This window comes from Pipistrellus kuhlii, unplaced genomic scaffold (assembly GCF_014108245.1).
Source record: "Pipistrellus kuhlii isolate mPipKuh1 unplaced genomic scaffold, mPipKuh1.p scaffold_m20_p_3, whole genome shotgun sequence".
NCBI lineage: Eukaryota > Metazoa > Chordata > Mammalia > Chiroptera > Vespertilionidae > Pipistrellus > Pipistrellus kuhlii.
The window spans coordinates 6,690,212-6,754,507 of record NW_023425529.1 but is presented as its reverse complement, the minus strand read 5'-3'; the positions used below and the strand labels follow the sequence as shown (position 1 = coordinate 6,754,507).

General features: G+C 39.9%; 1 protein-coding gene across 3 annotated transcripts; it reads right to left on the bottom strand.

Moving 5' to 3' along the window:
- Positions 1 to 4,821: 4,821 nt before the first annotated feature.
- CRY1 (cryptochrome circadian regulator 1) lies at positions 4,822 to 51,710 on the bottom strand. 3 transcript variants are annotated; one of them, XM_036457728.2, is made up of 13 exons: positions 51,553 to 51,710; positions 19,525 to 19,633; positions 16,878 to 17,020; positions 15,943 to 16,127; positions 15,239 to 15,327; positions 10,509 to 10,649; positions 10,103 to 10,414; positions 8,534 to 8,685; positions 8,102 to 8,304; positions 7,915 to 8,010; positions 6,879 to 6,950; positions 6,470 to 6,573; positions 4,822 to 5,448 (listed from the first exon to the last, which is right to left on the bottom strand). In XM_036457728.2, exons 1-12 carry the CDS (start codon positions 51,708 to 51,710, stop codon positions 6,470 to 6,472), a joined length of 1,764 nt encoding a protein of 587 aa, XP_036313621.1. In that variant the 3' UTR covers positions 4,822 to 5,448. The 3 variants fall into 3 exon arrangements, with proteins under 3 accessions (XP_036313621.1, XP_045443510.1, XP_036313622.1); XM_045587554.1 differs by lacking the exon at positions 6,470 to 6,573; XM_036457729.2 differs by lacking the exon at positions 6,879 to 6,950.
- Between the last annotated feature and the right edge of the window lie 12,586 nt (positions 51,711 to 64,296).

Sequence of the window (64,296 nt, the reverse complement as noted above, 5' to 3'; positions counted from 1 at the left end):
CAACCAACAACATAAATGGCAACTCCAGTTAAATGTTTCCAAGGACAGCCCTGACCTTGCCTAGTTGTCCTCTGCTGGTGTGTGGGAGTTGGTAATCAGGAATGCTGTCAGATTTTCCTAGTGTTTCCATGGTGCACTGTGCACAGTTCTGACGGCTTTAACATAAAGCACTGCGATTCTTCTATGCTGCTCTCTCACCTTGTGGAGTCAACTCCCTGTGTGTACTGATGAATTTACTTTCCTATGAATAATGCTTGGCACATGGTAGGGACTCGGGGAAATTTGAACTAAATCTTTGAGACTAGCCTTAGTACCCGATTTGTGCTCAATAGGCTTTGCCGAGAGGGACTGATATTTGACTTTAATGCAAGAATCTTGACTCCTTGTTTTGAGATTGACTTTGATCTCCAGGATATTCTAGAATGAACTGTTTTTTGTATACCATAGGGTAGGTAGTGCTTGTCCTGTAACCCTTATATAAAAAAAATAAAACACCTTATTATTTGTGGTTTTATTGAACTCTTTTTCCTGATATACAGGGGCTTGGTATCCAGACTAATCAAAGTATCTCACATGTATTTAGGAAAAGGGAATCAGAGTAGGATACAGAAATGACAAAGAAGTTAAGGAATGTATACTCAGGCCTTAGAACTGTATGGTCAGGAGGGAGAGAGCAGAGATATTTATGGTGCTCACAGCTTGTACCAGGGCTCCAATAACTGTGTGAGGAATAATAATATGCATAACCTGTGAATTGTAATCAAAACTTGAAACTGACCAATTCAACTATGCCAACTGTATTAATGTTACCTAAAGCTTTTCCATCCTAAATATTTAAATTGTGCCTTTCTAGAACCATAATATCAGAAAAACAAGAAAACAAAAACCAACAAACTTTGGATGGAGAAATGGGAGAAAGCCCCTAGTATTATGTATATCCTATATAATAAAAGAATTATATGCAAATTGACCCTAAGGCGGAACAACCAGCAACAACTGGTTGCTATGACATGCACTGAGCACCAGGGGGAAGATGCTCAATGCAGGAGAAACTCCACTCAGCCACAAACTGGGCTGATGGCTGTAAATGAAACAGCAGTGGCGGGAGCCTCCCCCACCTTATCCACAGCACTAAGGATGTCCAACTGAAGGATTATGTCTGATCTCCCAGGGAGCTGGTCTAAGCTGTCAGTCAGACATCCCCCAAGAATTCCAAGGTTGCCAGGAGGATATCTGACTGCCAGCTTAGGTCCAATTCCCTGGGGAGCGGGCCTACACTGGCAGGTGGACATCCTAGAGGCCTCCCAGTCTGTAAGAGGGCGCAGGCCAGGCTGAGGGATACCTCCTAAACCCCCCCGCCCCCGTGCACAACTTTTCATGCACCAGGCCTCTAGTTATCTATTATATAAGAAAATCACAAACATGTTTGAAATTGTGGAAAAATCCTGAAGTTTCTAGGATGTAAGAGATGCATTAAAGCCGAAGCCGGTTTGGCTCAGTGGTAGAGCGTCGGTCTGCAGACTGAAAGGTCCCAGATTCGATTCCGGTCAGGGGCATGTACATTGGTTGCGGGAACATTCCCAGTAGGGGGTGTGCAAGAGGCAACTGGTCGATGTTTCTTTCTCATTGACGTTTCTATCTCTCTCTCTCTCTCCCTTCCTCTCTGTAAAAAAATCAATAAAATATATATTTAAAAAAAAGAGAGAGATGCATTAAAAAATGATACTGTCACCAGTCTTTTATATCCTAAATTTATTAAGTGAATGTGAAAAATATAAGGATCTTGCATTGGTTCATTCAAAAGCTTAGTTCTCTCAACTCAATTTTTCCAGGTTGCCAGCATAGTTTTTTGGTAGTAAGAATTCAAGAAGTATTTGCTGAATGAGTAAAAGGTCTTGAATCCCTCAGCCACCATGGGTAGGGTTTTTAGAACACTAACCCTTTTAGTGAGGGGAGAACACTGTATTCAAACATAGTGCGCCTGCTCAGTTGAAGCACATTGATTGATACCTCTCTTTCCCTTTCAGTCATTTTTGTTAAGTCATAATTTAGACCAAACTAAAAAAGCTTTAAAAAAAACCCCCACCAAACCCTAAAAAATAAAAAATAAAATCCTCAACATTAGTGGCTTTGTTGAAATAGTGTTCTTTTATTCCCCTGGATGGTGATTGCAAATCCCAGGCCTATTAATTTTTTCAGTTCTATATAGTGCAATCAGGTCCAAAGAGGATGATGTGAAGTATGAGTATTATGAGAATCAATTAAAATATTACTCCTTTTTTAAAAAAAAATATTTTATTGATTTTTTACAGAGAGGAAGGGAGAGAGATAGAGCTAGAAACATCAATGAGAGAGAAACAACGACCAGCTGCCTCTTGCACACCCCCTATCGGGGATATGCCCGCAACCAATGTACATGCCCTTGACCAGAATCGAACCTGGGACCTTTCAGTCCGCAGACCGACATTCTACCACTGAGCCAAACCGATTTCGGCATATTACTCCTTCTTAACAATGGTGACATTTTTTTTTCTTCTCTTTTCAGTAACAAAATTTATTGATCAGTATTAGTTCATTATTTAGGATACTGTTAAAAAATGAATATCTTGTAAAATGTAATATTGTTTCTGGACTTTTGACTCAAATTTATCCTCAGTTACCTTTAAATATAATTATCACAATAAATATCTATCATTACTAAAGAAAACAAAAAGCTACTTGGTAAGAATTAGCCTACCAGAAATAGGAAAAGGATAATAATAATAATCATCATCATCATCATCATCATCATCATCTAGCCCTAACTGGTTTGGCTCAATGGATAAGGCCTGCGGACTGAAAGGTCCCAGGTTCAATTCCAGTCAAGGGCATGTACCTTGGTTGCAGGCACATCCCCAGTAGGAGGTGTGCAAGAGGCAGCTGATTGATGTTTCTCTCCCATCAATGTTTCAAACTCTCTATCCTTCTCCCTTCCTGTTAAAAAAAAAAAATCAATAAAACATATATTTAAAAAAATAATAATCTACACTAATAAAAAATATGTAAAGTGACCTTACCTTCACAATGCCCACCAGCCAATCAGGAGTGGATATGCAAATTAACCCACCAAAGATGACAGATTAATTTGCATACACAGGTACTGAGTGGCCAGGGGCATTCTGCACCATCCCAGCTGCTCCAGGCCTCTGCGCAGCATGAGAAAGCAGAAAGACGACTTGGCAGGAGCAAAGGCAGTGCTGGGAGCCAGGGGAAGGAAGGCCCATTTTTGCCCAATTCTTCATTCATCAGGCCTCTAATAATAATAATAATAATAATAATAATTATAGTAATAATAATGATAGTGGCAGCTGACCAGAGCTGCAGCATACACTGACACAGACCATGCACTGCATAGTCCAGTGAGCTATGCAGCATGGCAGCCCAGGAGCTAACATTTATCTAGTTACTAGAGATCCAGTGAATGAAGATACATGCAAGAATGGGCCTTCCTTCCCTTGGCAGCCAGTACCACCTTGGCTCCAGCGGGAGCTGCCTTTTTGCTCTGGCCCAGAGCTGTATTCCCGCCTTCCCATGCTGCCCAGAGGCCTGGAGTGGCTGGGGCGGTGTGGAACACCTCAGCCCCGGCCCTTTGGCATCTATTGTACATATGCAAATCAACCCACAATCTTTGTTGGGTTAATTTGCATACTCACTCCTGATTGGCTGGTGGGCATAGTGAAGGTATAGTCAATTTGCATCTTATTCTTTTATTAGTGTAGATCTTACCATATGCCAGGTACTGTCATGAGCATTTCATACTCAGTATGAAGCAGATACTCTCATTCCCATTTTATAGACAAAAAATGGCACAGAAAATTAATAATTTGCCCAAGATCTCAAAGCTAATGAGTGTCAGAGCCAGGCATTTGAATCCAGAGCCTACACTCTTTTATTTTAAAGTATTACAAATAGTAGTATATATGTCTCCTTTTTTCCCCCCCAGTGACCTTCCCCTGGCTTCCCCTACCCCCCAGCACATGCCCTCACCCCCCACCTCCCAACCTCTAGTGTTTTGCGTCCATTGGTTATGCTTATGTCAGAGCTTACATTCTTAATATATTATCCCATACTAATTCACAGTTACAATCTCCATTACTTGAAGAAAAAAAAAAATCTCTTTGGTTTTACATCTTTCTTGCAGGTAACTATATTTTTTTAAGTGTTAAAGTATTTGGAAGATAATATTCTTATTTGGAATAATTTTGAAAAATCCTATTTTACTATTGAATAAATACATGGGTGGGCAAAAGTAGATTTACAGTTCATATGGAAAAGAAACAATCTATATACATAAAAGCCTAAGTGATTGAATGACCTGCTGACTGGTTGCTATGATGCACGCTGACTACCAGGGGACAGATGTTCAATGCACACGATGGGCTCCCTCCTGTCTGGATTGGGCCTGCGGGGATCAGGTCTGTGGGGATCAGGCTTGCAGGGATCAGGCCTGCAGGGATTGGGCAGAAACTAGCTATCCGACATCCCCAAGGGGTCCTGGATTGCGAGAGAGCACAGGGCAGGCCGAGGGGCCCTGCCTGTGCATGAATCCATGCACTGGCCTCTAGTTAATAATAATACGAGAATAAACTCAGTGTTTCATATATTCATAACTATAAATCTATTTTTGCCCACTGTGTATGTTGGCTATTCCTTCATTCAGAATGGTGACATGTAGTTTATAGAGTATCTTTAATTTGTAATCACATCTCACAAACCAATGTTCTCCCCTTTCTCAAAACAAACAAAAAGTAAAAATTAAGAAAAATAACCAAATACACAAGATTCCATATATGCATATACTTTAATAACAAAGGTCACTGTAACTGTAAATGAACAAACAAAGGGAGACAGAGAACTTAACACATGATTATTGCATGAGTTTGGTCAAACAGGCATACATGAAGCTTTAACATACAGAAAACATATACTGTCTGTTAACAGAAGCTATAAACTACCAATTTTGATTACATACGTTTCCTAAAACATTATTATCAAAGAGTGCAAAGTTAGAGCAAACAATGTCAAAAAAATTTTAACAAAGTCTTTTAAGAAAGTCTAAAAACCTCCTATTGTCCCACATTGACAATCAAAACTTTGATATTTTTTATTATCAGAATATCCGTTTGCCACTTTAACTTTTACCATACATGAAAAATTATCAAAAATATATTGATGGGTCTATACTAATTGTGATATTTATATTTATATTAAGCAAAGTCTTTTACCAAGTTCTTTATATACAAATTACCATGTGTCCTATGTGAAATTCATTGAAAAGTTAAAAACCACAGAAATATAATTAGAAATAACTGCTTTCCATCAACAAAGAACATTTTAATATAATTCAACTGAAAAAGTATTGAACTCCCCACCAATTTCAGCTGGAACAGTATTCCTCCTGAATGTTTTCTGTGATTTAAGGGGAGAGAAAAAAAAAAAAAAAAAGAAAGAAAATGAAAATTAGGTAAAGCTTAATTGCAAGGAATTAAATGACAAAAATTTTATGAGTATTTACTGATCTTATTTTTAAGAAATTTACAGTCTAAGTTGGCAATAAAAAACAGTGGTAATTTAAAAAATATAGTTTAAGATAACTGAAGAAACAAATGTCTTCAAAAACTGTCAAACACACTACAAATACTTTCAGCTTGGCTGCTGTGAGTCAGTGGCTGAGTGACAACTTATGAACCAGGAGGTTACAGTTCGATTCCTGGTCAGGGCACATGCCCGGGGTTGTGGGCTCAATCCTTAGTGGGGGCATGCAGGAGGCAGCTGCTCAATGATTTTCTCTTATCATTGATGCTTCTCTCTCTCTCTTCATCTCTTTTCCTCTCTGAAATTAAAAAATATGTATTTAAAAGATATTTTTCATATAGATTTAAATCACAAAATAGTATATCACAGATATACTGAATACAGGCATGGCATTTTGATACTTCCAAAAAGGGCCATCATTAAAAAAAACACAAAAAAACTTTAAACTATTTCCAAACTGGAAAGAATTTAGATTTTAAAAGTATCACAACAGGTAAAATAAATTTATAAAAACTTGAGAGGCAAAGGTTTGGAGAAAAATTCATAAAGGGTTTATATTAATACCACTAAAATTAAAAAGTCACTTTAACTCTTTTAGATTTGTCACACAGGAAGGAAATGAGTAAGATGACTTTGAGAAAAAACAAGCAAACTTGAGCACAAATTTATAAGCTTTTCACATTAAAATGTAATTGACTGAGATGACCAGAAAACTGAGTACAGCACTTTGTTCAGTACAGATACATTTCTCTTGTCTAAGAACTAATTGATTTTGTAACAATCACTGAAAAATTTATGCCTCTCTAGTCTGAAAATAGCTCCATTTTGGAAATTATATTAATATATATTGATTCACAGTCCACTAAAGCAAGAAATAAGGCTATAGAATATTTACCTAATTAGTGCTCTGTCGCTGGATTTTATGACCAATACTCTGTGTGTCTTCCTCCTGACTAGGACGTTTCCCACTGCTGAGACTAGTGCCCATGGAGCTTCTTCCTACATTTTAAAAATGTATATTTAAGATAGGAAAGGTGACGAGACACAACAGTATGCTCAAATGCTTTCTTCTTCTTCTTCTTTTTTTTTTAAAATCCTCATCTAAGTACAATTTCCATTGATTTTAGAGAGAAAGGGAGAGAGAAAATCATTGATCTACTTTCTCCCATACCTCCCATATGTGCCACGAGGGATCAAACCCACAACCTAGTTGTGTGCCTTGATGAGGAATCAAACCTGAAACCTTTTTGGTTGACGCTCAACCAGCTAAGCCAACTGGCTGGGCTCAAACACTTTATTCTTACCTTGCTTGAATATGTGAGTTTGCTGACTGTCTCCAAGAGCATAATGTAAAATACCACTCCCTTGAGTATAACCTGTTAGTATTTAAAACACAGTAAAATTACATAAATTCTAAGTAGTATATATTAAGACTACAAATTAATTAGCTTCATGCTATTTTTTGTTAGAACATCTGAAAACTGACATAATTATTCAAACTGCAAATATATACTGACTTCTTAACATTATTATTACACAAATTAAGAACATATGTGGCACCCTGCTGGGTGGTTAAATGGGTTGGAGCGTCATCCCAAACACCAAAAGATTGCAGGTTCAATTTCTGGTGAGGGCACATACCAGATTTTAGGTTTGATGCTCAGTCAGGGTGTGTACGGGAGGCAACCAGTCAATATTTCCCGCACGCATTGATATTTCTCTCTCTCTCTCCCCCTCCCTTTCTCTCTCTGTCTCTCTCTTTCTTTCCTTCTATTTCTTCCTCTCCCTCTCTCACTCCCCACCTTTCCTCTTTCTCTAAAATAAACAAACATGATCTCAGGTGAGGATTAAAAATATATATGTGTGGCAACTAAACATATATCATACAGAAAACCATTAAAATTAGACTTTGTAAGGAAAAACTCATGTGCAAAGGACTAGAGGTCTATGATAAATTTTTTGGCCATGTTCACACGGCCACTGACCTAATACTTATTACTTTATAGCTGATATATACCTAGAGAGAGTAAAAAGTAATGAGTATTCTGAAAATACGATATTTGAGTTTTATTTTATCCTTAAAATCACTCTCCTTGTTCAGTTTGCAAGATCTTTACCTTGACTTAAATTCCACTACATACAATGATGCTTTCTATCTAAAATGTCACTAAAATGCAGTTAGCGTGTGTTGTATGTATATGTGTACACATGTATGCACATGTACAAAGAATTATTACATACATTCTAAAGAGAGATTTTTAAAAACAGTGAGGTTTAATAAACAATATATTTGATTATTAATCTCTTGGTATTAAACATAGAAATTTCCTTTTCACTTACTTCCACTGCTGCTACAACCTGGGATATTTTCTCCAGCAGAATACCCCATGAGGCCTCCATTCCCATTAGGATTAGAAGGCACTGATGCAAGAAGACCTAAAGGGAAAAAATATTCTATTAAATTATGATCAAGAAAAAAGCAAGGGTAGCTGCCAAAGAAGCAAACCAAAGGCAGTTACTGACATACCTAGTCCTCTATATCGTGAAAGCTGCTGATAGATCTGTTTCATCCTCTCAATATTCAAACGGCTTGCCTCAGCATGGTTCACCATTGGTTTAGGATAATTAACTCCTATCAAACATTTGGCTACCTTTTGGATACCTTCTGGTGCATTCCAGGGATCATAGATATATTTTGCAGGGAAGCCTCTTAAGACAGGCAAATATCGCCTTTTGGGAAAAGGGAGAGAAATTATTAATAAAATGAACTATAAGCAAATTATAACAAACTATTTATTAGCTATGAATGACCAAGATCAAATCAGTATCATTTAAATGATTTGTTAACCCTTCTCCTCATCTCTGCTGACTATCATGAGGAGTATACTTAAAGTGTTAAACATTAAAAGCTCCTCCTGGATTAGTTACTCCAAACTAATAACAATCACCCTTAATTTACCTGATATAGTCTCCATTGGGATCTGTTCTCCTACCAAAACCAACAGGGCAATAGCAGTGAAAAAACTGTTGAAAAAAGGAACTACAAGACAGCCACATCCAACTTCCAGCATTTATGCTCCAATCTGCATCAAGCAGTAATTCTTCAAATACCTTCAAAGTAATAGTGACCAATTAGTTTGCACATACATAATTCTCAAAGCAAGCATTTTCCAGGTCTCTGTAGATCAAAAGTCAAGGCAAAGAAAATCTAGCACAGACTATAAAATTAAACATTCCAAAGTTAGCTTCATCATTTCTGTTTTGTTCTATGAATTATTTCAGGAAAAGAAATATATCAGTAACATAAGTGGATTTCTAAATGGAATTTACCTTTCTCCCTTCTCTCAAAAGGCAGTATTATGTGGGAGGAGGGTAAAAATTATTCAAGTCACTGATTTAAAAGGAATATGAGATTAAAAAATGAAAAACATAAAAGCAAAAAACACTTTCAAAAAAGCAAAAATGCTAACAAATAAATCACCAACAGAAACGTAGAAGTTTGCTAAACCTAAAGAGAGCATCCAAATTAAATGACTTTGGGAAATGCAAAGTTTACGTTTGGAATATCAGTTATTTATTTACTTATTTATTTTTAAAATCTTTATTGTTAAAATAAGTTTGGAATTTCTTGATCCAAGAGGAAAACAGAAGTAAAATAAACTATTTTTAATAAATTCATGAAGTATGTGTTACACATCTTCCTCATGTAAATTCTGTACTAGGAAATATAACAGATGTAAAAACAAACAACAGGGCCGAAACAGGTTTGGCTCAGGCCTGCAGACTGAAAGGTCCCAGGTTCGATTCCAATCAAGCACATGCACCTTGGTTGCGGGCGCATACCCAGTAGAAGGTATGCAGGAGGCAGCTGATCAATGATTCGCATCGATGTTTCTAACTCTCCATCCCTCTCTCTTCCTCTCTGTAAAACATCAATAAAATATATTTAAAAAACAAACAAAAACAAACAAACAAACAACAGGATCAGAACTGGTCTTGGAGAGGGGAAATTTATGATATAACTAGGAAAGTAAAAAATATAAGTACTGTTATGTATAACCAATATGATGCTATAAAATAAACTATGCTTCACTTTACGTAATGAAAGTACTACCAAAAAGTTGTGAAGCTGAAGTGAAGTGAAAGGATATATATTTTTAAATGTATGCTATGAATTCACTATTTATAAAAACTCTTGGGTGAATCTTTTCTGTGACAGAAATGATTACCTGTAAGTATATCAATGCAATTAAGTCCAGAGCATTAAATCTTATATATCCCTTGATGGCTAGGCTGGTTTAGCCACAGAAGTGACTTGAAATGAACTGAACCAGTTTTTGCCATATCTATTATCTGATTATACCATACTGGTCCCCGAAAGTGTGATTGTATTGCAGGAATTCAATTCTTTGACCAGTGAAAAACTAAACTATAAATGAATAAACACAATAGACAACTTCTAGGAAATGTCTTAGTATAGTACACAGTCCTTCAAAATAAGACACGCTACATTGGTTCGTACACTTACCTTCATTCCTTCTTCCCAACTAATCCATAGGTCACCTCGTGTAACGAAGCAAGCAACTGCGTGTCTGGCCAAATGGTGAATCCAACCCTCCTGACGAAGCTGTGTCATGATGGCATCAATCCATGGAAAACCTGTCCGGCCTTCTGCCCATTTTGCTAAAGCCTCAGGATTCTTATCCCAAGGAATCTGAACACAGATGGGGTTTCCTTCCATTTTATCAAAGCGTGGATTATTTGTGGCTGCTGTATAGAAAAATTCACGCCATAACAATTGCCCATAAAGGGAAAGGGGAGGGGAACTGTTCTTCTTTACCTAAGATTAAAAAGCAAAAAAGTATTAAAAGCAATTTTTAAAGAAGCATCTTCAAAAATAAAGTAAAATAAAATAATGCAATTTTAATTAATACCTTTTTGTAGAGATCTGTTAGTTTGAAGTAAAATAGTCGACATGATAAACAACCAAATCGGAGGTAAGGACTGAGTCCAGTAGGGCTAGCAAGCAAGGAATTGGCATTCATTCGAGGTCTTTCAAAGTTAGCTACCCATGCCTGAAAACACATAGAGAATTACCTTAACTTTTTCAACTTTAAAGGAATGTTTAAGATTTAGATTTCTAAAAACTGTTACATAGTTCTTAGGGGGTAAAGTCTTATTATTTCAGCCACAATGACATGTTTTAATAGAAAACAAGGATAAAAGTGAGAATTCTGGGGAGGAACCAAGATGGCAGCAGAGGTAAACACCTGTACTTGCTGCCTCGCACAACCACATCATAACTACAAGTAAAAGACAAAATGGATATCCAGAACCATGGGAAAACTGGCTGAGTGGAAGTTCTACAACCAGAATAAAATAAAAAAGTGCACAGACACGAGGTGCACACGAACTGGACTGATAACTGGGTGCGCTGTTTTTTTTAATCAGGAGGGAAATACAAACCCCAATTGCTCTGAACTTCAGTTCCAGACAAGAACCTGGTGACACAGACTCATACAGGGAGAAAATGGACTGGCATTGAACTGGAATGCAAGCACAGAGGTGCTTGCAGCGATCATTGTTCCTGCATGGTGCCGTGGGACCAGAGACCAGGGGCCTCTTTGGGGTAGGGCTGACGAGCAGCCATTGCTGTTTGCTCTGCCCTGGTGATTTCCTGAGACACCACTCCACCCAATTTACAACCCCATCCAAGCTATGCGCAGAGGCTTTTGTGTATGAATGACCCAGCCTTTTGCAGCCTAGAACCTAACAAACTGCACTTGGGTCAGAGAGCTCCAAAGCTTCTAAAAGAAGGCCCAAGCAGCAGCCAGCAGCCAGCAGCCAGCCTTGCTTCATAGCTGGGCCTCATCTGGGCACTTCCAAACCCCAAACAAAGAGGAGGAATGTGCACATTTCTCTGTAGCTTCTGCTGGGTGGCTTCAGGCAGTGGCTGACTTTGCACCTCCTTGGAGATCCAAGAGTCAGTGTACCCAGTGGTCAGTGTGAGACCATACTAGATTACAATTCTTCACATCCATAAGTGACACACTCAAGGGGCAGACTCCGTGAGCACCAAAGCCCCGCTGAAGCAAGTATTGCCCAATAAGGGTGTCTCTAGCACAGCAGTTCTTCCATTGTAGACACAGCTAGTCCTCACAGCCAGTTGACCTGGAGGTCAATTCCTTCCACTGATATCAACAGCAATCAAGGCTTAACTACAACAAGACTGTACGCACAGCCCACAGAGGGATGCACCCAGAGTGTTCACCTCAGGTGATTGGGGAGGCTGAGCCACTGGGCCCTATAGGACATCTAGTATACTCAAGGCCACTCTATCAACACAGGGAAGCAGCCAAAATCCAGAGGGGAAAAAACAAACGTGTCATAAATGAAAGAAATGGAGGAAAGCAAACTACTGGTATAGAGTTCAAAACCACGGTTATAAGATTACTCAAGAATCTTTTAAAAACCACTGAGAAATTTAGTGAGACACTCAAGGATATGAAAAAGGATCAATTAGAAATTAAGCATACACTGACTGAAATAAATAATATATAGAGACCCTCAGCAGACTAGAGGATCCCAAGAATCAAGTCAAATATTTGAAATACAAAGAAGAAAAAACCCAACCGTAAGAGAAAAAGAAAAAAGAATCCAAAAATATGAAGATAGTGTAAGGAGCCTCTGGGATAACTTCAAGCATCCTAACATCCGAATTATGGGGGTGCCAAGAAGAGAGAGAGCAAGATATTGAAAACATATTTGAAGAAATAATGTCAAAAAACTTCCTGCACCTGGTGAAAGAAATAGACTTACAAGTCAAGGAAGCGCAGAGAACCCCAAACAAGAGGAATCCAAAGAGGACCAGACCAAGACACATCATAATTAAAATGCCAAGGGCAAAAGAGAAAGAGAGAATATTAAAAGCAGCAAGAGAAAACCGGTTAGTTACCTACAAGGGAATATCCATACAAATGTCAGCTGATTTCTCAACAGAAACTATGCAGGTCAGAAGGGAATGGCAAGAAATATTCAAAGTGATGAATAGCAAGAACCTACAACCAAGATTACTCTACCCAGCAAAGTTATCATTTAGAATTCAAGGTCAGATAAAGAGCTTCACAGATAAAAGCTAAAGAAGTTTGTCACCACCAAATCAGTATTATATTAAACTAGAGGCCCAGTGCAAGAAATTTGTGGATGGTGGAGGGTCACTTAGCCCAGTCTGCACCCTCTCCAATCTGGGATCCCTCTCACAATCCAGGACTGCTGGCTCCCAACTGCTTGCCTGCCTGCATTCCTGATTTCCCCTAAATGCTTCTGCCTGTCAGCCTGATCACCCCCTAACCACTCCCCTGTCAACCTGATTGATATCTAAATCTCCTGCCAGCCTGTTTGCCCCCAACTTCCCTCCTCTGCCAGCCTGGTTACCCCTAACTGCCTTCTCCTGCAGACTTGATCACCCCCAACTGCCCTTCCTTGCAGGCTTGATAGTCCCCAACTGCCCTCCCTTACAGGTTTGTTCCCTCCCAACTGCCCTTCCCTGCTGGCCATCTTGTGTCCACATGGGGGCAGCCATCTTGTGTGTTGGAGTGATGGTCAACTGCATGTACTCTTTTATTAGATAGGATAGAGGCCAGATACATGGGTGGGGGCCAGCTCGTTTGCTCTGAAGGGCATCCTGGATCAGGGTGGGGCTTCTCTTGGGACATGGGGCGGCCTGGGTGAGGGGCCTGTGGTAGTTTGCAGGCTGGGCACACCCCTCAGCAACCCAAGCAGAGGCCTTGGTATCAGAGATTTATCTATCTTCTACAATTGAAACTTTGTAGCCTGGAATGGATCCAAGCCTTCTGCTCACTCTATGGCAGCAGTCATTTTTGTTGGGATTTATTTATCTTCTATAATTGAAACTTTGTAGCCTTATGTGGAGGCCTGGGCCAGCCAGGGTGTACGGAAAGCTTGACTTCCTTCATTGCCAGGGAAACCCAAGCCTCCCTCCTAATCTCTCTGTGGCTGTACCCATCTTGGTTGGGTTAATTTATATACTTGCTCCTGACTGGCTTGTGGACGTGGCTTGTGGGTTTAGTGGAGTGATGATTAATTTGCATATTACTCTTTTATTAGATGGATGCTGAGAAGAAGAAAAAGGAAAAGATAAAATTATGACAATAAATACATATCTATTAACAAGTAAATCTAAAAATCAAGTGAATAAAAAATCTGATGAACACAATAAACTGGTGAATAATAGAATTAGGGGCATAGAAAGTGGACTGAGAATTCTCGGGAGGAAGGGGGTGTGGAGGGTGCGAGAAGAGATTGGACAAAAATCTTAGACCTATGGACAAAGACAGTGGGGGAGTTAAGGGCAGGGGTGGTGTTGGGAAATGGGTGGGAGTTATGGGGGGGGGGGGGGAGATGAATAACTGTAATAATCTGAATATTTATTTTTTTTAAAAAGTGAGCATTTTTTTTTTAACCATCCCATGTAGCACATACTCATCCTATATAATAGAGGTAATATGCAAATTGAACCTTGTGCCCTCGCATCACAAGATGGCCAGCCCTATGTTGTCACAAATGAGTGCCCCTGAGTCATCACAAGATGGCTGCCACAAGATGAGTGCCCCCACATTATCACAAGATGGCTGCCCCCACATTGTTACAAGATGGTCGGTAAGGGAGGGCAAAGGGGGGGGTAGGCCTGCAGGGGAGGCAGTTAATGGTAATTGGGCCAGCAGGGGAGCAGTTAGGTGTCAACCAGGCAGGCAAGGAGGGGTTGGGGGCTATCAGGCTGGCAGGCAGAAGGGGTTAGGTGTAATCAGGCAGGCGAGTGGTTAGGAGTCAGCAGTCCCGGGTTGTGAGAGGTATGTCCAACTGCCATTTTAGGCCGGATCCCATGCAGGGATCAGGCCTAAACCAGCAGTCGGAAATCCCCTGAGGGGTCCCAGATTGGAGCGGGTGCAGGTTGGGCTGAGAGACACCCCCCGCCCTGCATGAATTTCGTGCACTGGGCCTCTAGTGTGATATAAATTACCTCCAAATTCCTAACACAACATTGAGAGCTCCTTTCACCTGTCTCTTTGACACTGCAGTAAAGGTGAAATAAAAGAACTCTACCCGAGCTTCAAAGTTATGGTCATCAGATACCAACTTACACAAAAAAGAATAGAAGTGGTGGTGTTGGTAAAAGCTAAAGAGGAAATAATCAGAAGAGGAGGAAAAAGTATTTAAATAAAGAGATAGAAGGTCATTTTCAAACAATTAAGTTTATGCTATTTTTTTTTCCAAGGAAAACTGGGTGAAAGAGATGGCTGCCGTTTTTAAAAAAAATATTTTTATTCATTTCAGAGAAGGGAGAAGGAGATATATAGAAACATCAATGATCAGAGAGAATAATTGAGCAGTTGCCTCCTGCACACAACACACGGTACTGAGCCTGCAACCCGGGCATGTGCCCTGACTGGGAATTGAACCATGTCCTCATGTTTCATAAGTGGATGCTCAACCACTGAGCTATACCAGCCAGCCAGTTTATGCTATTTTAAGTATTTCTCTCTATCCTTTATAACCAGTCTATTTTTTGTGGTTTTTTTAAAAAGCAAAATTATTTTTACAATGCCAGTTTGGAAATATGTGCATGATCTATATATTATTATACTTTTCTTTCCAAATGTCTTTCCAAACGTGTAAGTGCTTCAGTTTCTCCACCTGGCCAAACTGCAGAGGGTAAGCCATCTGTATCAAAACCTAAAAAAAATAAAATAAAAAGATAAATAATAATAATAATTCTGGAACATAAATATTATACTTTTTATTTCACCCCAATAATTGCAAGGAAAAATAATTGAAGAAAAATTATGACAATAGAATAAAAATGAACTGATGACCCTGGATAGATCCTCACATATAACAATAATGTTTTCTATTCTTTAAAATGTGTATTTTAAGTTGATAACAGATCACATACTTTATTTTTATTTTAAAAAATATATTTATTAATTATAGAGAGAGAGTAAAGGAGAGGAAGGAAGAGAAACATTGATGTGAGAGTGGAACATTAATTAGCTGCCTCTCACATGTCTCTGGTAGGGGACCAGTCCATAACACAGGCATGTGCCCTGACTGGGAATCAAACCGTCAACCTTTCTGTGCATGGGGCAACACTCAACCAACTGAGTCAGACCAACCACAGTGATCACATATTTTAGAACACAAATAATACACAGATTTATCACATCTTAGTTTTGGTTTCTTTTACTTTTTCTCCTATCTCTTTTAATGCAAAATGCATGTCAAATCAGAAATGAGTTTTCTGTGTGATTTATTAGCTCTTAAGTTTCAATTTTTACCATTTATACCCACCTAGTTCTTCCAGTGAAGGGACTCCATATTTCTCATCATGGTCATCAGACAAAGGAGTTGTGCACTTTTCTATCGCTTCCAAAGTAATTGTCTCTACTGGTATTTCTAGTGGTTCCATTTTGCTGATGAGAGTTTGGAATCTTTTATAAGTAAGAGGCGGTTGTCCACCATTAAGTTCTATGATCCTATTACAAAAGTTAGTAAAACCTAGTTAGTATAAAAAAAAAGACAATATATTTAAGCTCTGAAAAGGCTTAAAACCAGAAAATAAATAAAATTACTTAACTTATAGAATGACCAGGAAACTTGTTAAAAATGGTAAAGAATAAAAAAACAATTTCCTTCATTTTCTAGACACCTACTAGATGTCAAAAATATATAGCATGAAAATACCAAAACCTTTAAGACAAAAGATATTAAGCACCTATGAGTGAAAAAACAAGTGGCCAAATAACAATAACATATTAAAAGCAATAACATAAAAATGTAAAAACATATAACTTAGTTCAAAGAAGAAATATAAAGACATTATAACTCAACTCAAAGAATCTATTAATTAATCAATAAAAACTAAACCAGGCCAATATTATATCAAGGAGCAAACAAAGTATCATTAATTAGGATTCTCTATTACTATAGTGATAATTACTTGCTATTTTCTATTTGCTCATGCTTTTGTTAAAAATATCAGCATACTGCAGAAACCGGTTTGGTTCAGTGGATAGAGCGTCGGCCTGTGGACTGAAAGGTCCCGGGTTCGATTCCGGTCAAGGGCATGTACCTTGGTTGCGGGCACATCCCCAGTAGGGGGTGTGCAAGAGGCAGCTAATGTATGATTCTCTCTCATCGATGTTTCTAACTCTCTATCCCTCTCCCTTCCTCTCTGAAAAATCAATAAAATATATATATTTAAAAAAATATATCAGCATACTTACTTGTCTAGGTCATATAATGTATGTGAAATTTGTACAATCACTTCTACTCCAGCTTCAGTAGCCAGTTTCTTAATAGCTGCATCTCGTTCCTTTCCAAAGGGCTCAGAATCATACTCAATTGAAAGTTTAGTAATGTTCCATTCCTAAAATAAGATGAAGGGGCAAAATGTACACAAATTTTAAGAATGAAGACTGAAAATTAAATTCGTAATTTGCATATCAAATGATTATACATACATCAATCTTTAATTGGCTAGGGCTTGAAATACATCAGAGAAAAAAGTTATCCAACATATATGTATGTAAATATGTGTATATAAAAATGCTCTGACCCCATTCTCAAGTCTACTCAACAGAAATGGAATGAACAAATGCTATAGAGAGGAGAAAATGCATGCTAAAAAAGACAGCAATACTGAAACTATTGTCACCACCCAATAAATTAAAGGTACTGTTATCAGGTCTCAACTATTTTTACCACTAATATGGGAAATAGGATTACTTACCTATTAAAAAATCTCACTATTTTCTGTATTAAAATAATAAAACCAGAGGTACCCTGGCCAGGTGGCTCAGTTGGTTGAAGCATCTGCTACACCAAAAGGTTGTGGGTTCAATTCCCAGTCAGAGCACATACCTAGTTTGTGGGTTTGATCCTCAGTCGGGAAGCATGTGGGAGACAACCAATCAATGTTTTTTTCTCTCTCTCTCCACCCCCTCACCCTTTCTTCTTTCTCTAAAAAATAATAAAAATTAAAAAAAAAAAATTTTTTTTTTAAACCCAGAAGCAATAATGTAAATGAGTCTGCTAGTCATAGACACAGTATTTTTTCCCTCAGAGAAACTAAGAGTGTGATTAGAGTAGGGAAGGAAATCTACTTTTTATTTTATAACTGTTTAGACTTTCGTTTTTCCAAACACATGCATGTAGTAACCTCTAAACGACACTTTAGAAAACACACATCAATACAGTAAAAAAAAATAAATTTAATTCCCTCTATGTCTTAGACCAGTGGTTGGCAAACTCATTAGTCAACAGAGCTGCAGTTTGCTGACCATTGTCCTAGCTAGACAGAGTAAATAAATATGAAAGAAAGTTTTCATAAATGCCATTTTATAGAGACTATTGTATGTAGCCCAAGGGAAAATCAGAATAAAATAATAAGCACTTTATGTGTACGTGCCTCTCTGCAAACTGACTAGATAGATCATCTAATTGCAAAAGACTATTTGATCTAATAATATGCTATTTTGTACAAAAAAATTATCAAAACAAAGAACACAAAAGACTTGCTGAGTTAAATAAGTTTTCTTAAAACAAGAAAATAAAAGTTTTGTTATTTTCAAAGCAACTACAATTCTTTTAGGATTCATTTTACTTATATCATATGAATTTAGAGATAAGGTTGAAGCAATTACTCACATATAACTTTTTTACTCATGAGTTGTTGATAAACTATTACTGTTGTTTCTGATATGCTTTCTACTGAAATCTCTTCCATATACCTAAGTTAAATTCTGACGCTAGGCAGCTACAGTAGTGAACAAATTTTAATGTAATAAATTTTCACTAGTCAAAACTCTTGCATTAGCCAAACCCTAAACATTACAGGTTTCTTTCACACTAGCTGAAAAAAGCTAGGAAGTGTAACTTGAATCTCAGCACTGGGAACATTCTCATTCAGGGAAAGGAATGTTCTCTTTTGAATTTAAAATAGAAACACTGCTATTATAAAAACTTCATGAATTAAAAAGCTGCAAGACAAAAAGAAAATATACATTCGAAATTCTAATGGTAGAAAATAGGAAGGGATGAATAAAAAAAGCTAGGAAACTCAGCTTCTGGTCTGAGCACTTCCATGAGCTAGTTGTATGACTTTGGTCAACTCATTCAATCTCTCTAGGACTAATTTTTTCATTTGGAAATAAGAAGAAAGAAATAAGATGAGAAGATTTTTATGATTCTACCAAGTTAAAAAAAACAAACACACCACAGTTTTGTATTATTGGTAGCATGTCAATCGTTACAGGCCTTTGACTCAGAAAGTCTTCTTCAAAGAATTATCTCACAAATGTAGTGGTACATGTGATCAAAGATATGTATATCTGGACAAGAATGTTCAATGACAGCATTATTTGTATTAGCAAAAAGCCTGTGGAAAAATAATTCAATGTTCAGTAGAAGGCTAAGAAATTATATCATATTTACACAATGAAATACTATGAAGCCATTTAAAACACTGGGGAAATAATATGGAACAATCTTCAAAATAATGGTTATATAAGTAAAGCACTGCAAGGAATGCTGTGTTTTTAAAAAAGGGGGAATAATAACATACACACAAAAATACACAAATATACATTATTTATCCAAAAATATTTCTAATGAATATATTGTACAAGAAACTGAGTTTTTACTTCTGGGAAAGAAACTAGCTGTTTAAGGCAGAAAAAAAAAATTTCATTATAAGCCACTTCTTTTACTGTCTAATTTTATAATGTGTAACTTTTTTTACTAAATAAAAGAAAAACCCACAACATTTTTACTTAAAAACTTGTATTTCCCACACTTTAAATTACCCAAAACACCTTATTTACCAAATATGTGTCTTCTCTGACAAGAGATTACTATTTTATGCATGATTACCTTGAAAAGCCTAGGAAACACATCTGCTGGTTGTCCACGAATCACAAACAGACGAGAGTTCAATTTTCTCAGATTAGAATCAAGGTCTTCAAGACACTGAAGCAAAAATCTAGGGAGAGGATATTAATAAAGTTATTAAAATATATACTTAGAAGATATAAAATATTGCAAAATCATGTTATTCTAAAAGTTGAAATGCCAACTCCATCATCTTATCTCTTATCACCTCTAATCCTCCTATTTAATAAAAGAGTAATAGGCAGATTGACCATCACTCCAACACACAAGATGGCTGCCCCCATGTGGTCAAAGATCCCGTCCCTATGTGGACACAAGATGGCCATCACAAGATGGCCAGCAGGAAAGGGCAGTTGGAAGGGACCAGGCCTGCAAGGGAGGGCAGTTGGGGTGACCAGGCCTGCATGGAAGGGTAGTTGCGGGGGACCCAGGCCTGTAGGGGAGAGCAGTTGGGGGGGTACCAGGCCTGCAGGGAAGGACAGTAAGGGGCAAATAGGCTGGCAGAGGAGCAGTTAGGCATCAATCAGGCTGGCAGAGGAGTGGTTAGGGGGTGATCAGGCTAGCAGGCAGAAGCATTTAGGGTCAATCAGGAAGGCAGGCAGGCAGGTGAGCAGTTGGGAGCCAGCAGTCCTGGATTGTGAGAGGGCAGTCGGACATCCCTCAAAGGGTCCCAGATTGGAGAGGGTGCAGGCTGGGCTGAAGGACAACCCCCCTCACTGTGCACGAATTTTGTGCACTAGGCCTCTAGTATAAAATAAAAGGCTGATATGCAAATTGACCTAATGGCAGAACGACTGGTCAATATGACGCCCACTGACCACTAGGGGACAGATGCTCAAAGCAGGAGCTGCCCCCTGGTGGCCAGTGCACTCCCACAGGGGAAGTGCTGCTCAGCTAGAAGTCAGGCTCAGGAATGGTGTGTACAGGAGTGGTAGTGGGAGCCTCTCCTGCCTCTGTGGCAGCACTAAGGACTGGTGCAGGGAGCCTGCCACAGCCAGCAGTCAGACATCCTCTGAGGGCTCCCAGACTATGAGAAGGCTCAGGCCAGGCTAAGGAACACACCTCCCCCCCACCCTCCCCCACACACACCACCACCACCACCACCACCAAGTGCAAGAATTTCGTGCACTGGGCCTCTAGTTGATATATAAATTACTATTTCCAGAATCTATGTTTTCTAACTACAGCAAAAATTTCTTAGTATTCTTAACGAAGTTTCTAAATTAAATCACTAATTTCCATTAAATAATAGTGACTTAACAAAAGTTTAATTTGTAAATATAAAAATTATATTAATTAATAAAATAATTAGCCCTAGCCGGTTTGGTTCAGTAGATAGAGCATCAGCCTGTGGATTGAAGGGTCCCAGGCTTGATTCGGGCCAAGGGCACATGCCTGGATTGCAGGCTCGATTCCCGTAGGGGCCGTGCAGGAGGCAGCCAGTCAATGATTCTCTCTTATCATTGATGTTTCTCTCCTTCTTCCTTACTCTCTGAAATCTATAAAGAAATATATATTTTAAAAAAGGAAGAAAAATAATTAAATTAATTTATCTCATTGTTTAAACATGATCAGTTGAATTCAAGTTCATATAGACAAACGAATCTGAAAAATATAGAGCATTTTCTACTGGAAAAAAATATAGAAACATCCTATTTAATCACTCTGAGCAAATGAATAATTTAAACATTTGAGAATGTTACTGGGGGATACCATAATGATCTAGACCTTGTTATTTCTTTTTTTTTTATTTTTAAAGAAATTTCTTTATTGATTAAGGTATTGCATATGTGTCCTTATCCCTCCATTAAACCATGAACCACCCACCCCCCTCATGCCCTCACCCCCTGGTGTTCATGTCCATTGGTTAAGCTTACATTCATGCATACAAGTCCTTTGGTTGATCTCTCCTCCTTTTGCACCTCTCTTCCCCCCTTTCCTCTGAAGTCTGGCAATCTGATAGATGCTTCTCTGCTTCTGGATCTGTCCCTATTTATTTATGTTGTTCATTATATTCCAGAAATGAGTGAGATAACGTGGTATTTTTCTTTCTCTGACTGGCTTATTTCACTTAGCATAATGCTCTCCAGTTCCATCCATGCTGTTGCAAATGGTAAGAACTTGTTTTTTTTTTTTTTTTTTTACTGCAGTGTAGTATTCCGTTGTATAGATGTACCACAGTTTTTAATCCAATCATCTGCTGATGGGCACTAAATACTTAAAATAGATCTGCCAAACAATCTCTTTCAACTCTAATCCATTATATACAATAGTAAATATTCCTGAGGCACATTTTCATGTACAAAGATCTCCTATATAGTAAAGAACAAATTCTTTTCTTTGGCCACTAATTTAGGGTTCCCAGTTGATTTCCTACCACTCTCCTTTCCCTTCTACCAAAATAAACTACATCTCTTTTCCCTAGACATCCAATCTCCTGGAATTTGCTCCATGTTTTCCCTTGGCCTGGAAAACCTTTCCCAATTCCCATCTCTTCAAGTTCATATCCTACTCATCTTCAGTCTTCCAGCTGTAACTTCTTTATTCTCTGAACTGTCAAAGAACATAATGTACCTCATCCTAAAGAAGCTTTCAGATGGCACCTTATAGCTAATGCAAGCGCGCACGAGCGCGCGCACACGCACACACACACACACACACACACACACACACACACACACACCACCTTCTACTCCTGATGAATTTCAAATAAAGTATCTGTATTTCATTTCTAACTACACCTGTGTTTCCTAACCTGTGTTTTGGTTTCTAGATTTTGAAAACAAATCTCATCATGTGCTGTATACAATTTGTTGAAAAGATTAGAAATAGGATAAAATGAACTACAGAGTTGTCTTGTACAGTCTTGAAAGGATTATAAATAGCATAAAATTACCTAGTAGAATCATTAGTACTCGGCAGATATCATTAAACAGAAGTTATAATTATTCTTCCTTGGTAATAATTTATATATGTGGGTGTATATATTGATTTTAGACAAAGGAAGGAAGGGAAGTAGGGTGGGTGGGAGAGAGAGAAACACTGATGTGAGAAACATACAGCTACCTCTAGTACATGCCCCCACTGGAGATTGAACCTGAAACCTGGGTATGTGCCCTGACCGGGAATGGATCATACCACCTTTTGGTGCATGGGGTGGACGATGCTCCAACCAACTGGGTCACACTGGCCAGGGCCATAATTTATATTTTGGAAAAAAAGTAACGTGTATTTCTATATGCAAATACCTGGGCATGCCAACAGCAGACAATGAATTAGTCTACATACACCTATATACAGAATCATCTTGAATTTATCACTTCCCCTAAATGTGACTTTGGATAAAGGTTCCATGAAAATTTTTCCAGTGACAAGGTAAATGTGAATATGAATATATATGGCATGATAGAGTACAATTAAGACCCTGAATCAACTAATCTCTAAGCACATAATTCTTCCTTGATAATACCATAAAATAAAACCTACAATATCTCAGGTTCAAAGTATCAACTTATTGACAGATAGGATATCTTTTTAGTGCTGAACAAATAATGTTACTTGAAAGGGTGCTACATGAAGTCTAACCTTTCATCCTTTATCCTCAGCTGGGAAGCAAGTGAGCTCTCTCTGAGTTCAGATTCAGTCTGTTCCAGAGAATACACCAATTTCAACCTTCATTTATTACAAATACATGTGCCTTAGAACAGGTATCCAATATTGAATGGAATGATTTTAAATACTGTATATTGAAAATACAAAGGGCACACTTTTAACAGGAATAGATTTTCAGACCTCCAAGTTGGCATACTTAATGTTCCCTTGAAATTATAATCCTTTGAAGGTTAAATTAATAATGCTATTAACTACATACAACAGATTAGTTTTTAAATAGGCCTAAGGGCAGTAAAACACACTATATCCCTTTGCATAATTGTATTGCCTACACAGAAGCACAGTTCTCATGTTATTTAATTGTAACACTAACTGTACTAGTTCAAAATAAACTACAGATGTGCTAAGTGAGAAAATATATTTCTTCCCTTTAAACATTTTAAAGATTGTTTTTAACCTCCACAGGTCACTAGCTTACTACTGTTAGAAAAAACACATGCAGTGAGTTTCCTTATACCTCTTCCAAAGATGATTTCAGCATGAATCAACAGACGTTGTTTCTTAAAGTAGGTCACTGCCATAGCAACCAGTGGGTGGTTTGGTACACTCCCCGTCACAATGACCTACTTTCCAGCCTGTGCTAGAACAGCTTTATATAACTAGAATTTCTAGTTCTGTCTATAAAATAGTCTATAAAAGACAATGGTAGAATATGACACAACCCCTCTGGTGCTGAAAATAAGGCATTATGAATTAATATGTATCATACCAAGATAAAACCATCTGGTTCTGCAACTTTAGTTTATAAAATACATGTTCAACATTAAAAACTACACTTTGACTATCTAAGCTAAAACAAATCACTGCTGACTCTAAAGAACTGATTTAAAGAATATAAATTAAAATCATTAAAACCCCATGCATAATATTCTTTTTTTCCTCTGCATGAAACAATAAAATTAAGTTTAAAAAATTAAAGTTCTGGACATATTAACTATAATGAAGAAAAAATAGAGAGTTTCAGTTATTAACCAAAATCTATGGTATTTTATTAAAAATTTAAAATTATAAATTGCAATTTGTTTCCCTATACATTGCATAAAGTTTATATATGCTTTTTTTCTGGCTTGCAACAAATTCTTAGTGCTTTTAGCTAAATCATCTTTCAAACTGTCAGAATATCTTAAATATACATTTTCTATGGAGAGGAGTTTAATGTTAAGCAAAGATTATATACATATTTTAAAAGCAAATTTTGTATTTTGGAAGGCTCTAATGGTAATAAATCAGTGGATCTATACCATGTCACAGTGTCCATTTAATAAATGTTTTACAATGCCTTCTTTTAAATTATGAAATAAGATTCATAGATAGTATAGTATCTCTATATACACAATTTTAAAACATATATATTGCTCTACTATAATACATGGGAAAGGTCAGTTAAAGGAGGGTCATTTATATTTTAAAAGAAAGTAACACATGCCCTGGCTGTGTGGCTGAGTTGGTTGGAGCATCATTGAGTACAACAAAAGGTTACAGGTTTGATGCTCAGCCAGGAGACAACCAAAAGATGTTTTTTTTTCACATGAATGTCTTTCTCCTTCCCTCCCTTCCCTTCCCCTCTTCTCTCACTCTCTCTCTCCTTTCCTCTCTCCAAAATCAATAAAAACATATCCTCAGATGAGGATAAAAAAAAGTAACATGTACTTCTATATGTAAATATCTGGGCATGACACAAAAAGACAATGAATTAGTTGGAAACCTACAAGTACATTCGAAATTACTTTTAAATCCAACAGCTAAAAAAAAAAAAAAAAAACAGACTCATACAGTTGCACATTATTTAGAAACTTGAGTGGTATTGCCTTTGGTGAAGTGATTTTCTGAATATTAGGCAAGGCTTAGTAAAGTTCTGGATAAAACAAAGCATCTTCCCTTGATTTACATAGGCAATAAATATATTTCAGGAAAACATGGAATATATTAAAATTGTGTAAAAAAATCCTAGTTTTTACATATAAGAATAGATTTAAGCTCTAGGTCAGAAAAAAAATGAGTAAGTTTTTCACTTACATGAAATATCTGCTAGAACATTTGAAAGATATGTGGGACTCAGGACAACTATTTATTTGAGAAACTATCCTGAGCATTCCAAGTTTTCCATTCTTGGCCTCTTTTCACTAATACCATTAGCTACCTCCAATCCCTGTGACGAACAAAAATGTACCCACAAATTCTTAAAAGACCGTCTAAGAAGTGATACTGTTCATTACTCACATCATTTCATTTATTTGAGGAATACAAGATAAATGAGATTCCAATACTCAAGGACCTTAAAATCTAGAATAGAAACTTGAAAATATACATGTTGTATATGAATATAACAAAACCTATTTTAGCAGAATGCAATATATTGTATATTGTAAGAGATACATATGGATACCATTAATGTGCTTTGAAAAATCAGGAGGGAGAATGCACTTCTGAATATATTTTTTGAAATGGGGAAAAATTTAAGCAAAAATTTCAAGGATGCGGTGAGGCCTTGCAATATCAACATGATTTTAATATCTGGAGATAGGGAGGGAGAATTACTGGCCACGTAACTATAACTTCCTTAAAGACTGGGAGTAGGCCTTATTTACTACTTTCCGGTGCATGAACAATGCTTGACATATGGAAGGTAAAAAATTATTTAGTTTAACAACTAAACCAAATAACTAAGTAAAAGCATATGAAAGGGACTTTAGAGACTTGATTCAACAGTCAATGTAGTGTAAGAAAAAGAAAATTCTCTGAATGTCTATTGTACTGGGTATCTTATGTATACAACAACTTTATAAGACTCTCATTTTTTAAATGATGAATCTTAAACTAATCAAGGGCATTTTCCAAAGTAACTCAGCTAAGCAATAAAGTAAAAATTTTAATTTGGATGTGTCTGACTCCAAACCCATGCTCTTTGCACTATACGATGCTACACTGCTATAGTACAGGATATATAATAATTAAAATGTCTTAGAAAAATTAGTCTGATAGCTTTAAGGACATCAAAGTGATTATATACAGTTTTTACCTTCCAGATGGAGGACAAGCATTTATGTCAATTAAGATAGAATGTTAGATTGCACTGAGGTAACAATCCCCAAAGCTGTCTTTTTTTTTTTTTTTTTAAATATATTTTATTGATTTTGTACAGAGAGGAAGGGAGAGAGATAGAGAGTTAGAAACATCAATGAGAGAGAGTCATCGATCAGCTGCCTCTTGCACACCCCTTACTGGGGATATGCCCGCAACCAAGGTACATGCCCTTGACCGGAATCGAACCCGGAACCCTTCAGTCCCCAAGCCAATGCTCTATCCATTGAGCCAAACCGGTTCGGCCCAAAGCTCACTGTCTTAAAATAACTAGTTTATTTCTCACTCATGATATATATCTATTGCAGATCAGCTGACGCATTTTTTCTCATATTTAACTGGTTAAAGCAAGTCAAATGGCCAAACCAGACTTCAAGGCAGAAGGCATAAACTTCCCGCAGGAAATGACACTGAATAATGGTGAACAGTAATAATATCTACCATAATATCTAAACCAATATTGATATATATGCTACATAATAATAAGAAATATTAATAATACAAAGGAATTATAATGGTGAATTTCTTAATGAAGGGTGTATTATGGCAGCACAGACAAAATCTAACTCTGTGCGTGGAGGCAGAAGAAAGGGAACAGGGGTAAGCATGAGGAAAACAACAACATTTAAGCACAATTTTGAGTCAGTAAGTGTTGATCAAGAGGATAAAGGAGAAAAGGGCAGTCAAAGCAGAGAAAACAGTGTTCTTAAGTCAAGGAATTCATAATAACACAATACACGAGTGGGGGGAGGGAGGACTGAGCAGATGACTACCAGTTTCATACTAATACTAAGATATACATTTTCTCCAACCCAAGTGTTAACATTTCAAAATAGTCAAAATCAATGTCAAAAAATACCTACCTATGTTGCTGATACTACATAGGATTAAAATACCCTAGTAGAAAGAATAACAAATAACAAAAGGAAACTTTTAAAAATATTTACTCAACTACCCCAAAAATAAGGAGTAATAAGAGGTTAACCAGGGTACTAAAGTCAGCTCTAATCTTGAGGATTTTTACAGAGCCCTGGAAACCTTGAACTTAATCCAGGTTGAGGAGGACAGAAAATAAAACCCAAAGCCCGTCCAAGGTGAGGAAGCTAATAATAGACCCTCAATATAAAACCTGGGTTTCAAAAAGCACTGGCCACAATTCAAGTGTAATTTAGATATGTCTTAAGTCCCAGCATAGGACAGCAAGGAAACTTGCCTGTTACTACTCTGTTTGAGTTGAAAGAAGATAAATCTCCCATTCCTCAAAGGAAAGGGAAAAAAAATAGTAACTTTATAATGAAGAAACCTGGCAAACACTCCCTTAACTACATGATCAGAGTAAATGCCACCTATGTAAGTCAATCATGTTGGTATCATGTGCATTCTGATATAATGTGATAAGAACATTTTACCTCTGTGGTATTTCCCACAAAACCCATTACCCAAATTTAACGATGAGAAAAACATCAAACAAACCTAACTTAAGGGCCAGTCTACAGAATACATGACCAGTATTCAAAATCATAACTATCATTAAAACAAGGAAAGCCTGAGAAACTGTCAAAGACAGAGGAGACATATGACCAAATGCAACATGGTATCATGGACGGGATCCTAGAACAGAAAAAGAATATGAGTGGAAATCTGAATGAAGTCTGGAGTTTAGTTAGTGCTATTGCTTCTTAGTTTTGACTTAAAGTACATTGATAATGTAAGAGTTAATATTAGGGGAAAGTAGGTACAGAGGACATAGGAACTCTTAGTACTATCTTTGCACATTTTGTATAAATCTATAATTATTCATTTATTTATTTTAAAATTATGTCTCCAAGTGCACAATCTCAATGCAAGTTCATGGAATGTAAGTGGTCTCAAGCATGTCATTGCATTTTAAGTTATCCCTGGTTGATTGTGATCTAAAATGACAGTTAAGTATTCTCTGGATTCTCGACTTCAACTTATGCCTCAATTTCCACAAAAAAGTCCCATCCAAAATCAACCAACCAATCAACCATTCAATCAATCACACAATACACAAAGAAACAACTTAAATCCGAGTTGCAGAATGAGAGGCCAGAAAATGAACTGCTAAAAGATGCCAATTCAAGAAGCTCATGAGGGAAAAAAAAAACAAATCAGAAAACTCATGAATAAGAAAGAGAACACAAGGCAGGAGACGGGATAGGATGAATGGGCAGTGGGGGAAGAGGGGAATTAAAGATAGAAATGGAGAACAGATAGAAATGAGAAGAGATATAGAGAAGAGGGCAAAGATAGAGGATCCACATATAAACACATCATATTGAAATTACTCAAAACCAAAAATAAAATATATAAAGTAGCCCAAGAATATTATATTAAATGGGTATTATAATATAATATATGGAGACTATTTATTCAAGTATACGTAGGATATTTATGAAAATTTACTCTCTATTAGGTCATAACAAACACTGTATTAAAAAAATGTAAAGGAAATGGTATTATAATATATTTTGAATTTAAAAAACACGTTCCTAAACAATTTATAGGACAAAACATAATAATGGATTTTAGAAAATATCTGGAATTGAATGGTAATGAAGAAAATATATCTAAAATGAGCAAAATGCAAAACAAACAAACAAACAAAAAAAAAGTGGTATCAGAAGAAAATGAAGCTGAAACCAGTTTGGCTCAGTGGATAGAGTGTCAGCCTGCGGACTAAAAGGTCCCAGGTTCGATCCGGTCAAGGGCATGTACCTTGGTTGCAGGCACATCCCCAGTAGGGGGTGTGCAAGAGGCAGCTGATCGGTGTTTCTAACTCTCTATTCTTTTCTTCCTCTCTGTAAAAAATCAACAAAATATATTGGAGGAGGAGGAGGAGGGGGGGGGGGGAGGAGGAGGAGGAGGAGGAGGAGGAGAAAATGTATAGGCTTAAATGGTTATATTAGAAAAGATGTGAAATTGAGTTAGGAAAACAGCAAAATTTTTAGAAAAATAAAAAGAAGGAAATGATAGAGTAGGAATTAGTGAAAATAAAACACAAATACATAATAGAAACAAAGCCAGAATTTATTATTTGAAGAGACAATAATATAAACATCTGGCAAGATAAATTAAGGGGTAAATGGGAGAAGAAAAAAAAAAGGGATATTAAGAACAGAAAGGGAATATAATTTCAGATACTGCAGGGATTAAACAGAAAATAAGATAGTATAAACAATTTTATGCAAATAAATTTGAAAATTTAAATGAAATGTGGAAGTTCCTTGCTAAAAGTAACTCAAGAAGAAATTTAAAACTTACCAAAGCTGACTCAAGAGCAAAAGAGGACATAAATGGTCCTCCCTAAGTCATTAAAGAAACTGAATCAATGGTTAAAAATATTACAAAGAAAACATAAAAGGCACTCAGCCTTACAGATGAATTCTGTCAAACATTTAAGGAATAAACAAATCTAATTTTATGGAGTATCCTACCTTATACAGAGGATAGGCAAAAAAGGAACACTCCTCAACTCATTTTATATGGTTAGATTTGACACCAAAAATTGCTAAGGACAGCACAAAAGGAAAATTGCAAGCTAATATCAATAGTATAATTTTAGCAAACCAAACCCATTAATATATAAAAAAATAATATACATCATGATCAAGACGGGCTTAACCTCAGAAAGTTGGTTTAATGCAATTCATTTCATTCATAGAATAAAGAGAAAAAAATCATTACCAATTTAACAGATATACAACAAGCAGCCACTAAAATTCAATTTATTTAAATAACTTTCTTAATGTGAAAGAGCATCCACAAAAATACTTATAGAAAACATCACATTTAATGGTAAAATGTTAAAAGCATTTCTTTTAGGACTGGGACAAAGACAAGGATGCCTGCTATTATTAATGTCTAATTTTAGAAACCACTGCATTCTATTCAACCAATACAAGGATGCCTAAAAAATGTAGTAATAGAAGAACAAGAAATAAAAGGTATAACAATGGGTAAGGAAAAAAACAAAAAGATAATTATTTACAGATAACATAAGTACTGATACTATCAATATATTAAAAAATAATTACAGAAAAGTTATTAAAATTAATAATGGGATTTAAAAGGGTTAAAATCACTTAATTTCTGGAATCAGTTTACACTAATACAATTTATGTAACTTATGCCTCTCTTATCTAAATCACACAAAGCTATTTATAATCTAGACCTCTTATTATTACTTGTCTAATTTTAGAAACCACTGCATTGTGGCTCTACCAGGGTAGGCCAAAATCAAGTATAAGATGTATTTCCAGGCTTTAAAGGATTTACATACAACTAAATAAAATTTGTCCAACATGTGGTCAAAATATGCTGTCCCAGATCTATGTAAAATACTATTCTGCAGTCTAATAGTTCTATTTGAAAATTTTCTCCTTCAGAAAGAGTAGTTATATGTCAATTATCTACACTAATAAAAGAGAAAGAGGCAAATTGACCATATCTTTGTGACACCCACTAGCCAATCAGGAGTGAGCATGAAAATTAACCCAACAAAGATGGAGGGTTAATTTGCATACACAGGTGCAAAGTGGACAGAGGCTGGATGCTTGTGTCATAACCATAGTGACAATGCAGGTGCCTCTAGGCAGCGTGAGAAGGCGAAAAGGCAGCTCCGGGGCTGGAGCGAAGGCAGAAAGAGGGCTCCGGCTGGAGTGAAGGCAGTGCCAGCAGCCAGGGGAAGGAAGGCCCATTCTTGCACAAATCTTCATGCATCGGGCCTCTAGTATCTCAAAAAAGCTAAAAACGTAACTTAATAAATTTTTAATTTTCATCTGTAAAAAAATCTCAGTAATGTTGAAAATTTCTTTTCTTCTTCTTAAAAAAAAAAAAATCTATGATCTAGCACATGTCACAAAGGTCTGTCTGAAGTATAGCCAAAAGTCAAAATCTTTCCCATACTGACATTGCTGCAAAAAGTGATAGTCATATAATGCTATCTATTCATCCATCTATCCATCAAAGATTTATTGAGATCCTATTGATATTGTTGTGGTCCCTAGGGTAAAGGTGAGAACAAAATTAAGAACCTGGAGTCATGAAGTTTGCATATTTGATTATGTGACGATGATGACAACTACAGCAACTATGACAACCACTATAGCAATAGCTGCAAATGTTTAAAAGTGTGTATTATCCACTGCTCTAAGCACTTTACATGCATAAACGCAATGTCCCTTTGATATAGGCATTTCTTTCATTTACAAATGAGGAAATTGAGGCACAGAAAGGTTAAGTAAATTTCCCAAGGACTCACTAAAAGAAAAGTAGAAAAGCCAAAATTTTAAACCCATTCATCTGGGTCCAGATATTAAGCTCTTAAACCACTACACAGTATTTCAGTTATGATAATTTCTATAGAGAAAACTAAAATAGGGTAAAAGGAGGAGAGGGTAACTTTATGGAGTGGTCATAGGAGGATTTTTTTTTTTTATGCCCTACTGCCAAATTCAACATCTCCTTTTAAAAGTCCCCTCAAACCTTCTCTTTCCATGTCTCCTAATCTTAGATAATAATGATTCCATAATTAAAGTTACTTGGGCCAAAGTGTCACCTGATTGGTCAGAATAGGATATACTTATGATGGTTAACAAACAAGCCCCAAATAAGTGGGTGACAAAGTAAAAGTTTTTAAAAATATATATATATTTTATTGATTTTTTACAGAGAGGAAGAGAGAGGGATAGTTAGAAACATTGATGAGAGAGAATCATCGATCAGCTGCCTCTTGTACACCCCCTACTGGGGATGTGCCCGCAACTACGGTACGTGCCCTTGACCGGAATAGAACGTGGGACCTTTCAGTCCGCAGGCTGATGCTCTATCCACTGAGCCAAACCAGTTTTGGCAGCAAAAGTTTTTTATGTTGCTTATGCTGAGTTCACTGCAGTTCTAAGTAGTTATTCTCCAAGTGGTGACTTTATCATTCTAGCTGCTTTGACCTTGTGGCTCCATAATTTGAACAAAAAGACTCCTTCACAACAAGGGGAACACTAGAGAAGCATAAAGCAGGCCTTACATTGACTCAGCCAAGCACTTATTTACACAATTAATTGGCGATAACTGATTATTCTTCTCTCTCCCAGGTCATTGCTCTTTATCCCATTTTCTGTCCTCCCTTTCTTCCATTAGTCATTCCATTCATCTTTCCTTCTATCCAAATTTTATTTTATCCTTCTCCCTTCTGTCTCCAGCCTTCTTTATAGCCTTCTCTCTAGCATTCCTCCTGTTCATTCAAAGTGAAGGTCATTCCTCCCATCAGTTCTTCCCCTTTATTTAGTTTTAGAAATACCACCTATGTTCTGATGACTCTCAATTTTATATTTTCAGCCTACACTTCCACTTTGGTCTCCAGATTCCGCAATCCCACTTCCTATGCTGCATTACCTCTTAAATTTCTATCCAGATTGCAAGTGTTCTTATCATTTTCACCATTACCACTCTTATCCATGCCACTACCATCTCTTCAAGATAAGTATACTAGACTCCTAAGTGGTCTTATTTCTGCCCTTTGCCTGATATCCATTTCCTACCCAGTCCAAGTGATTATTTTCAAAGTTAACACATCATGTTTCAACCTCTACTCAAAAAGAGAAGCAAGAGTATATGAAACAAAAACAAAGACTGATGAGACAGAGAAGCAAGAATGGACAAAGATGGAATGGAGGGTAGGATGGCAAGAGAGTCAAAAAAGGGAGGAAAGGAGGTATGAAGGAACAATCAAACTGAAACTTAAGAATCCTAAGTCTGATGGAGTTTTCAATAACAAAAAAGGATCAATTTGATTTAATTACTAATAAGCAAATTATGAACCAGTCATGAGCCTAAAACACATTCCATATACACTTGATTTCACAGTTGAAAATAAGAAATGTCTTTGTGGATGATATATAATAGAACTTGTCTATGCTTAGAGAGAGAAATGTAATAAGTGAAACAAAATGAACCCAAGTATTATCCCACCATTTCTCATTTGGTAAAGCAATTCATTTAGAATCACATTAACTTTTAATCTCCTCAGAAATATTTGAGTTAATTATTTCTAATTTAATAAAATACAGAATCACATGTTCTGAGTTATATTCTTTCATTTTTATAATCAACATTTGTGCATCTACATAGTAACTGTATTATTTAAATCCCTAGTGTTAAAGGATACATAAAAGCAAGGCAATTTATGCTGAGGAAGATCTCTAAAGTTTTACACAGATATGACTAATATGAATTTTTAAGTATCTATGATAGCACTTAGTGACAGCAGTTTAAATTAGAATTTGCTTGAATTATCTTTAACTTCTGAGGTCGACTTACACGAGATAAGGCTATGTAATTTATACCTCCTTAATCCTCAAATTACATAAAGATACTTGAATCTAGGACTTCTATTCCATGTGTATTTTTGGAAACCACTGATGTGATACTATTATAATAGGCCAAAAATAATATTTCAAATCTACTTCTAGACTTTAGAGTATTAAAATAGAACTAACTAAAAATCTGTTCAACACATGTACAAAAGCAAACAACAGAGCTACACATAATGGTTTTCTGATATTCCTACCAGAAAACTCTCTTTTCCTAATAATGCTAATTTTACTCTCTATTTAATTCATATTTTTCAGAGGTTTTCAGTGGCAGGACTGAGAAATAATACAATATAAAACAAAAGCACAGGAGTGCCAGGGGGAAAAGACTAGGAGAGATGAAACAAGCATCCAGATATTGGTTTCTAAACATACTTCTCCAATAAGAGTTCTACAGAGCAATGGCTGACTCAGGGCTGGGCAAGGAAAGTATACAATGAACTGCAGAATCTCAAAAATGCCACAAAGTATGGAAGAGCTCCAGAGAAATAAGATAGATGTGTGTCAAAATACAGATAGATGCCAAAGCTGGAACAATTTAAACAAAATAAACAGTAATAGTAACAGATTATAACCCAAAGAATAAAACAAATACTCATAAGCCCATCCTAAATAATAAAAGGCTAATATGCAAATAGACCAAATGGCAGAACACACAAACAACTGGTTGCTATGACATGTGTTGACCGTCAGGGGGTAAGCACGGAACATGGCGGGTGTCGACTGCGGCAAGATGGTGGAGCAGGTGAGCAGGGTGCCAGACTAAGGCGGGGCACCAGTCACTGTCATTGGGGCAAACCTCTGAAAATTCTTTGCTCCTGCATGCCGTGGTTCTGCCCAGCACTTGCACCTGCTGCCAGCACAGGACCAGCATGCACCCACTGCCAGAACTGGAGCTGCCGCTCACACCTGCTGCCAGCACCCGGTGCCAGGCCCAATTGCCCCTCAGAGCTTCTCCACCTTGCCCTGCTCCTGAAGGGCAATTGGGGCCAGCAACCGCCTCTCACATCTGTTGCTGGCAACAGCCTCACTAGCAACTGCAGCTGATGCCAGAGCTGCAGTTCCCACTCTTTGCCTGTACCCAGCGCTAGTCCCAATCACTCAGTGCTGTAGTGGGTGTGAGCAGTGGCTGCTGGCCCCGATTGCCCCTGAGGGCTTCTCTGCCTCCCTCTGCTCCTGAGGGGTGATTGGGGCAGCAGCAGCCTCTCACACATGCTGCTGGCAATGGCCCCAACTGCTCCCCACATCCATGGGTGTGACCGGGGCCAGCGCTATCAGCTTGTGGGAGCAGTGGTGGCATGAGTGGGGCTGCCAGCAAACAGGGAACCAGGGCCTGTGATGGGAGGGGGCAGGTGGAGGTGCAAAGGATGTGCCAAGATCCACCCTGTGCCCACCTCAGCCTCACAGCCTATAGTTCCTTTCAAGGTTGTTGTTTAGATGACTAGTGACTTTGAGCAGGTTTGTGTACTGGGCCCCTAGTATTTTTATACTGGAGGCCCAGTGCATGGATTTATGCATGGGTGAGGTCCCTCAATCTAGCCTGCACCTTCTCACAATCTGGGACCCCTCAAGGGATGTAGCAGTGCCAAAGTGGCAGGCAGCTGGGGTTGGGCGCAGCTCCACTGCCACTCATTCTGGTCCTGCTGCTCCTGCCACTGCAGCTGTGCTCACCAGCCATGAGCCTGGCTTCTGGCTGAGCACACTGACTACCAGGGGGCAGCTCCTGCATTGAGCATATCCCCCCTGGTGGTCAGTGTGCATCATAGCAACAGGTCATTTCAGTCATTCTGATGAATGAGATAAGGCTATGTAATTTATACCTAGTTTCTAGTGTTTCTAGTTTCTTGGGATATATTTCTATAAGTAGGATCACTATGTCAAATGGGAGTTCCAGTTTTAGTTTTTGAGGAAACTCCATACTGTTCTCCACAGTAGCTTTACCAATCTGCATTTCCACCAGCAGTACACAAGAGTTCCTTTTTCTCCGTATCCTCACCAGCATTTGTCATTTGTTGATGATAACCATTCTGACAGGTGTGAGATGGTACCGCACTGTTGTTTTGATTTGCATCTCTCAGATAACTAGTGACTTTGAGCAGGTTTTCATATGTCTCTTGGCCTTCCTTCTGTCTTCTTTTAAAAAGTATTTAGGTTAGTTGCCCATTTTTTGATTAGGTTAACTTCCTTTTATTAAGTTGTGTGAGTTCCCTGTAAATGTTGGAGATTAAACCCTTATTGATGATATCATTGGCAAATATGTTCTCCCATGCAGTGGACTTTCTTGTTTTGTTAATGGTTTCCTTTGCTGTGCAAAAAGCTTTTTATTTTGATGCAGTCCCATTTGTTTATTTTCTCTTTAGTTTCTATTGCCCTAGGAGCAGTATCAGTGAAGAAATTGCTTCGGCATGTCTGAGATTTCACTGCCTGTGAATTCCTGTAGTATTCTTATGGTTTCCCATCTTATGTTTAAGTCCTTTATCCATTTTGAGTTTATTTTTGTGTATGGTGTAAGTTGGTAATCTAGTTTCATTTTTTTGCATGTATCTAATTTTCCCAACACCATTTATTAAAGAGACCATCTTGACTCCATTGTATGTTCATGCCTCCTTTGTCAAATATTAATTGAGCATAGTAGTTTTGGTCGATTTCTGGGTTCTCTATTCTATTTCATTGATCTTTATATCTGTTCTTATGCCAGTACCAGGCAGTTTTGAGAACAGTGGCTTTGAAATACAGCTGGATATCTGGTATTGAGATCCCATCTACTTTGTTCTTCTTTCTCAGGATTGCTGCAGGTATTCAGGGTCTTTTTTTTTTTTTTTTTTTTTTTTTATTCTAGATGAATTTTTGGAAAGTCCATTCTAGATCTGTAAAATATGCCATTTGTATTTTAATGGGAAGTTCATTGAATTTATAAATTGCTTTGGGTAGTATGGACATTTTGATGATGTTGATTCTACCAATCCATGAACATGGTATATTCTTCCATCTCTTTATGTCTTCCTCTCTTTTTTCAGTGGCCTGTAGTTTTCCATGTTTAGGTCTTTTACTTCCTTAGTTAAGTTTATTCCTAGGTATCTTAATTTATTTGGTGCGATGGTAAATGGGACTGGTTTTTTAGTTTCTCCTTCTGTAAGTTCATTATGGGTGTATAGAAATGCCATAGATTTCTTGGTGTTAATTTTCTATCCTGTTACACAGCCAAATTCACTTATTAAGTCTAATAATTTTTTATGGAATCTTTAGTGCTTTCTATGTACAGTATCATGTCATCTGCAAATAAGGACGGCTTTACTTCTTTTCCAATTTGGATGCCTTTTATTTCTTCTTCTTGTCTTATCACAATGGCTAGTATTTCCAGTACTATGTCAAACAGGAGTGATGAGAGTGGGCATCCCTCTCTTGTTCCTGTTCTTAGGGGAAATGGTTTTAGTTTTTGCGCATTGAGTATGATGTTGGCTGTGGGTTTATCATATATGGCTTTTATTATGTTGAGATAGATCCTTCTATTCACACTTAGCTGAGTTTTTATCAAAAAAGGGTACTGAATTTTGTTAAATGCTTTTTCTGTATCAGTTGATATGACTATGTGATTTTTATTTCTCAATTTGCTTAAGTGATGTATGTTTATTGATTTGTGAATATTGTACCATCCTTGTATCCCTGGAATAAATCCTACTTGGTCATGGTGTATGATATATCTGATGTACTGCTGAATCCAATTTGCTAGAATTTTGTAGAGGATTTTGGCATCTATGTTCATGAGGGATATTGGCCAGTAATCCTCTTTTATTGTGTTATCTTTACTAGTAACTAACTATAAAAAAATAATAAGCTGGGACCAGTTTGGCTCAGTGGATAGAGCGTCGGCCTGCGGACTGAAGGGTCCCGGGTTCGATTCCGGGCAAGGGCATGTACCTTGGTTGCGGGCACATCCCCAGTAGGGGGTGTGCAAGAGGCAGCTGATAGATGATTCTCTCTCATCTATGTTTCTAACTCTCTATCCCCCTCTCTTCCTCTCTGTGAAAAATCAATAAAATATATTTTAAAAAAATAAATAAGTAAATAATAAAAGTGCTATGGACCATACCACCAGTGTGTCTCCCTCTCCCAATCTAGAGACCATCACTTTTTCTTATCTATCACTTCCCTGAGTGCTTCCTGGCTACAACTTTTTCCATTTTCTCCCATCCATCTGTTCTTTCTTCTGTCTTACAGCTATTAACACCACTTATGCAATGAATCCCAACTTTATACTTAACTATCAATATGTCTATTCTGAATTTCAGAGTTACATACATCATTTGATAATTAACAAGTCCATTTGTCTATCAAATAGACACCTCAAAGTAAATACATATAAGACTGAACTCCTGAGCATTCCTACTTTTGAAGAAAAACATATCTGAAGCACTTTTATTTATTCATTCATTCATTAACACTTGGGCATTTTATTGAGATACAAAAATAAATATAGAATTCCCATCCTAATGCCTCTCAAATTTAAGTAAAATAAGGTATAAGAACTATTATATTACTTATTAAACTGTATTATTAAAAGTGCATAGCTTTAAGGAAACACAGAAGAATCAAATCTGTCAAGGCGAGCCATAAGATTTCACGAAGATAATGTTTGATATGGGTCTTTTACGGTCACAGCATTTCACTTTTTGATAACAGTGTAAGATGATCTTCAACAGAAATATCAGGTAATCTTCTGGAACTGAATTACACTAATGTAAGTATATGTAACTTATGCCACCCTCATTTCAAAAATCACATAGATGTATTTGCAATCTAGGCTTCCAACTAATCTTTGTTTATTTTTAGACAGCACTGCATTGTGACCTCAAAAGGACAGACAAAATCAAGAAGGACATCTATTTGAGGACTTTATGGTACTTACATGGAATGGAATAAAATCTGTTAAATAAAATCTGTTTATAAAAGGCAAATATTAGGCCTAGTAATAATTAATGTCGTTTTCTAATACTTTTTTTAAATCGAATTTATTTAAACAATACAACAAAATTTAATCAACAATATAGTTGCCATTGTTTTCTACTACTTGTGCCCAACGCTCAGGAAGCATTTTAATCCCTCTGTTGTAAAATTCTTGTGATTTTGATGCAAAAAATTTGGTCAATGCATTTTTGAGGCATTCTTCATTATTCAATTTTTTTCCAAGAAGAAAGTTTTGCAAAGAACGAAACAAATGGTAATCGGAAGGGGCAATATCAGGAGAATATGCAGGTTGAGGGAGAACTTCCCATTCCAACTGGCGCAGTTTTTCAGCAGTGATTCTTGCAGTATGCAGTCGTGCGTTATCGTGGTGAAGAATTACGCCCTTCCGATTAATCAGCGTGGGTTCTTTTTCTCTTAAAGCTTGGGCTAACCTTTCCAATTGGGCACTATACACTGCACTTGTAATGGTTTGGTTAGATGGTAAAAGTTCATAATGAAGAATTCCTTTAAAATTCCACCAAACACACAACATCACTTTTTTCACATGCAAGTCAGGTTTTGGCGTGGGCTGCGGAGCCTCATTTTTGTCCAACCATTGAGGCCGCCTTTTCAAATTAACATACAGCACCCTTTCTTCATCTCCGGTAACAATTTGCTCTAAAAACGGCAAACGGTTTTGACGAGAGAGGAGCGAACTGCGAAATGTGACTCTTTGAGTACGGTTGTTGTCGGTCAACTCATGAGGAACCCATTTTCCAAACTTTTGGACTTTGCCAAGTGCACGCAATTGATTGGAAATTGTTTTTTTGTGAACAATTTAAAGTTGTCGCAAGCTCTTGTTGGGTAATTTGAGGATTTTGTACCAAAAGAGCTTGAAGAGCTTCTTAATCAAAATTGGACACACGGCCTCGACCACTCTTGTCATCTAACGAAAAATTTCCCTCGCGAAATTTCTCAAACCAACGCTGGCATTTTCTGGCGCTAACTGCATCTTGACCAAGAGCACTACAGATGTTTTTTGCAGCCTCACTTGCTTTTCTTCCTAATTGGAACTTGTAAAGCATGCAGTGCCGAATATGCTCTTCATCCGCCATCTTCTTAGCCCTAGTTTTGCAACAAAAACCAAACCAAACACAAACTTTTTCAAGCAAAAGTTGTTAATTGCACTTCACACGTTCTGTAGATACCACGTGTTTGAAGGTTATATCAATACAAGTCAACGCCAAGCAAGATTTTAAACGAATGTTTAAAAACGACATTAATTATTACTAGACCTGATATTAAAGAGCTACATACAACATAGGGCAAAAGTAGGTTTACAGTTGTGACTACACAAATCACAGTTTATTCTTTTTTTTTTTTTTTTTTTTTTTTTTTTTTTATTTTATTTTTTTTTATTTATTTTTTTTTAATAAGTTTTTATTGTTCATATTATTACAAATGTTCCTTTCCCCCCACCCACCATTGCTCTCCTCCACCAGGTTCCCATCCCACCCTCTGCCCTTTCCCCTCTCCCCATTGTCCTCATCCATAGGTGCACAGTTTATGTTCAGTCTCTTCCCACGCCCCCCTCTCCCCTTTACCCCAAGAATCGTCAGTTCACTCCCCTTCCATACCTCTGATTCTATTATATTCAACAGTTAATATTGTTCATCAGATTTTTTTAATTTCCTTGGTTTTTAGATTCACTTGTTGATAGTTATGTATTTGTTGTTCATAATTTTTATCTTTGTTTACTTTCTCTTCTGAAAGAACCCCCTTCAGCAATTCATATAATTCTGGTTTGGTGGTGATGAACTCCTTTAGCTTTTTTTTATTAGTGAAGCTCTTTATCTGGCCTTCGATTCTGAGTGATAGCTTTGCTGGATAGATTATCTTTGGCTGTAGGTTCTTGCTATTCATCACCTTGAATATTTCTTGCCATTCCCTTCTGGCCTGCATGGTTTCTGTTGAGAAGTCAGCTGACAATCGTATAGGTGCTCCTTTGTAGGTTACTACCTTCTTTGCTCTTGCTTCTTTTAATATTCTCTCTTTGTCTTTTGCTCTTGGAATTTTAATAATGATGTGTCTCGGTGTGGTCCTCTTTGGATTCCTTTTGTTTGGAGTTCTGTGTGCTTCCTGGACTTGTAAGTCTAATTCTTTCACCAGGTAGGGGAAGTTTTCTGTCACTATTTCTTTCAGTATGTTTTCCATATCTTGCTCTCTCTCATCTTCTGGGACCCCCATAATTCTGATGTTGGTTCGCTTGAAGTTGTCCCAGAGGTTTCTTACATTATCTTCAATTTTCTGGATTCTCTTGCCTTCTAGCTTCTGTGGAGGAGTGTCTTCTGGCTCTTTATGTTCCAAATCTTTGACTTGATTCTTGCGATCTTCCCTTCTGTTTTTAGGACTCAGTAAAATATTTTTTATTTCAGACAATGTATTCTTTATTTCTTGTTGATCCCTTATCATTTCTTGTTGACTCCTTATTAATTCTAGTTGATCTCTTTTCATATCCTCGTAGCCCTTATCCATCTTTTCTAAGAAACTCTTGAAAAAACTTATAAGCGTAGATTTGAACTCTATATCCAGACGCTTTTTGTCCTCCATTTCTTTCGTTTGTGATCTATTTTGTTGTCGCATTTCGCAGTTACAGATGGGACGGGGTTTCAGGGTGGAGCCTGCAGCTTTGGCTTCTGTCAGCCCCGCCCTATGCGGGTCCTTCAGTGCTCGCTGCTGCCAGCGCCTCTGAGAGAAAGGTGCCCTCGATTTTCGCCTGCTGCCAAACAGTCTATGCTCTCCCACAATGAGCCCGGTATTGGGGTTCAGTTCAGTTGGAAATGGAGTTGGAGGTGGCGTTCAGAGCAGTCTGGAGCCCCTGTCTCCTTCCCGTCAGGGCAATCCCGCGGCAGTGTGCGCGCCTCCGGGACCTCCTTTCGCCTCTCCCCGGGGTTCTGCCTTACAGCCCGGCTCCCTATGGCTGAGCCTGAGTCCCCGGGGTCTGGCCCAGAACCGGGGTTCAGAGCAGTTGGGGGCCCAGCACAGTCGGAGCTTTTCTCTCCTTTCCGCTCAGGAACGCCCGCCAGGCACTCGGCCTCCCTCCTCTCCGGCTCCGTCCTCTCCGCGTGCCGCGTCTCCGTACCTTGGGCTTTTCCAGCTCCTCCGCGCCTCCTTCTGGTTTTCTCCTTGCTTCTCGCTGTAGAATTTCCAGTCAGTCAACCTTCCAGTAGTTCTGGGCAATGTCCGTTTTATATTTTAGTTGTATTTTATTGAAATTGTTGTGTGCGGCTGCGGCTAGGTGTTCACCTGGGCGCAGCCATCTTGGATCTCCCCCACAGTTTATTCTTGTATTATTTATTTATTACCATTTTTAATAAACAGAATTCTTAATTTTAATGAAATTAAATTAATAATTGGTAAATTCTTTCCTTATAGTTGATACTGTGTGTGCACCCGGGTACTTGCAATAACATGTGTCCTGTTCATGAAGTCTTTTCCTCTTTTAAACTCATGGAGATTCTTTCCTTCATTTTATTCTATAAGAGCATTATTGACTTATCTTTCTACATTTAATTTTTGTATTATTGTGCAAGATAGGTATCCAGATTTGTGTGTTTTTTTCTTTTTAATTTAATACATTTTATTGATTTTGTACAGAGAGGAAGGGAGAGAGATACAGAGTTAGAAACATCGATGAAAGAGAGTCATCGATCAGCTGCCTCTTGCACACCCCCTACTGGGGACGTGCCCACAACCAAGGTACATGCCCTTGACCGGAATCGAACCCGGGACCCTTCAGTCCCCAAGCCGACGCTCTATCCATTGAGCCAAACCGGTTCCGGCTGTGTGTTTTTTTCCAAATGGATACCAAGGTACTCCTATTTTGGGAGGAAGAATGTTTCATAATCAGAACACTTGGATTCTAGTTCCAACTCTTTAAAAAAATGAGCAAACCACTGATCTCTCTATGAGTTTCCTGATCCAATTCAAATCTATATTTAGAATCACTGGATTAGGTGCCCTCCAAGTGTTTACAATATAGCAGGGGGAAACAGTTGTAAAAGCACCATAATATATTGTAAAAATTATTGTATAATACTTAGTAATGTTTTTCACTCAAGACTAAAAAAATATGGACTAGACAACCCTGAAAATTATATAAAGATAAAAAATGTGAAGTAGAAAGAATTACAAAGTTCCTGTCACACAGATATTTTGTTTAAACAGTGTAAATCATAACTGGCAAATGCTACGTAGGAAGTATTACAATATACCTGTTATAGAGAAGGCATAAATAATTGGCACCTGATGGGTTGGCAAAAAAAAGCAGCATAGCACAGGATTTGAAAGAGATAAAGTCCTTCCTACCCTATTATGAATGAGTCCAATAAGAAATAAAACTAAGATTGGAGGTTAGTTTATAAAAGAATCTCTCTCTGTTTTCTCATAAGCCTGAATTTTAAGAATAAGAACACTGGCATACAATCATTAAGAAAACTCTGAAATGTTGAAGCTACAGGTTTTTTTTTAAGTTACAGATGAAAACACAACTCCTTTTAAAAAAAATCATGCTCATGACAAAAAAAATTAACAGAGAATCTAAGTCCATACTCAGGATTATACTATAATATTAATAGATGACACACAGAATGAATAATATCCTATTTCATTAATACTTGGTGAACACACATACACATACATCCCAACAACAAACTTTAAATAGGAATTTACACACTAAAATGAGAACAGAAGTCCAAGAGATAAATATTTTTTATTGATTTTTTACAGAGAGGAAGGCAGAAGAATAGAGAGCTAGAAACATCGATGAGAGAGAAACATTGACCAGCTGCCTCCTGCACACCACCTACTGGGGATGTGCCCGCAACCAAGGTTCATGCCCTTGACCGGAATCGAATCTGGGACCTTCAGTCTGCAGGCAGATGCTTTATCCACTGAGCCAAACCGGTTAGGGCCAAGAGATAAATCTTGGCAAGAATAACAGAATACTGCCCAGCCAACATGGCTCAGTGGTTGAGTGTTGATCTATGAACTGGGAATTTGTTGTGGTTTTACTGAGGCCTTTTTAGGAGAAAAGGAGGAGACTATACAGCAGGATAATAGAGTGCATACTAACTAGGGAAGGAAGGTATAAGAAAAGTTTAGGGAAGAGCCCTGGCTGGTGTGGCTCATTGGACAGAGATTCACTCCCCACCTCTTCCCCACCAATCTCACATGTCTATTTCTCTCTCCCTCTCCCTCTCTCTCCCTTCCACACACTCACTGAAAAAGCAATGAAAAAAAAAAAAAAAAAAAAAAAAAAATATATATATATATATATATATATATATATCCTCAGGTGAGGATTAACAACAACAACAAAAAGAATTGATGTTGAATTTTAGCAAAAGTCTTTCAGCATCTATGAAGATGATCTTACAATTTTTCCTTGGCCTATTAATATTTTACATTAGTATACATATTTCCAATATAGAATTAATCTTGCATTTTCAATGTACATGTAGAATATACTTTTAAAGTATAATTTTGTATTCTATTTGAAAAATTTATGTTTTATTCTTAAATCATATAGGACTGTAGTTTCTTTTCCTTTTTGCTCTAGAACAATGCTTTTTATAGCACTAAAGTTACATGTTCTTAAAAGTTTGGTAGAACCAAACTATAAAACAACTGAGCCTGATGCTTTTTATGGACATAACTCATTAACAATATTCTTTATTCCTTCTGTAAGAGCTTTGCTTTCAAAAGATCAATAAAGTGGAAAAGCATCTGGCAAGTCTAACCAAGAAACAAACAAACAAACAAACAAAAGAAAACGTATTATTGTAGTAATGTTAGAAATGTCAGACTATGAATTATTATCAAATTCAACTAACTAATTGACTGAAAAGAAAATCTAAGAAAGTTAATAAATACCAATGGAATTGAAAAATATGACAAAAAATGGCCTACATCAGTAACTGTTTCTAAACAGAAATATACTCAGATTAAGCCAAAACAAAGAAAGAGAAAGTATTGGAAGAATATTGGAGTATCTCATGGAACCTGTGCTCAGGTCTTATTTGTTCCTTTCTACACATGTGCTCTTTTTTTTTTTTCTTTCTATAATCATCTTTCTATGCTAAGAGACTTAGCATTTTATGTCTGCTCAGTCATTTTATGACTGCTCAATTGGTCCAATACTGACCAACAAGAGTTTCAGTATCCCTTTTCCAAACCTTCATGTTCCAATTTGGTTCATTGTTAGTCAGGCATTGACTTTAGATCCAATAAACTATCCACAGGAGAAAGAGGAAAAGTAGATCACAGAACTACTCAAGTGGAAGCTAAATTCATCCTTTCAGTAAGGGTTTTGATGTGGGTAGTTTAAGGTGTGGACTGTGCAGGTACACTGAGATATCTACAAAAAGAATCTGCCTCTTCCCCAAAGCCCCCAAAAGAATTCTAGCAAAACTTTATGGAACACAGAATTCCTATTATTTGTACCACTAGGGAGCATAAAAAGGATATAAAATTACCAATTTATCTTACAAGACTAACATGATCCCATAATGTAAGGTGGGAAAAACCATAAAAATCTTAGAAGAGGCCATTGGCAGCAAAATAGCAGACATTTGTTGTAGCAATATTATTACTGATACAGCTCCTAAGGCAATAGAAACTAAGGGAAAAAAATAAACAAATGGCATAACATAAAAATAAAAAGCTTCTGCACAGCATAAGAAACCATCAACAAAACAACAAGAAAGCCCACTGCATAGCAGAACATATTAGCAATGTTAACTCTGATAAGGGTTTAATCTCCAAAATTTATAGGGAACTCAGACAACTTAACAAAAGGAAGATAAACAATCCAATTAACAAATGGGCAAAGGACCTAAATAGATACCATTCGAAGAACAAACCAAAGGCCAAGAGACATATGAAAACACTAGTAGCCTGGTACATGGATTCATGCACACTGAAAGGAAATTAATTAGAATTCCTGGGGTGGCACTTCAGCTTGGAGTTGGGGGAGGGGAGTAGAAAACTCACATTCAGCTCTTCCAGCTTGAGGCACGGGCTCCGTGCAGGGACTAATACAGGTGGTCCTGGGTGGTAGCCGGGGGGCAGGACTGGGAGGGATGACTGGATATGCCATGGAGCCAACCTTCTGTGGTTCCTCCCCAGCTGGCCAGCTGCACCTGGGCAGCGCTGCGACTCGAAGGACATCTGTGGAGTGAGCAGGGTCCCTCCTGCAGGTCCCTTGGCCTGGCCCACAGAGATTGGGCTGAAACTGGCTCTCCTACATCCCCTGAGGGGTCCTGGAGTGTGAGAGAGTACTTTGCAAAGTTGTTGTCATACAGTGTGTGGAATGCAAATGCAAATGTGCAGTAAACCAGATTCAGATCAGCAGTGTCCCAAGAACAATAAACCCACTACCAAAGGTGACCCCATGAGGAATCAGGCTCCCTCCTTTCTGGTTCTGGGGTGTGTCACCTGAGAACTCCTGCTGCCAAGTTACCACAGCTCAGCAGCTCCTGTGTTGAGCATCTGGCCCCTGATGGTCAGTGCATATCATGCCTACTGGCTGTTCGGACAGTCGAATGGTTACTTAGCATTTTATATAGATAGATAAATTTTTTGTAGTGGCCTTAGTGTTGTGAGATCTAAAAGATTTCAGTGGTATAAAATGTATGTATTGCCACATAAAGTTTGAACATACAGCCTCAGTAAATATATTCCCCCCAAAGGATCTAGAATAGGGGTGTCGAACTCAATCAGAGAAGGGGCCAAAATCTAAAATTCAGCCTAAATCGCAGGCCGAATGGTTTACTGAACAGTCATAAACTGTCATTGTGATGGAAACGCAGCGGAGTGCAGTGATGACAGCGCGGTGCGGGCCACATTGCAAGGCCTGGCGGGACCGATTTGGCCCACGGGCCTTGTGTTTGACACATGTGATCTAGAAATAAGATATATATATTCTTATGGGTAGAAGGCTCATTCTAATCTTAATTCTACTGATAGATATGTATATACAGACAGTCTTTGGGTTATGTCGGACTCGACATACATCGTTCCATGGTTACATCGCCATCTCCCATTTATTAAAAAAAAAAGTTCCGTTATTTCGACATATGTGCTTTATGTTTTTTATTATTTATTTACCACAAGTAAAGGTCAGGAATTATCTTCCTTTTAAATTATTTTACTGTTACACTTCATTACTGCTGTGTATGTGCTCTATGTGAGTGACATAGGTGCTTATATAGGTGGGTTCCGAATTACAGTGAAAATTGCATTATGTCACGCCTAGGAATGGACCTCCAATGTAACCCAAGGGCCTACTGTAAGGGAAAATCGGTGGGAATTTTTTCAGTATGGGGAAGAATAAAATCTTAAAATTAAACTCACGGCAGATGAAATGTCTTATATTTAGGGAGGATGTACTGACAGCTAACACTATTTCTTTATGTTTCGTTCAGGAAGAGGTCTTTCAGACGGCCATCTTAGTAGAGGAAAGAAGGCGTGGATTGCTTTTTATTCTGTCCTAGAGGCCTGGTGCATGACAACGCCCCTAGTGCACTGGGGGGTGGGTCCATAAGCCTAGCGTGCACCCTTTCGCAGCCGGGGAGCCCTTGGGGATGTCCAACTGACAGTTTAGGTCTGCAATTGGACATCCTTAGTGCTGCCACAGAGGCAGCTACTGCATTTGCCAGCCATCATCGTGGCTTGTGGCTGAGCAGTGCTCCTCCTATGGGAGCACAGGGGGCAGCTCCTGCATTGAGCTGGTGGTCAGTGCACGTGATAGCGACAGGTCATTCTGCTGTTCAGTCGATTTGCATATTACCCTTTTATTATATAGAATGCGCAAAGTCGCTAATCATCTCAGATACAAATCAAAACAACAATGAGATACCATCTCACACCTGTCAGAATGGCTATCATCAACAAACAACAAATGCTGGCAAGGATAGGGAGAAAAAGGAACCCTCATGCACTGCTGGTGGAAATTCAGCCACTGTGGAAAACAGTATGGTGTTTCCTCAAAAATAAAAAATGGAACTTCCATTTGACCCAGTAATCCCACTTCTAGGAATATATCCCAAGAAAACAGAAACACCAATCAGAAAGGATATATGTATCCCCATGTTAATAGTAGCACAATTTACAATAGCTAAGATTTGGAAACAGCCTAAGTGCCCACCAGCAGATGAGTGGATTAGAAAACTGTGGTGCATCAACACGATGGAATACTACACTGCTGTAAAAAAGAAGGAATTCTTATTATTTGCAATAGCATGGATGGAACTGAAGAGCTTTACACTAAGTGAAATAAGCCAAAGAAAGATAAATATCACATAATCTCACTCATTTGTGGAATATAATGAACATAAACTGATGAACAAAAACAGAACCAGAGTCACAGAAGCACTGAATAAACTGTCCAAACTATGAGGGAAGGCTGTGGGTGAGGGGATAAGAGGTCAAACAAAGGACTTTTATGCATGCATATGAGCATAAGCAATGGACACTTTCTATAATTGAAACTTTGTAGCCTTAAGTGGAGGCCTGGGCCAGCCAAGGTGTGTGGAAAGCTTGGCTTCCTCCATTGCCAGGGAAACCCAAGCCTCCTGCTCGCTCTGTGGCCACAGCTACCTTGGTTGGGTTAATTTGCATACTCACTCCTGATTGGCTAGTGGATGTGGCTTGTGGGTGTGGTTTAGTGGTGGTTAATTTGCATGTTATTATTTTATTAGATAGGATAGTTATTTTTATTACCATCACAGAAATTATACCTTCCCTCCATATCCTCTGTAAAACATACACTGGTCATATTGCCTGATGGCTTTGGTTACTTCTAGGTTGAGAACACCAGACTGTTGTTTTCTAGTACATCTGATTCCTGTTCCAATTAGTGAAAGTACTAGGTATGTCATGAGTCAATTGTATTACTCAAACCTGTTTATGCCAGCTGAGCTTTTTATTGTAATCACATCATTTAATTAGATTTTATATACACTGAGTGTAAAAAGAAAGCTGTTTTATTGAAAACTAAACTGAATGCTTCAAAAGGCTTGATAAAAGGGAAATACCAAAAAAGTTTCTAATTAACCATGAATAAGGTAGATCAGAAGAAAAAAACATACTAAAGAAATTCTGAACTCAAATTTACTTCACAAAAGTGTTTTAAAGAAAATGACAGGCAAATCAGGCTATGGTAATTTATGCATGTAAGTTAACATGAAACTCCAGCAACAAAATCAGAATATTCATTTATACATTCAATCCAAAAGTACATATTGAACATCTACCTGTCATGTGCCAATTGTTGTTCCTAGGACAGCAGTTCTCAATCTTTTTGGCCGTAGGACCCTTTATATTAAAAACTAGAGGCCCGGTGCATGAATTCATGCATGGGTAGGATCCCTCAGTCTGGCCAATGATCAGGGCCAAAAGGGGCCGGCCAGCCAGGGGGAGAGACCACGGGAGGTTGGCCAGTGGTGGGAGGTTTGCTGTAGGAGGCACTGACCACCAGGGGGCAGCTCTTACATTGAGTGAATGCCCCCTTGTGGTCAGTGCATGTCATAGCAACTGGGTGATGTTTGCTTAGGCTTTTTTATATATAGATTATTGAGTAACCCCAATGAGCTTTGTCTTACAGGTAATATTTATCAACATGTAGGTGAAAAATTAAAAGCTAAAAAAGTTTACAACATAAGAATACACCAGCACACATTCCATTAGCCATCATAGCACTAATGCGTTCACTTATCACAAAGCTACAGGAAAACAAGACTGTACACATGAGAGAATGACAGTAACAAAGTTAAATGTCTTACTACTGTTATTATTAAAATAGTTCTGACTTCACAGACACCTGGAGTCTCAGGAAACCCTGTGTCCCTGGACCAACTATGAGAACCAGTTATAGAGCTTAGGAATCAATAATGAATCAATACCACTCTTGTGTAATTTAATGAAGAAGTACAACAATAAAGAAGTAAATGAATAAATATATAAATTCAGATAGTCATAAATGCCATAAAAAAAAAAAAGAAAAGAAACCCAAACAAAACAGGACAAGGTGGTAAAAGTGAAAAGTGGGAGGTGTGGGGAAGCAGTAGGGCAATTACTTTACATGGGATGGTCAGAAAAGGCTTCTCTGAGGAGGGATATTGCAGGGGACAATGATCTGTAAACTACTCAAGTAATCTAGGCAAAGTGAATGGTGGTATGGCAGTGGGATAACAGTGTCTCCCAAAGTGTGGTATCCGTACCCCCAGGGGTACGGGAAGAGTTTGGTGGGGCTACGCAGGCTGAGGCTCTCTATCCACTGAGCCAAACCGGTTAGGGCTCGTCCTGCTTCTTTTCCACCTGCACACCCCACCCAGAGACATTTTTCAAACTTAAGTCAGATCATGTTACTTCTCTGCTCATAATTCTGCCATTATTCCCACTTTCCTCTTTGAGTACAAGTCCAAATCTTGACAGCTACCTATAAAGCTCTACTCAATATGGCCCTGTTACATCTCTGACCTCATCTACTTTTCCTCTCACCTCTTCTGCTTCAGTCACATTGGCTTCTTCTGCTATTTGTTCCGAAGGTTAAGGACATTTGCATCTCAGGGACCTTGCTCCTGGAATGCATCTTCCCTAGACAGCTGCAGTCCATATTTACTTCATTACCTGTTCACCTGCCACCTTCTCTGAGTTTTTTCCCAATCATCACATTTAAAATTGCAACTCCAATCCCAACTTCTTATATTCTTTATCCCCTTCTCTGCTCTATATTTCTCCACAGCATTTCTCCACCACCAAATACTCTGTCTTACTTTCTGAAGCATACGTTCAAAAACGACAGGAATTTTTTGTCTGTTTTATTCACTGCTATATCCCTGGTGTTTAAAGCAGTGGTGATCACTCTGTTCATTGAACACTTTCTTTAAAAAAATAAATTAAATTAAATTAAAAAAATATCTATATATATCTATATATATCTATATCTATATATATATAGATATATATATATGTCTTTATTGGTTTCAGAGAGAGAGAAGGAGAGAGATAGAAACATCAATGATGTGAGAGGATCACTGATCGGATGCCTCCTGCACACCTCCTACTGGGGATCAGGCCTCAATACAGGCATGTGCCTTTGGCCAGAATCGAACCCGGGACCCTTCAGTCCTCAGGCTGATGCTCTATCCACAGAGCCAAACCGGCTAGGGCCGAACAAGCACCTCGCCTAGTATTTCAGGGAAGATCATCAAGCGTCTCTAAGATTTCCTCCAACCCTCTCTGATCCCTAGAAGGATCACACTTTGCCTAGAAACAAAAACCGTGCTGTACGGCCCACCACCAGGGGGAGCTCGAGAGGCAGAGCTGAGCAAAGAGAAACCAGATGTGATTTCCCGTGTTTTTCCTCCATCCGCCTCAAGGTGGAAGAACACTGGGCTTGGACTGAATGAATAATTTTCTCCGCGCTGTGAATTAGCCGTCAGCGTTAAAAACCGCCATCCTTTCGCATGCCACCAAGAGGCCAAAGAAACCAACCCGCGGGCCGCTGAGAAATGGGCGGCTGTTTCCTCAACCCTAACACTAAGAAGTCCCCATAAATCTGGGGGAAGAGTTCCCATGAGCGCCCAGCGACATGCAATTCACACTCCGGGAGGCCAGGGTGGCCCGGGAGGCCGGCAGGCACCCTCGGACCGGAGAACTATTCGGTCCGTTCTGGTCCAGATTCGAAGCAGCTACCATTCTTCAACCGGCGTTTAAAGCAAGGCGGTCGGTCCCGGGTGGAAGGGCTCCGATCTGTCAAGTCCCGATTCATGAAAACTCCGAGAACAATGTGTCTTTCCCCTCAAACCCCCCCCCCCCCCGCAACACACACACACACACACCCGAGATTCGGACTCACCGCCACCTGTTGATGCCCACGTTGGAGGAGCCCGCGAACCAGGGGTCGAGGATGTAGACGCAGCGGATGGTGTCGGCGCCCCGAATGCACTCCTTCAGGGCGGGGTTGTCGTGCAGCCGGAGCCCCTTTCGGAACCAGTGCACCGCGTTCACCCCCATGCCGGGCGCGCGGCGGGCGGCGGGCCACCACCGCCGAGCTCCTCCGCCGGGAAATTCAAGAAGGCACGAGGGTCCGGCTCATCCCCGACACCGCCGCTTCCAGGAGAATCGCCGCACCCCGGGAAGAAGGACAGGGCGGCGGCGGAGGGGGGTCAGGGAAAGACGAGTCTGAGGAGCCGACCCGAGAGGGAGAGGGCGCTGGAGGCGCAGCTGGGCGCCGGAGGGCGGCTGCCCGGGCGGCAGCGGAGTCCCCGTGTGACGCCCTTTAGGAGCCGGCACCCGCCACCACCGCCGGGAGGACACGCATAACTTCGAGGGCCGCCGACCCCCGGAGGGTGAGCGGGTTCCGGGGGGAGCTCGAGCCGCCACGACAGCCCGAGCCGGTCCCCGGAGCCCCAGGAGGCTCGTCACGGAAACCTCGCCCCACCGAGGCGGGTCCCCTGAGGGAAAGCGGGCCCGCCGGAGGCAAGCCACCGACGAGGAGGAGGAGGAGGAGGGGCGAGGACTCAGCCCCTGCCGGCCACGCTGCCTTTCACTCAGCCCGGGAGCGAGGACGGAACACGGAGGCGCGACGGGTTGGTTGAGGCCGCGGGATGATTGCCGCCGCCGCCGCCGCCGCCAGTGACCGGTGTCGAGCCGGCCCGGGTGACTCCGCCGCCAGCGCCGCCGCGTCAGCGGCCCCGGCCCCGCCCCCGGCTCCTGACTGGAAGGCCCGCCGCCCACGTGACCACCGGCACCTCACGTTTCTGAAGTGTGTTTACTACCGCGGCGCGCGGGCTGCGGCGTGTGCTCGCGCTTCGGTCGCTTCTAGGGGGCGGCAGCCATTCGATCTCAACACTGCGGCCCTCGCCTAGAGTTCGGGCTCTCGGCCTCCGTCCCTTTTCCAGGCGGACCGGTCGCGGGGGCCTGGGAGGGCCGCGGGGGCTCACAGGCCCCACGTGAGGGAAGGCTTAGCTCCGCCCCCCGGTGGCCGTGAGCCTCCCCCATTGGCTGAGGCTCGCTGAGACCCGGATGAGCACGGGGATGCGGGCAGCTCGCGGGCGCGCGCGCTCTGCCGGGGAAGGAAGGTGCGCGTGCGCTCTCGCCTCTCGCCGCGTTCCTGGGGAGATTAGGGCGGAGCCACCGGCGGGCGCACTAGGGCGCTCCCGCGGGTTGGGGCGGGGGAGAGAAACCCTCGAAGGCCCGGAGGCTGCTTTGTTCCCTCTGAGAGTCTTGCGAGGGGACCCTGGGGTAGGGGAAGATGGGGTGGATGGAGGAGAGTAGGACGGAGGAGGCTCCACGTCGACTTTGATGCCAAACTGCGCGCATCAACCCAGCTTTGTGCATAGAACCTTAACTTTGGAGTGTGCAGCGCCATTCCAAAGGTGCTGTGACCCTTGAACTTGCTCCGGGGATGTGGAGTAATTGGTCGCGGGGCGGGTGCCAAGCATTCCTGGACTTCTTGTAATTCCCTAATACTAGCGAATATCAGCAGTATGTGAGCCCTAGGTCTCTTACATTTAGGGCGGCTGTTGCCCACCTTGCCGAGGGCATTGAACTGTGATCCATGCCATTTCTTATTCATGTGATGTACTTATAGTCATTCAGTAAGTACTGAATGAACCAGGCACTGCTCCAAGTGCTGGAGATCCAGGAGAGAAGAAAATGGGCTAACACCCCAGTTTACAATCTGGATCTCTGAAACCTTTACTCTTTGCTAATTTTTCCCCCTCCCTCTATAAAATCTTTGTTCGCATCTGCTGCTCACTAACAACCTAATGAAAGATGAAACAGAGGGCCGGAGACCAGAATGACAGGACACAGGCTTTATTGGAGGAGAAGACCCCTGCCCGGCTGCCTTCCAGAGGGGAAAGAGCACACGTGCTGGGGGTGAACGCCTTTTGAGGGGAGGAAAAGGAAGGAACAGGGCTTAGGGCACTTAGCACACACTGATTGGTGGTTTCATGTAAGTCACATGATTAGGGATTTAGGAATGGGGGGGGGGGGGGGGGCCTAGGGTATTGTCCGGTGCTGATTGGTGGTTCAATGTACAGTCCATATAAGGTGCTTGTTAGATGCTCAGGAATGTCTATGCTGCAGGTACAGGTTATGTCATACTCCGACCATCAGTTGGGGGAAGGGAGGATCTATCACGTAGTATATTTCTACACATTCCCTTAGACTCAGAATGCAGTGCAATCTAATCTGTAAAAATAGTCCTGCTCCCTCCCCCCCCAAATTTTTTGATAAGCACTTACTACACTCTGGATTATATTGAGAAGACAAAAGTGCCTACTTCAATACTAGTGCAAATAGGTGCTCAGTAATTGGACTTACTACTCTAGTAATGTGTCTCTGACTCTAAAGTATGACTTGTTAAGGACCATGGCCCCACCCAGTTCTTTGTTCTTTTTTTGCATCAATACCCACCAAGTACAGAATCTGATACATAAGCATCAAATGTTGATTGAATGACTGAGTTAATGAATGCTGTTGGCCACCAGAGTCTGGCAAGGTTAGGAGGAAGAAGGATATGGCAATTGTTACTGCCTGAACTGTGTGCTTTCAATTAATAGAAACCTGTGAGTGTGACCTTATTTGAAAACTAGAGGCCCAGTGCATGGAATTCATACATGAGGGAGGGTCCCCTCAGCCTGGCCTGCACCCTCTCCAATCCCGGACTCCTCAGGGGATGTCTAACTGCCTATCCCAATCTGGTATCACTAGCTCCTAACCCCTCTGCCTGCCTGCCTGATCGCCCCTAATCGCCTCTGCCTCACCCCACACCCTGGAACCAGGATTTCCTCCTTCTGGCTGCCTGCAGACAGCCAGGACCCGGGCAGCCTCAGAGGACCGTGGGTGGGTGGTTTTGCTTGGGCTGCAGCCACAGGCACCCGGGACCATGGGGTGAGTGGCTTGTCCCTCTCCTGGGCCACAGCCTGGCTGGTCCCCATTCCTCTCTCGAGCCCATTTGTGCATGGCTGGTCCTCATTCATCTCTCCCCAGTGTTGAGTGTCTGATCCATTACTGCATGAGGACGTGATGACCATTTGCATATTAGCTCTTTATTATATAGGATAAGATCAAGCTAAGATGTCATTAGGATAGGCCCTAATCCAATTTGTCTGAGGTCCTTAAAAAAATGGGTAAATTTGCACACAGACACACATACAAGATAAATGCCGTGTGAAGATTAGAGTTATGCTGGGGGAGAATGGAGGTTCAGAACTAGTCACCCCAAGATGTGCCGCAGTAGTGCAGGCTCTAGAGAAACTTCTGCCTCCCACCTCCACTACCTAGAAGAATTTAAATCGGGAACCTGACCTATGAAAAGAATTATCACCAGAAATAAGGTTTTTTGTTTTTTTTAATCTTATTTATTTATTCATTTAAATTTCTTTATTGGTATCACATATTTTCCTCAACTCCCCATTCCAGTCCCCCACCCCTCCCATTGTCCTTGGCCACTCATGCCCCCACTCCCTTATTGTCCTTGACCACTGGTTAGGCTCATATATATGCACACAAGTCCTTTGGTTGATCTCTCCCTTTTATCCCCACCCTCCCTCTGAGGTCCAACAGTCTGATAGAAATAAGTTTTTAAGTATCTATATAGTAGGGCAAACTAGTAAATCACTGAACATGTGCTTTCCTCCCTGCAGTGATCTCCTGAAGCCCCACAGTGCATTACCTCACCCCAATTCAGAATGTCTTACATATCCATGTTCCCTTTCTGTCTCTGAACCTCCTTCCTGTGTATGTGGGATCTCTGTCCCATGTATATGGGGTTCCCCTACATATGCATGTATGAAATTTAGTTACTTTCCCTTGAAATTCTGTCTTAGGCCTATTTGAGGATAGAGCAGTGGTCGGCAAACCGTGGCTCGAGAGCCATATGCAGATCTTTGGCCTCTTGAGTGTTCTAAATGCCACTTTTTCAAAATAGACTCACCCAGGCTGAAAACCGACTTCTGCGCATGGGCCACAAAGTTTCAAGCGCATTGTACATGCGCTCCCACACGTGGTATTTTGTGGAAGAGCCACACTCAAGGGGCCAAAGAGCTGCATGTGGCTTGCCAGCCACGGTTTGCTGACCACTGAGTAAAGTATTTTCCTCCCCCACAACTGCAACAAGGCAAGGAACTATGTACTCCCTGTGAGGCCATAAATGCCTGTTGTTCTAAGCTACTTCGTTACTAGCAAATTAATAACAGTAACATAAATTCAGTCATCTAGTGAGCCAGAGTGTCTGGAAAGTATCCCCTACCCCTGCTTTTGTTGCCACCCAGAGGACATAGCATTCTTCCCTTGGTTTCTTAAGAGCATTTAAAATTATATGTGAAAACTCTTTGTTCACTAGAAAGTTATTTTTAGCTTTGGGTAATTACCGTTCTGACGGGTCCATGACCTACGCAGAGGATGTTGCCTACAGAGCCGTGCCCTCGCTTGGATTGCCTCCTACTCCAGGGCCTTTCGTACTTTTAAAAACACAGTGTTTCTCGCTTCATTTTAGGCAGTTTAAAAGTAAGCAGATTGTGTCTAAAGGCATTAAGAATTGTTTTCAAGCATCCAAAGGAGACCGTGGGAGTAGAGGAAGAGAATATTGATTTGTGTAGAGTTGACTTATGATGTTCATTCAATGAAGATGGATTTTTTTTAACAGACAGCTGTATGTGGGTGGGTGTGTAACTTTCAACTACACATCTAAGTACTAATTATAAAAGTGTCAGTATTGTTAACTGCACTTCTTAAAGACTGAAGAATTTTTATGGCATATAAACAGTTACTTTAACATATCTTTATTATATACTAGAGGCCTGGTGCACAAAATTCATGCATTGGAGGGGTGGGGTTTTCCCTCAGCCTGGCAGTCAGATATCCCTCTTGCAATCCGGGATGCCACATGCACCAGTGACCATACTTTTCATACAGGTGAAAGGCATCTTGCTGTTGTATGGGCAGCTACATTTTTTTGCCCTGATCATAAAAAGTAGTACATAACATGATCCTTATGATGCAATAGTACCATTTCCCCCATCTTATGGGTGGAAAAACTTGAAGCAGAGATAAATTAAGTAATTGGCTTTATCACACAGTTATAAGTGTCAGAATCAGGGCTGACCACTGTGCAAGCCAGAGTCCATGCATGTAATCACTTCCATCATCCTGTTTTTTTTCAGTATTAGCGTAGTCTTGCCAGGTTTTCATTTTTAAATCTAAGAGACTGTCCCCAATATATAGGGTAGGGTCCTTAGGCCTGGTCAGTGATTCGGGCCAATCTGTGGGGCAACCAGCAGGTGGGGTGATTGGGGGGCCCTACTGGCACCTGCCTTGGCTAGTGGCCTGGCCCTGTCCACTGTCCGGCCCCGCCTCCCACTGCTGCTGTGGGAGGCAACCAGCTGGGCTGCACTTGCTTTGGCTGTCCTGGGACCTGCGGGCTGAAGGCAGCCCCTTCATTGAGTGTCTGCCCCTTGGTGGTCAGTGTTCATCATAGCAACTGGTGATTCCACCAGTTATTCTGATGTTTGGTTGATTTGCATATTAGGCTTTTATTATATAAGATATGGCTTATTGAGGACCTACTGTGTGCCAGGTTCTTTATATGTTATTATTAACCTCATAATAATCTTTTGAGGCAGCTTATTTTTATTTAATAATTTATGCTCACTTTATTGAAGACACTAAACCTCAGAAATATAAATAAGTAGTAAAACTAATCGGAAAAACAAGACAATTTCTGAATCTAAGCTCTTTCCTCATCATATACTATCCCTCACTGACTGACTCCATCACTCCCCTTCTTTTTCAGAGTAAGTATATCTATATATAAAAGCCTAAGCGACCAGAGAGAGAGAAAAAAAACAGTGATTGGCCCTGAAATTCAGGCATGAGCCCTGACCTGGAATGGAACTGGCGACCTTCTGGTGTATGGAACTACGCTTAACAAACTGAGCATCCTGGCAAGGGCAGGATCACTATTTTTTTAAAAGGTAAGTTAGGAGTCTTATATCAATATGAAATGAACACATGTCAAATATTTTGCTTCACTTGTTTCACTTGTTAACTAATAAGGGAATCAGTAAGATGATACAATGGAATAAAAGAAGATTAGGGTGGGGAGGGTAGCTAGGGGTGACCAAGCCAGCAGGGGAGGGCAGTTGGGGGGGACCGGGCCAGCAGAAGAGGACAGTTAGGGGCAACCAGGCTGGCAGGGGAGGGCGACCAGGCCAGCAGGGGGGGGGCACTTGGGGGTGACTGGACCGGCAGGGGAGGAAGATGTCCAAAAGCCGGCAAACTGGCAGTCGGACATCCCTCTCACAATCTGGGACTGCTTACTCCCAACCATTTGCCTGCCTACCTGCCTGATTGCCCCTAACCTCTTCTGCCTGCCTAATCACCCCCTAATCACTCCCCTACCAGTCTGATTGACACCTAACTGCTCCCCTGCCAGCTTGGTTGCCTCTAACTGTCCTCTTCTGCTGGCCTGGTCCCCTGCCAACTGCCCTTCCCTGCTGGCTTGGTCACCCCTAACTACTCTCCCCTTAAGGCTGGTCCCCCCCAACTGCCCTCCCCTGCCAGCCTGATTATTCCTAACTGCCCTCCCCTGCTGGCCTGATCTTCCACAACTGCCCTCCCCTGCTGGCCATCTTATGTGAAGATGTGACAGTCAACTTGCATATTACCTCTTTATTATATATGATTATGAGTAAATCTATGCCTGCCTCCACCCTAAATGCAAACTCTAAGAGGGCAGAGATTTGGGTCTATCATGTTCTTCATTTCATCATTAGCATGGTGCCACTGTGCCTGGTACTGAACAGATGCTCAATCAGTGTTCTTCCAGAGACCATGGGTACACCCAACTGATCCACATAGACACAGCACTGCATGTCAGTTACCAGTTTACTGTTTCTCAGCTCCAAATCTACCTTTCATGCCTTCTCTATAATAGATTTAGACCCTGTAAGGATTTAACACAGGCACCATGTTAAATGCTATCAGTAGAGAACACTGGAGGGACAATTCAGGAGAAAGGGGCCTCTTTTCTTAGTGCTGTTATGCTTTGTTTTCTTTTCTCACTCCAACTCCACTGCTGTCAGAGGCCTTGGGTAAGGACCCACTGGTGCTCCCTTCTATCAAGGGCCAGTGGCATTCCTGCTGGTGGATTCCTAGTAAGTCTTGCAGGCATTCCAGCAGGCAGCTACCCTGCCTCAGCCCACCTCCATTCTGGCCATTCCCAACAATGGTTTTCTTCCCACTGGCCTTGGCTTCAAGAATGTAGATCAACTCTGGCCCAGGTCAACTTCTTTACTATCCACTGGCCATCAGATTCCACTCCTGGAGATGACCCCTCCTTCCACGTTTGTCCTTCCTCGGGTACTGTCTCCACAGTTCTCTTTCCTCCTTTATAATTAATAATTCTTTTTGTGAACATTCCCTGTTGGTTTTTCTGTGTGGTTTCTATCTCCTCATTGGACACGGGTACAATACATTAACAACAATGTGCTTGTCTTGCTTGTTCTTACCGCTTTTCTTGACTATGTGCATGTAGAAAGTGCAAATAGTTACAAATGTGGCAATGTGACATTGTGAAATATTAGCAGATGTTCTCCCCCACAGATTTTTTTTTTTTTTTTTTTTTTTTTTTTTTTTTTTTTTTTTGTCCTGTGACCATCCCTATTCAGATCATTGGATGGGAGTCTCTTATTGCTTCAGAGGGACAGAACTAGAGGACAAAGGTAGTCCAACATTTTTTATTCTAAATTCAAGAGTCTTGATCCAGTTGTAAATCAGGAAAGATTTGCTGCTCCTCACCCTACCCCCCAACAATGTATAAACATTCTCTGAGCTGGAGTGGACTATGAGTGCAAGGAAAATAAGATAGGTAACATTAGTCTTTTCTAAAGAAAAGAATACCTCATTCATTCACCTAATACATAGCGTGGGGGTGTCTTAGTCTGTTCACACTTGGAGGTCAGGGTATCCCAGGCTGCCAGCACTCTCGGGCCAGAGAACTCTAACAAAATACCACAGTCTGGGGTAGCTTATAAACAACAAAAATGTATTCCTCATAATTCTAGAGCAGTGGTTCTCAATCAGGTTGAGAACTGCTGCTATAGAGCCTAAGACCATCAGAAAACACAGACATTGGCATTACGATTCATTAACAGTAGCAAAATTACAGTTATGAAGTAGCAACGAAAATAATTTTATGGTTGGGGGTCACCACAACATGAGGAACTGTATTAAAGGGTCGCAGCGTTAGAAAGGTTGAGAACCACTGTTCTAGAGGCTGGAAACCCAAGGCCCTCTGTGTCTGATGGCATCCCTCACAGGCAGGGCCACGGGAAAGTGGTATGGGGACTTCCATGAGTCAGCCTCCAGATTTCAGATGGGAAACTGACTCATCTCTTCTACTCTCAGATCACCCCAAGCTTGTGTAGCAATCTGGAGCTAATCCTAAATAAGGGCAGGTGAGATTGTACCCAAAATACTATTAATAACACCCATATCAATTGCTCCTTAATATGTGCCAGACACAAACTATTGTACTATTATATTAGACACTATGCTATGTACTCCTGCTACATGATTTCATTTAATTTTTACAACAGCCACAGGAGATAGATATTACTATTCATGTTTTATAGATAAGAAAACCGGGGCCCAGAATAGTGAAGTCCTCATGATTTGCCCTCCAAAGTGGAAAAGGCAGAAAACAAACCCAGGCTCTCCCCACTCCAAATGCTGTGGGTTGCCCAGCACACCTGGTCGCCTTCACTGCACTGACACGTGGGTGCTTTCACACAAGTGCAGAATAAGGACAAAATGTCAGAGCATGGGGGAGGCTGAGTTCTGGGTCAGATGGATCCGGGGAGGCTCTGTGTGGAAAGTAACACTTGTGCTGGGAAAACTTTTTGTTTTTTGTTTTTTTTGTTTTTTACTTTGAAGGAAGAAAGTAAAGGATTCCAAAGGAGTAGATGATTGTGCAACATAAAGCAATATATTTATTTAAAGTGTTGATGAAATAAAGTTAAGCATACATTAGAAAAAAAGTTGACAAGTATACACTGAAAACCAAGTGAAGAGTGAGAGAAATCTGGAGAGGTATTTGTTGTAACTGCAACATCAACACAGCTTGTTAGTATGAAAGAGGGCAGGAATGGGAAGCAGGGCAGAAGGATGGTGGTGAATTGTGCCAAATGTTACTGAGAGCTATTGCTGTGTTTCCAAAGGGCCCATCTCCAGTGGTTCTTGACCATTCAGTGAGGAGTAAACCACCCCCTCCTGGGTTGTTGTATTGAGGCAGTAGCACTTGGAGAAGGACCTAGGTAGAGAAGTGGACTTAGGAGTTACTTTATAAGGTAACAAGGCCAAAAAGGACTGCTAGGAGCTCTCTAAAAAGAAGAAGAAAAAAGATACTCACAAATGACAAGTATTATGAATTCAATGCAGAAGAAAGACCAATGCTTCTTTACTTAAAGCTAGATTTTTAAGTAACAATATTTAGCACTGAAGACTAAGACAAGTTAGAAGAGGCAGACTATAATATATAGTAAACATAGGGTGGGGCAAACATAGGTTTACAGTTGTGAGTACGTGAAACAGTTTATTCTTGTATTACTCTTTATTAACTATTGTGTTTCTATTTTCCATAGAAACAACTATAACCTAATTTTGCCCCAGCCTATATATGCTCCTGTGTAGTGAAAACAGGCACTACTCAACCAACTACTTCCCTGGCCCTTACCTCTCAGAATCCCTGGAAAACAGACTTTGTCTGGGACTGGTGATGCCACCTGGTGGCTAGTTCAAAAAGTACAAGCAGTTCCACAAAAATTCATACATATGTTCAGAAAAATCTCCATTCTGCAGAGGCATAATCTATACTATATAATAAAGAGCTAATATATAGTTAATATGGCAATGAGCTAATATGGTAATGGTCGTGATGCCCTCACGCCATAACGACCTGCATGTGCAGTGGGATGGAGCTGCTGGTGCAGAAGCCCAGAGGCACCTGGAGGAGGCAGGAGCATCTCTTGGCAGGGAGGCCAGGATTGAGAGCCTGTAGAACCCCCCTCACCAGTCCTTCGTCACCCACCCACTGCTTGCACTCAGAGCTGCCCGCCATCCACCTGCCAGGGGAAGGAGCGCAGTGCACACACCACCAGGAAGTGGCGCTCAAAACTCTGCAGCAGACTTGAGGTTTCCAAGCTCTTCTCCAGCACCATGATGGGACGGAGCCACTGCATTGCTCTGGAGACTGGGTGGAAGTGGGGAGGTGCTCGGAGGAGGGACTAGCCCAAGGCTACTTACAGGACCAAGGGCGGGGCTTGAAGTGGCCAGAGAAGGCTGGAGGGGTTGGGGCGGGGCCAGGTGCGCTAGAGCTCTGGGTGGAGAGGTTGGGGTGTCAAGGTGGGGAGATAGGCAGGTGGGCTGTGTGCACACGGGTAGGTGGGGCTGTGCAATTTCACGCCCTGAGCCTCTAGTATGTATATGAGGCTAAGTGACCACCCAACTATCCAACAAGCTGGTACAGATGATATCCAGTGACCACCACGGGGCAGACAATCAACACAACACGGGAGCTCTGAGCTGCAGTAACTTGGCAGTGGCGGTTCTCAGGTGAGGCACACCTGAACCAGAGAGGAGGGAGCCCAATTCCTTGTGGAGCCTTAAGATTCCACCTTTGGCTGTGGCTTATGTTGTTGCTGGGAACTGTGTTCAAAGAACATGTGATGTTAATGTTAATGTTGTAAATACTTCATCACAAGTGAAATTAGTCAAGCACTCTGAAAATGTTTTTACTCTTCATGTGGCATACAAGGAAATATTAGAATAAGTTTAGTCAATTTATCAGTCATTGTTTTTATCAATGTTGTTTTTATATCATGTTTTTTAATTCTTTAATCAATATATATGTTATTTTCATATACATTTTACTAATTTTCTTTAATCTCTGACACTTCCATTATAGAGAAAGGGTGAATAGCAATATTAAAATATTTATTCTAATTAATTCCCTTTTAATGTGCACAAATTCATGCACCAGGCCACAAGTTAAAACAATAAGGCTTTAGAAAATATTTGGTTGAGACAGACCACTTAAAATGTATGCAACTTAATAACTATGCCACCAGCAAAAAACAAACCTAGTAAAATAACAGTACAGTTAAAAAGAAAAATTTAATACCTGATAAATAAGTAATGAAATATAGGGATTTATCTTTAAAAAGTGAAGCTAGCTTGATGTAAATGGGTATAAGACAGATTGAGGCTACCAATTCATGGAGACAGAATTCAATAACTAAAGGTCAGGTAGAATTCCATCTCTAAGAAGAGGACATGACTAGATCTAGACAAGAGAATAATGGCATGACTCATGGGTTTTCAATACTGGACTGTATTCCTGTGTGGTTTGCTGTATTCAGCTGTCATTACTTAATAGACCAAATGGAACACATTTATGGAACAAGTCGTTGACCTATTGGTAAAATTGCATATAACTGAACAACCTTTGCCTTTTACTGACATCATTTCTTTATTAATCAATCACAAAATAATTTGAATATCAGAAGCACCTGTTGTCATAGACCAGCTTGTAAGTCACTTCCCATTCCCTAACACTCAAAAGGATCTTGATCTACTAAGCATTCTGCATCCAATCTCTATCCTCCTCACCCCATTCCCCTGCTCACATCTTCCCCCCCCCCCCAGGAAAGCTTTTTATCACTCTTATTTAGCTGATATGAATCTCAATTCACCAAGCCAGATAATAGAGAAAAAGTGATATTCTACAAATCAACTTACTTTCTCATGTCATGCTCCCAATTGACATGAAATCCATCTCAGTCATTCTTGAAGCCTTTTTCTCCCTGCAAGGTTATGTGGCCTCATGCAGTGCCTTCTTTTTGGGGGCCCTCAGTCATCTGTCCATGGTGGTCTCTACAGAGGTGGCTATTGTCTGTCTCACATGGTCCTTTCAGAGCTGGCTATTATCTGCTCATTTAAAAAAATATATATTTTATTGATTTTTCACAGAGAGGAAGAGAGAGGGATAGTTAGAAACATCGGTGAGAGAATCATCGATCAGCTGCCTCTTGCACACCCCCTATTGGGGATGTGCCCGCAACCAAGGTACATGCCCTTGACCGGGATTGAACCCGGGACCTTCCAGTCCATAGGCCGACGCTCTATGCACTGAGCCAAACCAGTTTCGACTCTCTGCTCATTTTTGTGCCTCACATACAGAATGATGGGATCTCCTCCAACCCCAACCAAGCAGCCACCTTCCTAGGTCACCACTCCACTCTTCTGGGGCCTTGTAGCCTCCTTGGGGTGCTCCTCGGGTCCCCTGATCCTCCCCCACAATTAGGGAACATCTCTTCTTCATCCTTAGTACTCTGAATCCCTCTTGTTTCCCTAAGACACTTTATTTTACCATCACCTCCTAACCTCCGTCTTATCAGTTATTAATATTTTAGTTGTAAGCAACAGAAAACATAGCTCCAGCTGACTTAAACATGTATACAGTTTTGCTTTCAGTAACTGAACATCTAGACATGAGGCTGGTTTCAGGTTGGGATTTGTTTGGTCAGTTGAG

What these genes read in the sequence shown, in the direction of transcription:
- CRY1 (XM_036457728.2), bottom strand. Translation starts at nt 51,710, where the DNA reads ATGGGGGTGAACGCGGTGCACTGGTTCCGAAAGGGGCTCCGGCTGCAC. An exon ending in ACATTATATGACCTAGACAA is followed by an intron (nt 16,128 to 16,877) that starts GTAAGTATGCTG and finishes CTTTTGTAATAG; the next exon opens with GATCATAGAACTTAATGGTG. An exon ending in AGGTTGTAGCAGCAGTGGAA is followed by an intron (nt 6,951 to 7,914) that starts GTAAGTGAAAAG and finishes AAATACTAACAG; the next exon opens with GTTATACTCAAGGGAGTGGT.